The sequence below is a fragment of the Bemisia tabaci genome, chromosome 9 (assembly GCF_918797505.1).
Source record: "Bemisia tabaci chromosome 9, PGI_BMITA_v3".
NCBI lineage: Eukaryota > Metazoa > Arthropoda > Insecta > Hemiptera > Aleyrodidae > Bemisia > Bemisia tabaci.
This window is the reverse complement of record NC_092801.1, coordinates 4121406-4193494: the sequence shown is the minus strand read 5'-3', so window position 1 is coordinate 4193494 and position 72089 is coordinate 4121406. Positions and strand designations below refer to the sequence as shown.

At 40.4% G+C, this 72089-nt stretch overlaps 4 protein-coding genes across 6 annotated transcripts; 1 reads left to right on the top strand and 3 right to left on the bottom strand.

The window, feature by feature from the left end:
* Positions 1-1143: 1143 nt before the first annotated feature.
* LOC109042333 (uncharacterized) lies at positions 1144-22629 on the bottom strand. 3 transcript variants are annotated; one of them, XM_072304349.1, is made up of 3 exons: positions 22483-22629; positions 8170-8648; positions 1753-1959 (listed from the first exon to the last, which is right to left on the bottom strand). In XM_072304349.1, the coding sequence occupies exons 2-3, from the start codon at positions 8646-8648 to the stop codon at positions 1941-1943; spliced, it is 498 nt and encodes a 165-aa protein (XP_072160450.1). In that variant the 5' UTR covers positions 22483-22629; the 3' UTR covers positions 1753-1940. The 3 variants fall into 3 exon arrangements, with proteins under 3 accessions (XP_072160448.1, XP_072160450.1, XP_072160449.1); XM_072304348.1 differs by lacking the exon at positions 22483-22629 and adding an exon at positions 11089-11628; XM_072304347.1 differs by lacking the exons at positions 8170-8648; positions 22483-22629 and adding an exon at positions 5172-5323 and having other exon boundaries at positions 1144-1959.
* Positions 22630-34920: 12291 nt separating this feature from the next.
* Positions 34921-44640, bottom strand: LOC109042956 (uncharacterized). Its single transcript, XM_019059981.2, has 2 exons — positions 44492-44640; positions 34921-36630 (listed from the first exon to the last, which is right to left on the bottom strand). Exons 1-2 carry the CDS (start codon positions 44609-44611, stop codon positions 36181-36183), a joined length of 570 nt encoding a protein of 189 aa, XP_018915526.2. The 5' UTR covers positions 44612-44640; the 3' UTR covers positions 34921-36180.
* A 10691-nt stretch (positions 44641-55331) lies between these two features.
* On the bottom strand, positions 55332-63541 carry LOC109040695 (uncharacterized). The gene is made up of 2 exons (XM_019056738.2): positions 63156-63541; positions 55332-57759 (listed from the first exon to the last, which is right to left on the bottom strand). Exons 1-2 carry the CDS (start codon positions 63162-63164, stop codon positions 56494-56496), a joined length of 1275 nt encoding a protein of 424 aa, XP_018912283.2. The 5' UTR covers positions 63165-63541; the 3' UTR covers positions 55332-56493.
* Positions 63542-64585: 1044 nt separating this feature from the next.
* Positions 64586-71814, top strand: LOC109041097 (uncharacterized). The gene is made up of 3 exons (XM_019057307.2): positions 64586-64847; positions 68252-68485; positions 71444-71814. The coding sequence occupies exons 1-3, from the start codon at positions 64830-64832 to the stop codon at positions 71750-71752; spliced, it is 561 nt and encodes a 186-aa protein (XP_018912852.2). The 5' UTR covers positions 64586-64829; the 3' UTR covers positions 71753-71814.
* Positions 71815-72089: the final 275 nt, after the last annotated feature.

Sequence of the window (72089 nt, the reverse complement as noted above, 5' to 3'; positions counted from 1 at the left end):
TTCATCTAGAAAACGATGATTTGGACTACATTTTGAAATTAGGAACTATAAATTGTGCCTTAGCTTAAAACCATCGTATGTACCATTAGTTTCTCTATCCAGATAAGTGCTTTTACCGATGGGTCGGAGGTCATAGTTCCGAATTGCAAGATGAAGTCCATTTAGCCGAACCTCTCGAACTTGGACTTTTCGTTACTTCATTTCCGGTTGACGCCAACTGGACTACATTTTGCAATTTTGAACTATAATTTCTGGATCATTTGTAAAAATACTCATGTGTATAGGGACACTAATGACACATACACTGGGGGAAAAAAACAACACATTGGATCTAGAGTCCAGACTTTTAAAAACATCGACAAGAAAAATTACTCTTGATTCAATCAGATTTAAGCTTAAATCAAGAACTTAACCTCTTAATTTGAGCGGATTTCCTTTTGATTTAAGCTTAAACCTGATTGAATCAAGAGTCTTTTTTCTTGTCAATGTTTTCAAGAGTCTGGACTCTCGATCCAATGTAGTTTTTTTCCCAGTGTACGTTGTTTTTAAACCGGGCTGAAATTTATAATTCCTAATTGCAAAATGTAGTCCATCTGCCTGACCTTATTGACGATGATATTGATCGTACAACCACGCCTCAACGCACCGGGATTTCAGTTAAATCGTCTGGACTCTAGATCCAATGTAGTTTTTTTCCCAGTGTACGTTGTTTTTAAACCGGGCTGAAATGTATAGTTCCTAATTGCAAAATATAGTCCAACTGCCTGACCTTGGGATATTGACGATGATATTGATCGCAGAACCACGCCTCAACGCACCGGGATTTCAGTTAAATCGTCTGGACTCTAGATCCAATGTAGTTTTTTTCCAGTGTACGTTGTTTTTAAACCGGGCTGAAATTTATAGTTCCTAATTGAAAAATGTAGTCCAACTGCCTGACCTTGGGATATTGACGATGATATTGATCGTGCAACCACGCCTCAACGCACTGGGATTTCAGTTGAATCGTCTATCAGTATCTCCTCATCGTGGACTCCTTATAAGAGTTGGCGCCAGCGTTGGAACTGCTGTAGCTCGTGCTGAAGGAGGAACTCCCGGTTCTAACGTGCTCCTCATCCCGCTTGGCGTACCTGTCACCGACCGAGTCGATCCTGTGCCCCGGCCCGACCAAACCGTGGCCCTTGAGGTCGTGGTCGAGTTTCGTCTGGTGGCCGTAATCCAGACCGCCGTGGCCTAAACCGCTCTGGTGGCCGACACCGCTCGCGGAGTGCGCCACGCTCCCCGCGCTGGACTGGCTGAAACTCCCGGCCGAGGACTGGCTGAAACTCCCGGCGCCCGACTGGCCGAAACCCCCGCTCTGGTGGCCTAAGCTCGGGAGGCCGTAGTCCGTGTGGGGGCCGCCGCTGAAAGTGGGGGACCCGTAGCCGACGTCCTTGTGGGGGCCTCCGATGGAGCCTTGGCTGAAGGTGGGGGAGCCGAAACCTCCTGACCGTGGCTGAGACCCGGGGATCCGAGACCTCCGGACCCGTGGCTGAGACCCGGGGATCCGAGACCTCCTGACCCGTGGCTGAGACCCGGGGATCCGAGACCTCCTGACCCGTGGCTGAGACCCGGGGATCCGAGACCTCCTGATCCGTGGCTGAGACCCGGGCTTCCGAGACCTCCTGACCCGTGGCTGAGACCTGGGGATCCGAGACCGCCTGACCCGTGACCGAGACCTGAAGTTCCGTAACCTGAGCCGGAGTACCCGTGGCCCCCGCCTATCTGAGTCTTCTTGACGCTGTCGTAGCTGAGCTGATGTTGGCTCTCGAGGTCGACTTTGTGCTGGCTCTCGTACGCGCCGCGTTCGCCGTGGTAGTGGTCGCCGTGGTGGTGTGTGTGTGGGATCGGGGGCTCCGTGTAGGGTTTCAGGAACGGAGCTGCGAACCCTCCGCGGGAGGCTATAGCCAGAGCGAATCCCTGAAAAAAGCAACAACCGAAAGATGAGTTAACTGTTTGCAAGCACGTAGCCAGAGGGGGCTTAAGCTCTTTCCGAAAGCAAAAACAGGAGGGAAGAAATGAAGAAAAGGGGAGACAGAAAACCCAAAAAGGCGAGAAATGAGGAATTTTGAACTTTCAAAATACGTTGAAATAGATTTAAGATTTCAAAAATTATCTAGATGTGTTGTATGCAACAATTTTAAGGTATCGTAGGCTGAAAGTAAAAAAAGATACGCAATTTTTCTGCAGAAATTGATGGAAAATCTGCGTCACGGAAGCCTCAGAATGCGTCCAAATAGAATTAAAATTTCAATAATTTGCCGGGGAGGCCCCGGCCCCTCGAACCCCCCCCCCCCTCCCTTCTGAACCGGGAGTTATTCCGCTACCCCCGAACTCGACCCTTAGCCGGGGAGGGGGGGAGGGAACCCTGCTCATCCGACCAAGCCCCCCTCGAAACATAATCCCGGCTACGTGCCTGACTGCTTGTAACGAAAAGTAAGTAAAAGAGGATTTCATCCTTTTCAATATGTTCCTTTTTTGAGTCCTCAAAGAATTTGTAATAGATTTCTCACTAACGGTCGAAGTCGGAAAATGAGTATTCAGTAAGAAAAAGTACCCGACATTTTGTGTTCTTATGGGAAATGGAACACTAAATCACCTAAACGTGCGATTTTCTTTGGTTACATTGACCGAAGTTTGTGGTTGAAAATTTGAAGCCTTGCTAAAAATCAGGCGCGAGAACCTGGATTGCATCGATGACAGTGGCGATGCGTGCTTTGCGATCTATCGATATTTCCCCATTTGAAGCTGTGGTAAATAATCGAGTATTAAGGTGTTCCCCTGTTTATCGATACTTTTACATAGGTTTAAAGGGCCGATCAATCGATATATCGCAAAGCACGCCACGCCACTGATCGGTGACGGTCCAATGCGCTAGCCTCTAGCAAGTTGCAACCACCAAGTGACATCGAGAGAAACAAGAGACCATTATGCTCAGCAGGACATGTCTGCATCTCCAGTTGTCTTATATTAACCTATGGTTTCGATCGATTTAACCCAAAATTTGGCGGATCAACCAAGTTCACTTGGTGATATGATTGAAAGGAAGTAAATGAACGCAACCATAAACCCGAAATATTTAATTGCAATACAAGGTGATATTCCGTATCGAAAATTTTTCAAAAATACACCCACTTTATTCGATCAGAAATTGTCTAAAACGCACATTAAACACGTTGGAAAAATATCACTTTTGGGGTTTTCGGACCGCCCGAATTTTCTAAGTCCCGACTTAAAGGGTGGTAATCCGTATCGAAAATTTTCAAAAATACACACGCCTTATTCTATCAGAAATTGTCTAAAACGCACATAAAGTTGTTTTCTTTTATTCAAAGGAACGCACCTCCACGTTGAGGCTTTTAAACTGACGTGATCAATTAATTGGACGTATCTCTGCCAAACGGAACTTATATGTACATTATGACGTGCGCCCTGCTTTGCATATATTCTTATGGGTCTCAGGGTTCATCTCTTAATGCACATTGTTCCGTTTGGTAGACAAACGTCCAATTTTCCTCCAAGAGAATACAGGGTTATTCAAAATTCACGCACCACTGGCCATGAGGGGGTGGCCTTTTGAGATTTTTGAGTTGTCCCCCGCCACCCTCCCCCCGAGGGGATCAAAAACTGGAAAGTACCTTAAAAAGTTTCCCCCTCAATATGAGGAAATACGTCTTAAATCGCAAGTCGATATCATATTTAGAACTTAAAGTTATGGCCAGTGGTGCGTGACTTTTGAATAATCCTGTATAAGCGCAACGTGCGTCCCAGATTTCCCTGTTTTTTGCCTTTAGTCCTAGGAAAAATATGTGACATTTTTGGTCGGAAATGCCCCTTAGATTTCTTGTAAGTATATATTATTTTGTCAATTGAAAATTGAAAATTTGCCAATTTTGGAAACAATTTATCATAGCAGAAACACTTGTGTACCTTGGGACAATGTTTTTACAGAATTCTTCCGCAGATACTATCAAGAACTTAACCTGAAAATTTGAGGTGCGCGGGTAAAACAATTTTTATTTTAGAAAGTGTTAAGATCCAAAAAACAAGGGAAAATCTTAGTGGATTCACGGCGTTCTTGCTTAGCACAGTAGAGTTTTTCTCAGTCATCACGGACCAGGTTTGCACAGGCAGAGAAGTAAGAAAAATTGACCTGGGTAGGAAAACAAGATCTCACTGACTTTATCCATTGTATGATTTTAATCGTTTTCTAGCGTTCGTTTCCTTTTTTTCTTTATTTTGCATACACAAAAGCTTTGAATCAATTGAAATCTTACGCAAGGAGAGTTTATAACAGTTTGCGAGAATGTTTGTTCTTTTTGGTTAGGTCTCTTTCCGGGCAAACCTGACTGCCGTCCAACAAGAATGACTGCCCGCTTACGCGGTAAATTTGAAAAAGCGTGGTACAAACTACGCAGATTGCGTGTTAAGAAGTGGATTTCAAACTTATTTTGTGTGCTCAACGTGAATTTTGAGCGACTTTACATTACAAAAGCCTACTTATTTAGTTGACTGTACTCTTGCGTGCTACAGACCCATTCATTATTTGCGGATTATTTGGATTACATTTTGCAAAAAGGAACCACTAACATTGCAATGATGCTAAGATTGTGCAACTTCATCCTTTGTAATAAAATTGCAGAAACTGTGAAAAACTATGAAATTTAGATGGTAATTTTTGTCTTAAATTTACAGTTTTTAGGGAGTAAAATAGAAACTATTAAGGGATAATCGGGTTTTTCCTCCAAGACAAAAGAAGTTGCACAATCTTAGCAACATTGCAATGCTAGTGGTTCCTTTTTGCAAAATGCAATCCATTTATCACTAGAACCCAAGAATCCATCATTTTAGTTTTTATATACAAACGGTGTTCAAAAAGATAGATCTATCTTTTTTGACCATAAAAGCGCATTGAGAGTCATTTATGTGATATTATAGATAGTCTTGATATTAAGAAACTTTCGACAACGGTGCGCGCGCGGACAAACTTTTTCAAAAACTCTAAGGTCAAGCTGATTTATCATATTACAAATATCAATGATCCACATTTTTCAACATCACACCATTTCACTATCCAAAATATTAGCTCCGGTGGTGTCACTAAGAAAGCGAATGGTAGAACAAGTACTTACAAATATTAACGACTTCATGACTGCACCTTAGACACTTACTGCACTCTGAAAGCAATGCAGTTACTATCAGACACTATCAGTGCCCAACACCTTGAATTATTAAGTAAGTCACAAGTTCAAGTAGAAATCCTGGAGGGGGATGAATTATAAAAATGCATCGATGATAAATTCATGAAATGACGTCAGACAACAACAATGGATCAATGAGATTTTCACTACAATTTCATTAGCGTATTACATCACACGCTCGGATGCACAAGATTATTGCCAATTTGTTGCGAGATATTCTGAATTTTCCTCAGCCTGTCTTCCGCCCCCACAGACATCCGAGCGCATGGAACATGAATGAGGAGCATGTAAACATGGGCATTTTTATCATCGTCGTTCTAATTGACAGTCGCATTTCAGTGAAAAAAAATCCTCTTCAACGCGTGCTTTCAGGAAAACAACAGTAACGTCTTAGAGTACAGGAGAAATTTTATTTCTGCACGCAATGTCTATGAACACCATCTTTTAATTGGACGTTTTCTGATCCAGTGCGAAATGAATAAAATACATAGCGTTTCATTTATTTTTTCGCGTAATCTTCCCTGGAAAATTCCTCTGAAAGCTAAATTGTCCGTAGCCATTTAGGTAGACATATTTTTTGTTTTTTTCTAATTTAATCATCGTGATGATATCCAGTAACGTCCACTAAGCGAGATCAAGCTATCAGCCCACTTTTACCGGGACGAGCAAAAAAACTCGGAGGAATTCCTCGACAAATTTTGAAATGCTTCGGCACGGTTTAGCTCGAAGTTTCTTCGCCTGTATGCAGTTTCCAAAATTTTCGAGTCGATCATCTCTTACCGTAATTTTTCTTCCATGACGACCCTTGATAAATGAATGAAATCTAAAAATTTACCAAAAGTTGTTGATTTTTAAAACGTAATGACATCAAAATTTTATTGCTTTCAATTGAGCAGGATGATCCAAATGCTTTTATATCTAATCAGTCATTCTAATTTTGGGGAAGATGACGATACATGGAATGAACAAAAAACTGAATCTTGGACTATTAGTTTCCATGGAAGAGAATAAGAATTGCAACCTGCCGATAAGAAACCTCGCGATTTAGATACAATTTTTTTCTTGGTTAAAATGAAAAACTTTTTCTGCAAATATTTAATTCTTTCGTACGCACTGAGGCTTTGCTTTAGCTAAATCCGGGGGATGGTAGTGAAAATTAAAAGGGCTCGAAAAATATCCCAAATTCATTTAAATGCAGCAAATTTGATTTAAAGAAAAGGTAACTTTAAAATTCAGTGAAGAAGAGGGAGGGTATTGATTCGTCGATCGAAAAAGAAAAACGTGAACCGATCGACACCGATTCGATCGTCAAATCATCCCAAAACCGGCGTCGATTTGATCGATTCACGGATGTGTCAATCGGACTAAATTTCGCAATTTGGAACTATGAATTCTAGCCCGGCTTAAAAACAACGTAGGTGCCATCAGTTTCCCTATGCAAATAAGTGCTTTTCCAGAAGAGCCAGAATTTATAGTTCCAAATTGCAAAATGCAGTCCAATCGATACTCCGGTTTCTCGGTCGGTTCACGGTTGTCGATGTAGTCACGCCAATCAATCCACGTGTTTATTTTTCGATCAATTCATGTCGATCGAAACCATACCCTCTGGAGGAGAGAGATTCCTCCCCCTGCCCTCTTCAATGTCGCCTCTGTCTCGTTAATAGAGATACTACCAATAGACAACAGAGCTTTTGTAGAGCTTTTCGTGGAAAACCTTCGTGACGGATCGGCCTTGGTATTATTTACGATCGGTGCGTCCGTCGCCGTCGCGTCGGTTTCCCGGAATATGGGTACGGCCTTTGATAATGAACTTTGGCGGATTGCCACTGGAAGTTCCTCAAGCGCGCGCTCGTCCGGCGCTCAAATTCTCGCTTATCGCATCCAAAGGCTCTTCGATCCGGCTCAACTGGACGTCTTGCCGCCAGATGGAAATAAGTGCATTAAGACATGAGCCATGAGACCCGTAAGAATGTATAACAAGGCTCACGTCATAATGCACATAGTTCTGTTTGGCGGAAATGCGTCCGATTCATCTGACACGGCGAATTAAACCGTCGGCGTGCCTCAAACGGGGAAAGTCTAGGTCAATAATGATCATATAACTGACGTCTCGTTCGGATTGATTAAATTGATTTGTGCGCAGAGTAGAGCAATTAAGCGTCAAGCTGATCATGAATACACTGTACTGTCGACGGCTTGAGTGCCAAACCACGCAAGTATTTATGTTTGCGACGTTATAGATTTCCTTTCCTATTTTTTTTTTTTTGGGGGGGGGGGAGGAGGAGAAGTCCACGTAATTCGTAAAAACTTCCTCGATTTTTCTTCACTGCTACCAGAATATTGTGTAAAACGTCAACACTTTTCAAAAATAAAATTTTTGAACGAAGCTGTCCGAAAATTTCACTGAATTTTATTTGTGCTGCCGATAAAATTCAGTGCATTTTAAAACAGATTCAACGAGTAATTTCTCAGTCAAAGAAATAAAATGGTGGCGGAAAATTTGAATTGTCGCATGGCGCTTGCGATACTTTGGCCGGAGGATGACGATTTACTTGTAAATCAAGGTGAATTATTCGAGGGTAACAAACTACGCTGTCACATTCCCCCTCTTCCAAACATTTTAAAAACATTTTTCCGTGTAAAGGATTGTTGCATTATGAATTTACAACCTTAAAAATCTGAAATATCTGAGCGAGTTCTCCTAAGTCGAAGGGATTCTGTTGAAGGCGCACTCTGAGCAACTGTTCCACCACAGAAGTATTGCACAGTATCAGGCGAAAATGAAGGCGCACTAACGTATGCAAATTTTATAACAGATTCAACGAGTAATTTCTCAGTCAAAGAAATAAAATGGCGGAGAAATTTTGAAACGTCGCATGGCGCTTGCGGTACTTTGGCCGGAGGGTCACGAAACAACGAATCGACTAACCTGTTAGTAGAGCCACGAGTCATAGCGATGCCGCCGCTTGTGCTTATACTTGTGATGTTTAAACGGTTTTTTCTTGGGCTTGTGCTTGATGTGCCCATGGAAATGTATCCCGTGGGGGCCGATGTGTCCATGGGCGTGGATGGTCCCGTAGCCGGGCCTGTAATGCCCGTGATGTAGCCCAGGGTAGCCGGGCCAGCCGTGGTAGCCGTGCCCATGGTAGCCGTGTCCGTGGAGCCCCGGGTAGCCGTGCCACTGGGGGTAGACGGGGAAGCCGCGAACGTGGCGGACGTGCGAGGGGGTGGCCCGCTGGTCCCTGCCGCGGGGGCGCGCGCGGGAGGGGGCGGGGGTCGAAGGGCCGGCCCCAGGAGGCCCCGCTCCTCGCGGGCGTACGAGTGCATCGTCACCGTCCCTTTCTCCTGCTCGTAGCCCAGCGCCCACCCCACGGCCAGGAGCAGGCTCGCCGCCCGCAGTGACGTCATCTGGGAACAGAGACACATGGTCAGGGGTTAGATGGTAATGGTGGTTTGTACACAGAGAGAAATTTTAACAAAAAAGTTCGACAGTATGTTGGAATTTTTTAGCCACACTGGAAAAAACACATTGGAGCTAAAGTCCAGACATTTAAAAACATGGATCTGAAAAAGTACTCTTGATTCAATCAGATTTAAGCTTAAATCAAGAACCAAGCCTCTTAATTTAAGCGGATTTCGTTTTGATGTAGGCTTAAATCTGATTGAATCAAGAGTCCTTCTCTTGTCAATGTTTTCAAAAGTCTGGACGCCAGATTCAATGTGTTTCGTTTTTTCAGTGCGATTCTTTACCATAGCGTCAAATGAGAAATTGTCATTGGCCGGCCAACGATATCTTCGGCCGAAACGCCCGGCCACGGTCAACATTGGCCACGGCAACAATGACATACACTTCCCCATTCCCTAACATTGACCGTAACATATGTACACAGAGAGAAATTTCAACAAAAAAGTTTGACAGAATTTTCAGTCAACGTGCGGTAAAAATCAGCATATAGCTGAAAATCTCAATACAGAGGAAAAAAGCGCACATGAGCACAATTTTCCCTCAGAGAGATGCGCTGTTTGGTGCAACACCACACTAGAAAAAAAAAAATCACATTGGATCTAGAGTCCAGCCTCTTAAAAATATCGACAAGGAAAATTACTCTTGATTCAATCAGATTTAAGCTTAAATCAAGAACCAAGCCTCTTAATTTAAGCGGATTTCGTTTTGATGTAGGCTTAAATCTGATTGAATCAAGAGTCCTTCTCTTGTCAATGTTTTCAAAAGTCTGGACGCCAGATTCAATGTGTTTCGTTTTTTCAGTGCGATTCTTTACCATAGCGTCAAATGAGAAATTGTCATTGGCCGGCCAACGATATCTTCGGCCGAAACGCCCGGCCACGGTCAACATTGGCCACGGCAACAATGACATACACTTCCCCATTCCCTAACATTGACCGTAACATATGTACACAGAGAGAAATTTCAACAAAAAAGTTTGACAGAATTTTCAGTCAACGTGCGGTTAAAAATCAGCATATAGCTGAAAATCTCAATACAGAGGAAAAAAGCGCACATGAGCACAATTTTCCCGCAGAGAGATGCGCTGTTTGGTGCAACACCACACTAGAAAAAAAAAATCACATTGGATCTAGAGTCCAGCCTCTTAAAAATATCGACAAGGAAAATTACTCTTGATTCAATCAGATTTAAGCTTAAATCAAAACCAAGCCTCTTAATTTGAGCGGATTTCCTTTTAATTTAAGCTTGAATCTCATTGAATCAAGAGTCCTTTTTCTTGTCAATGTTTTCAAGAGTCTGGACTCCAGATCCAATGTGTTTCTTTTTTCCAGTGTGTACACAGAGAGAAATTTCAACAAAAAAGTTTGACAGTAAGTCGGAATTTTGAGCCAACGTGCGTTAAAAAGCTGCATATAGCTGAAAATCTCAATACAGAGGAAACAAGCGCATATGAGCACAAGTTTTCCTCAGAGAGATGCGCTGTTTAGTGCAACACCAGTAACGACCATTCGGGAAGGCAGCTGCAAACGTTATCTAAGATGCATCAAACGGCGTTCTCTTTGAGGGATAATTGTGCTTATATGAGCTGTTTCCCTGTGTATTGAGATTTTCAGCTTTATGCTGAATTTTAACGCAAGTTGGAAAGGAAGTTGGAAAGGAAACTAAAATTCCATTGCCTATATCTTGCAAAAGATCCTAAGCGTTAGCATACAAAATTTCGATCGTGTTAAAAGATTAATTTCATTTAAAAACTCAGTATTGTGTCTCCAGCTTCTGGTAGTTCTACGGAATGGAGATCTTGCATGTGTGAGGAATTTGCGATTTGACTGTTGATTCTTACGTAAAAGTTCACGAGAAACACGATGGTGCCACTGGTTTTCTCTGAAATCAACTCCCAAGCTCAAAAAAACTCTCAAGTTGAGGCCAAAATGGAGGGGATATCCCACGCTATCCTGAGAGTCCACCTCTACATCAAGAGAAGCTCTCCATGAAAAGATAGGGAGCAAATACATGGACAGGGCTGCCACTTTATTTGGGGACTCAAAAATTGAAAACACGGCGACACCGCTAATGTATTTGCTCCCTATCTTTTCATGGAGAGGTTGTCTTGGTGTAGAGGTGGACTCTCAGGATAGCGTGGGATATCCTCTCCATTTTTGCCTCAACTTGAGAGCTTTTTTGAGCTTGGGAGTTGATTTCAGAGAAAACCAGTGGCACCATCGTGTTTTTCGAAAACTTTTACCTAGAATCAACAGTCAAATCGCAAATTCCTCACACATGCAGCATCTCCATTGAAGCTACCGGGATCGAATGTTTCGGCTCCAATGGCCAATTTTTGCGGGGTGCGAAGATTTTCGAAACATTTTTAACGTTTAATTTTACCACTTTAAACATCCTTTGTAAATCGCTATACACTTCCAGCCATATAGACTCCCGAATCCCTGCCCTGTGAACCGGACTTGGGACACTTTTTATCCGTTACGCGAAAGATACATCCATGACCATCACAGGACACTGCACTGCACCTGAGACTAGCGAAAACCAAACTGATGAACACCTTGGTTCATGATTTGGGGGCAGAGGAAAGCAGATAGGTCGAAGAATAGACGGTCCAGGAATCGGGTCAGGACCATCTTTTATCAGCTCATCGGAGCTCAGCGAGTATAAAGAACACCCCTGCCTCGGTGAACGCAATTTCGACGCTCGAGTTATGATGGTCCAACCGGGTGTACCAACACGTGTCGCTGCAGCACTCATTCATCACCGGATTGTGTAATCGGGGCCAAAATCAAACTCGAGTCACGTTTTTGAGGCGCACAAATCTACCAGGTGATGAAATCGGTCATCTTCTGGTCGTTTCATGCTACTCTTTAATTAATACTCTTAAATTAATCCAGGGGAAAAATCGGGGGACAAAGTGTTCATTTTTAAGAAAGAGAAAACCAAGTTTTTGGAGAAGCGCAGTCTGCCGATTGGTTGGCTGGCGGAATTATTACGAGTACAACTAGATTGCATTTTGCAAAAAGGAACCAGGAGTATTGCAATGTTGCAAAGATTGTGAAACTTATTTTTGTCTTGGGAGAAAAACCTGATTATCCATTGACAGTTTCCATCTCATTCGCTAAAAACTGCTGTAAATTTAAGACAAAAATTACCGTGTAAGTTTCATATTTTTCATTATTTCGGTAATTTTATAGCAAAGGATGAAAATGCATATCCTTATCATCATTGCAATACCTCTGGTTCCTTTTTGCAAAATGCAACCCAACTACTGTGTCGTTAAGTAAGAGTAAAACAAACTTTCCGGATGGTCCGTCCGGCTGTGTTCTGAAGCAATGGATTCGTTTAAAAAAATGGCCCCGCCATAATTAGCACTCGACGAAAAGATGCGTTCACTTGCAAGTACGATTCACTCTTGAACAACAAACATAACTGCTTGAAATTCCCGAAAGGGCACATGTAGCAAAATATGCGTGTCATTATGATGTTTTCGTATTTATTAGGAGCTGTTTCTAGACAATTATTGAAAAACAAATTTAGCCCTGGTGCTATGCATGAATGACTGCCCTAATGTTCGCGCAAATCGAAGTAATTATTATCGAAATCCTAGTTTCATCCCCTGAGATTTGAACCAAGACCTTCAAATAATCCACCTAAGTGTCGTAGACATGCTGCTCACTGGACCATGCATGCATGACGCCAAGGCCAATCAAAACGCAGATTATTCTTCAAGTGAACTAAATCGTGAGTAGTAGGACCCACTGTACCCCGACGAATTAGAGACATATATTTGCCGACAACATGCATTGATGTCAGCTTTTATTAAAAAAAATAGTTGTAATATAAATTTTCGATGTTTTCACAGACAAGTGATGGATAAAGCTGTTAATCATTCGCAAAGAAACAACTTAAAACGGGGCTAAGGCCGCAAATAATAAAAAGAAACATATGAAATAAAATAAAAAACCCGGGATGTTTCGCAAGGATCACCGATCACACCCGCATTTTCAACCCGCAAAACAAGAAAATTAAAAGAAGGACACTAGAAGTCTCACCGTTGTTATTGTGAGACTCACAAAAACAACGGTGAGCACTGAAAAAAAACACATTGGATCTAGAGCTTAGACTCTTGAAAACATTGACAAGAAAAAATACTTTTTTTCCATCTCTCTAACGCTTTAGTCTAACTCTTTTTCCATCGGATTTTTGCTTGAATCAAAACGAAATCCCTTAAATTAAGAGGCTTGGTTCTTGATTTAAAGCTAGATTCTGATTGAAACAAAAGTATTTTTTCTTTTCGATGTTTTCAAGAGTCTGGACTATAGATCCAATGTGTTTTTTTTTTCAAGTGTGTCTGCAAACAGACGGTACATTTTGTAAGCAGGAACTACTATTTCTGGCTCATTTTACCCCGACCTATACTCCGTTAGTGATCATGTGTATGTAAGAGCTTTTATGAGTGAGCTAGCAAAATCATAGTTCCGTATTGCTAAATATAGTCCAAATGGATTGCATTTTGCAAAAAGGAACCACTAGCATTGCAATGATGTTAAGATTGTGCAACTTCATCCTTTGCAATAAAATTGCGGAAATTGTGAATAACTATGAAATTTAGACGGTAATTTTCGTCTTAAATTTACAGTTTTTAGCTAGTAAAATTGAAACTATTAAGGGATAATCGAGTTTTTCCTCCGAGACGAAAGAAGTTGCACAATCTTAGCAACATTGCAATGCTAGTAATTCCTTTTTGCAGAATGCAATCCAAATATAATCCATATATTCCTACGTTGCCCCACGTTACGAGTATCGGTTCCTCGTTCCAACATGGCAATAATGGCGGGAAACTGTCAACTCTCCTTATTTTCGTCATCAGCAGCGAGGTGTGAATTTTGTAACTCTTCAATCACAATTACTACAATACAACTCCTGCACGTTCGCATGCACGGTTGCCCGAACGCATACAACCACGGAGACAGGTCCGCATAAAAATACGCTTGCGTCGTTACCGCCCCCCCCCCCCCCCCCCCTGCATGCGAGGACCCCCCGGTCGGTTTTGCCGGGCAAACCAGGTTTTAATGATCCACCACTGTATCATAAAATTGTAATGGCGCATATTTTACATATTATTGGCTCCTCCATTTTTCGAAAATGAGAAGGATTTTGATGACCGTGATATTTATTGTATTTTGTAATTGTGATGGCCGCATATTTTACAAAACGAATATTGCGTTGATACCTTGTGGGTTCCTCCATTTTTCGAAAATGAAAAGGATTTTGATGACCGTGATATTTATTGTATTTTGTTCGAGTTTCCAGCTGCGCAAACTCCTTTCGATGGATGGATCTGGGAGTGGCCTATCATGGAGATTTTAACGCTCTAGGGTCGAGGAGAGCTATTTGCATCTTCATGTGTTGAAAGATAGGGATGACTTACGTTACGAAAGTGTTACAAGGGGAAAGGGAGGTCGAAAATTCCGGAAAAGTGCGTCACGTAATTTATGGCGGTCCTTCTTAAAAGATTTGAAGACGAAACCAGGATTTTAAAGGCATTTTAGGCGCCACCGGCTTTTGAAAAGTTGCATGTGTGTATTTTTTCCTTCCGTTAAAGAAACGAAAGTTTTTCGCGAGTATGGTTTAATGCATTTGAGAAACTCTCACGAACTATGACTGTAGTTTCATGGTGAAAACTACTGGATCGCGGAAGTGATAGTTGTGCATATTACATCATGTGGAAGTTTTAGCCGAAAATTATAAGATCCGTGGAAGCGTTAAGTTTTTACGTCCGAAATTGATGGAGTCAGCTCTCTTTGCAGAACATTCTGTAAATCCTCATCCGCCACTGGTTATACGTTATCCTAGTTTTTATCGTGTTTTTTCGTACCTGCGATTTACATGAGGGCAACCGCGGAAAAATGACCCGATTCATTAAGGCCACGCAAAATATAAGTACTTGGAGACATTGCAAAGGAACAAGTCGAAATAGATGCGCCATGCTTAGTGACAAGAATTAGGCGTTTGCAAGTTGCCTAGTTGATATGCTTTCGTTCTCTCTGACTTTCAGATATCGAGTTTTCATGGTTTGCCTTGAAAAATATGAATTTTTTAATATGTAACCCTTGAATATTTTTATAACTTTTAGGCACAAGGTATATTGAATCGAAAAAAGGAAACCGTTGCGCCTAATCGGACGGCCACTCGTGTTTCTTGAAAGGCTTGAAATTGATTTTTCAAATTAAGTACTAAATATTTTCTCATTTCAGTACTTTTTTCTGACAAATATTTTTGATGACACTAATTACCCTAGAAAAGTATTTTGTAAGCTGCCGGTCTGAAAAAGTCCACCGCTTCCTGCCCCCTCCTCAAATGATAGAAATTATAGAATCATAGAAAGACCAACTAATAGAAAGTGTTTTCTTTCTCACCACCCTTTTCCCGTTGCTGTTTCGAATGCTTCCGATTGCAAGTCGAAATTTCTTTTTGCGTGCAGATATGCGTCAATCCATACGTATTACTAAAACGAATATATGTGAAAATCGTAAGAAAAACCCGAGTAGGTGCAGGGTGGCGCAATTTCATGAAAAATAAAATCTTGAAATTTCTCGCGAAATATTTCATGAAGTTTCAGAAATTAATTAAAGATATTGAAAAATACCCGTTCCTTTTCATGTTTCACAAAATTTAATAATTACGTCTTTCTGCTATTTTTGTGTGTTTGAATGCAGGTTGCATACTCTAGCCCCTGAAAAATAGGAAATATTTCGCAGCCTTGTGAAATTTCCTGAAATATTTCACTGAAATTTTCAATCTCTCATTTCTTTCTTACGTTTCATGCCACCCTGAGTAGGTGTGTTTTCGATCTCACTGATTCAAATACCACCCAACGACCAGTAAATCTGAGCTATCTTCATCATTAGTCGTTACATCCCTTTCTAAAAAATTCATTGCGTAAGGAGACACAGGAATTGATCGTAGATTCTCGTGCCTCGAGTTTCTACCTTTAGTTTTAACGACTTTCGCAGAAAAAACAACGAAGAAAGACAAACCCCATCTGAAGAGAACATCGTGACGCAGTCTTGCAGATTAGTACCCGGTCTGGCGAGGCAGTCTGATTTCCTCTCCTTAATTATGCCGATTAGCTATCTTGCGGAGGTGCCAGTTCGAGTTGATGATGTTTCATGATTCGTGTTTCTTTACTGTCCTCTCCAAGTTTCTGACAAATATAAGGACTTATCTGTAACTATAGCGGATGTGAAAAATTACCTTTTCGAAACACATTCAAAAAACTGTTTTGGCATCGAGAAAATTTTGAGGAAATACTTGAGATGTGATCTTCGAGATCTGTACGTTATGACAGAGCCAAACATATCAAATTTTTGTGTGAACAATACAGTTTTTTAAGCGTGTTTCTAAAAGGTATTTTCACATCCGCCATTGTTACAATGATGCCTCATATCACTGCATGGCAAGCAATCAACTTGCCGTTATTTTCGCGAAGAGATTAGAATGAGTCACATCAGTCGCAAATCATGGTAGTTGAGTTCGTGCTGTCTCGTTTAGGTAAAAAAATTGAATGCAACGGGAATAAAATTCTCTTGCGCTGAGCTTTGTCTGGTTCCTAAAGTTCTCAATGATCTCACAATCGAAGAAAAAAACTATCGCATCAACAGAAATAGCCGGGAAAACATGCGGTTTTTTGCTATACTTATACCTCTGCTTCAAATCAGATGTTGACGATTTAGATTCAGCTGATTTTTCATCGCACATTTACTACCAAAAACCCTTGATTGCAATCTTTTCCTGGTGTAGCAACTCTGAGTATTTAACGGATCTCTTGAATAACCATGTAGGGCTTTTAAACTGCTGCCCAGATTTTGCGGTTTTTTGCGTTTTACATTGAAATTTTAGAAGAATTACGGGGATTTCTTGGTGAAAGAATCATTATCACGACCTCGAATATGCTCTTTTAGTATGCACAATCCCAACAACAGTGTATGAAACGCTTACACAGTTATTTAAAAGAAGTATTCATTTGCAGCAACGACTCAAAGCGTCGTACATAGTGGATCAAGTCAATGAGAGAGGTCGGATATAAATTTTTTGACTAAAACTGCAGTTATTAATGTTAATTTCGTCACATTTTAAGTTTTAAGGGGTGCCTCTAAAGGAAATTTCACGAGGAAACAAATGGAACCTTTTTTAAAACCTCAAAGTTTTGTATGAACGAAGCAATGAGCTTGTGACGTTTCCAAATTTTGTCCGACCTCTCCTATTGATTCGTTGTATCGTGCGTCGTACGTATCTTTGTGGCTTTCAAGAACAAGGAAGTCCAGAGCGCCTTCAATTATTCGTGTCTGCAACTTAGACGTTATTTGTGTACTAAGAGATGCATCCAGGTGTTGACATACGCCACTGAAAACGGCTGGCTCCTGCTTATCCGGTTTGTGCAAAACCCAACGAGTTCAATTTTTTTTTCGTTGGATGGGAAATGTTTTAAATCAGATTTTCATTCCGTAGTACTACTATTTCCACGGAAAAAAATAGGTAGTGGTTAAGTCCCAACTGTTGGATGATATGGACATTCCCAATTGGACTACATTTTGCAATTCGGAGCTATAAATTCCGGCTCGGTTTAAAAACAACGTATGTACCATTAGTTTCCCTTTAATACGTAAGTGTTTTTTCAGATAAGCCAGAATTTATAGGTCCAAATTGCAAAATGCAGTCCTCTCAATTGTGGTAATATAACGTTAGATAATACGATGATTTATTGCATGCAATATATTATACACAATTCGTTTCGTTTTAGTTTTACACCATGTAGATAGATACAAGGAAATGCTTGGCGTAGTTACGTTATATTTAAAAAATAAATAAATGGATAAATGATTTTTTTTTTCAAAATTTGCGAATACTCAGCACGATTTCCTGAAACTTTCCTGATTTTCCTCAGTGTGAAAAATATTGAGTGAAAATTTCAAGCGGTAGTGTTGATTTGTACTGTTTTAATTGAAGAAAATCGGAGCGGAAGTTTTGAAACACCGGAAACACATACGCGTTTTTCTAGTTTGAGTGTCAGTATGCTCGCACAATTCGCCACCTCCTTTTCCAGACACTTGAAAAGTGTAGTTTTGCAGTAATTGTTCGTCTTCGTGCACTAAGTAAAATCAGAAATTCCGCGCACTGGGCATTTGGCAACGCCTCTGTGATGCAGCATAATTGAACTTGGCAAAAAAACCGAGGAACGAAACTTTCATGGGAAATTCAAGAGTTCAAGGGCAAGTGTCATCAAAACGATAAGATGCATCAGACATTTTAAAGTCCGTACGTTCGAAGTACAGAATACCCGGAGCGTAAATACTCTGTTGGAGAAATAATGAGTAACTTAAATGGAAACCGTATGTACATACGCGATTTGTAACATTGCACTATCATTGTTAGCTGTCTTGGCTCCGGCCTGGCAGTTCGTCTTTAACAATGGAACCGCGTTTAACAGGAAGGAAGCAAGCCACATCAGATATTGCCACACTGGAAAAAAAACACATTGGATCTGAATCACTAAATACAAAAAGGGCACATGTCGAGAAAACCAAATTGTTCAGGAGACACAAAAAGCTGTTTATTTCGTGGTAGATATCTTTTGGAAAGTCGTGATGTTTAAAAAAATATCCACCACGAAATAAACAGTTTTTTGTGTCTCCGGAACAATTTGGTTTTCTGGACATGTTCCATTGTTCCCTTTTTGTATTTAGTGATTCATCTAGAGTTCAGACTCCTAAGAACATCGACAAGAAAAAATACTCTTGATTCAATCAGATTTAAGCTTTAATCAAGAACCAAGCCTCTTAATTTGAGCGGATTTCCTTTTGATTTAAGCTTTAATCTGATTGAATCAAGAGTCCTTTTTCTTGTCAATGTTTTCATGAGTCTGGACTCTAGATCCAATGTGTTTTTTTTTCCAATGCGAAAACTGTGCAATTTGATTTTTTGCAAAAGAATGTTTCTGCGAATTTCTTTGAAAATGTAATTTGCCTCGTACTATGCAAAAAATTCACTGGCATTTGCTCCAAAATCCGCACAACTGTTATCATGTAAAAAATTTAATTGCTCAGTTAAGTTTGGCAATACATAATGGGACTTGGTTCCTTTCTGCATAATGCGGTCCAACTGAGCTTAGAGGCAGAGGAAATCAATTGATAAAGGCTAGCAGAGCCCTTACGCTTGATTTAATGCTCACGTTTGATGGGAAATCTGTTGAAGTAATTGAAGCGCTGGGTTAATTTCTTGCTTTCGGTGTCTCAAAATCTTTGCTAACGTTCTTTCCCTGTGTAATGAAAACAAATGCGTGGAATTTGTTGACTTTATCACTGGATTTTTCTCTATGATTTTACAATGCTGAAAACGGAACATTTCAGAAAATTCACCCAACATTTTCCGCTCTAAAATATAAATTAGCTGTAAAGATTCTGAAACTCTGCAACCGAAAAATGCGTTTTCTGCATCCAACTCCTCAATTTCGGTGATTAAGGAAGAACGCCTTAAGAGTATCTGAATTTCGCAAACATTTCTCTGAAGAAACTTTTTATTTTTGAGTTTACTATGAATAATCCTACCTTAAAATTTCAGATTTAGTATACTGAACTGCAATTGAATTATTACATAAAAATTCACAGGAAGACATCCAATGTTTTCCGGAAATTTCTTATTTTATCAGAAGGAACTAGGCAATATATCTCAATGTACCTAAGGTGTTTCTACGTAGGACTATACTGCCGTGCTAAGGAAGAACGCCGTATGAACATTCGAGAGTTGCCAAATTTCTCCGCGTAAAACATGTGTTTTTGAGGAAAGTTATGCATATTTCTCCTTGAAATTTTCAGTTATTTTAGATTAGATCGTGAACAAAATTGCCTGAAAAATTTGAGGAAAAATATTCACAATTTTCCCAGTTAATTCGGTTTTTATTGGAAGAAACTTGGCAACGCCGGAAGGTTCATACGGCGTTTTTCCTTAGCACGGCAGTTTAGAGTGCGGCTCTAAAACACAAAGAGGTACCATTAATGCGTAGCAAATAAAGCATCATGAATATTTCAGTTTAATTGCTTACTTGACATCCGTTGATTTGAAAACTTGTTTGCGCACGCTGAGATGTGAAATTCCCAGATTTTTTGTTTGGTCTACATCCGAGCCGTTTATTTTGCTGGCCAATGAATCACCATCAATCGATTCGGTGAAAATGACGTAATCATATATGCGTTGAATCTTAAAATCTTTCAACAAACTACACGAGGTAGTCGCGCTGTTGCACGTTGTTCATACAATGAACATAGCAGGGTGCGGAGGGAACACTGCACGTTGAACAACGCTCCTTACTGCCCTGCTAAGGGAAAACGCCGTTTGAACATCGAGATTTGCCAAATTTCCTTCGATAAAATGTTTATTTTGAGGAAAGTTCTGAATATTTTTCCGATAGATTTTCAAGAACTTTAGGTAAAATCGCGAACAAAATAACCTGAAAAATTGGCAGAAAAATGCCCTTAAATTTCTCTAAAATTCTTGATTTCCCGACGGAAATTTAGCAACGGTTGAGTGCTCATATGGCGTTTTTCCTCAGCGCAGCAGCATTGGAGTGCACAATTTGAATCACTTAGACTTTGGTTCTTCATTTAGCGGGAAATTCGTATTTTCGACCGCGTTAAATAAGAATGCACCAAGCCACATCAGCTTTTGCCAACAACTGGATAATGTAACCTACATGAAAACAGTTATGCAGATTTTTGTGCAAATTTCAGTGACTTTTCTCCATAGCACTGAGCAAATCCCCGGAAATTTTCAAAGGAATCCGCACCAACGCTCTCTTGTAAAAAATTAAATTGCCCAGTTAAATTTTGCGATAGCGGATGTGGCTTGGTTCCTTTCACGGTCCATTTTTTGTATACCCAACCCAAAATGAAAACGGTCATATCCCGGTAAGGGGGTAACATTGGTCATTTCCATTTCGAAAATGGTGATGTACAAGTAAAATTTGAAAGCAAGAGCATTTATCAGCTCCTTTGAATTCGTACTTCGTCTAGTTGCCATTTGTTTGGGGCATTTTTTTTGTGTTCTCGTGTTACTTTTGGTTAAAACAGAAAGTGAAATACAGACCAGCCCAAATGTGTTGCTTTATGGTGCAGTTTGCGGTGAATTGAGCGCCGGAAGCAACGGATAGACTAAGAAACTCTAAAGTAAACCGAAGGATTGGATGATTTTGTGCCTTGCTTTGCTTCCTGTATTAACATAAAATGTCGGTTACTTTTTCTTACCGTGTACTTGTAGGGTCTCTTGTCGGTTGCCCTTAGTCGGTCCCTTACTCACTCCCATGTGTCTATTGCAGCCAACCGCTTCCACCAACAAGATCGCAATCCTTCTCTCTTTTACGTCTACCGCTTTGTCTACAGATTTCAACGTTCAGCTCTCTGCATTTTAGTGAAATATCTGTCCTGCGCGCCGATTATTGAAATTGATGGACAAAGCCATATACAAAGAAGACAAAAGTTATATGGAGAGATCCTATTGGTGGAAGCGGGTGGTTGCAATAGACAAAGAACGTAATGTCGGTTACTTTTTCTAACCGTGTGCTTGCAGAGCCTCTTGTCGGTTGCCCTTAGTTGGTCCCTTCTTACTTCCTGTGTCCATTGCGGCCAACCGCTTCCATCGATTAGGGTCGCACCATTTTCCCTATCTCTTTTCTGTCTACTGCTTTGTCTATAGAATAGATGTCAACGATCCTAGGATCTAGGTCTTTTGATCCTTGTTAAATCTGCCGTGTAGCACTTGGAAATTACATACCTGCTCAAGCAGAGCCACGCGTCTCAACCATTAGGATCGCACAATTTTCTCTATCTCTTATATGTCTATCGATTTCAACGATCAGCCCTCTGGATCCTCGTTAAACCTGTCGTGGAGTACTTGGAAATGACGTACCTACTCAAACAGAGCCCCCCGTTCCAAGCATTAGGATTGCACACTGGTAAAAAAAATCTCTTGGACCAATGCCGCGGTGCATTGACTTAAGAGTGCCGCCGGATTTAAGAGTCTTGAACTCTTGTTTCAAGCGGATTTTGCATTGAAACAAGAGTCCAGACTCTTAAATCCGGCGACAAGAAACTGCGCTCTTGAACCAAGAGGTTTTTTTTACCATTGCACTATTTTCCCTCTCTCTTTTTTATGTCTACCGCTCTGTCTATCGATTTCAACGATCAGCCCTTTGGACCCCTGTAAGCCTGCCCTGTAGCATTTAGAAATGACTTACCTGCTCAAGCAGAACCACCCCTCTTCAAGCATTAGGAACTCACCAAATTTCCTCTCTCTTTTATATCTACCGCCCTGTCTATCGAGTTCAACCATCAGCCCTCTGGATGCCTGTAAAACCTGCCCTGCACTGGTAAAAAAAATCTCTTGGACCAATGCCGCGGTGCATTGACTTAAGAGTGCAGTTTCTTGTCACCGGATTTAAGATTCTTGAACTCTTGTCTCAAGCGGATTTTGCATCGAAACAAGAGTCCAGACCCTTAAATCCGGCGACAAGAAACTGCACTCTTGAACCAAGAGGTTTTTTTTTACCAGTGTGTAGCACTTGAAAATGACGTACCTGATCAAGTAGAACCACCCCTCTTCAACCATTAGGATCTCACAAATTTCCCTCTCTTTCATGTCTACTGCTCTGTCTATCGATTTCAACGATCAGCCCTGTGTATCCTCGTTAAACCTGTCCTGTAGCACTTGGAAATGACTTACCTGCTCAAGGAGACCCGCGCACTATTCCTTGGAGCTGGACCATGGCAAAGAGGCAGGAACGCGTTTCCAGCAACGGGCCGAACACTATGAGCGTTAACCCGGAGGAACACTGGCGAAGGACTGCCTCGCCCCCCGCGGTCTGTCACGGGAGAAAGATCACCGCAAATTTCCCTCTCTTTTATGTCTACCGCTCTGTCTATCGATTTCAACGATCAGTCCTCTGGATCCTCGTTAAACCTGTCCTGTAGCACTTGGAAATAACTCACCTGCTCAAGTAGAACCACCCGTTTCAACTATTAGGATCTCACAAATTTCCCTCTCTTTTATGTCTACCGCTCTGTCTATCGATTTCAACGATCAGCCCTTTGGATCATCGTTAAACCTGTCCTGCGGGCCGATTATTGAAATTTATAGGCAAAGACATAGACAAAGAAGACATAACGAGTATAGAGAGATCCTGTTGGTAAAGAAGATTGCTTCTTATAGACTAAGGGGGTAAATGATGGACTAACTATCAGGTCTCTCGTGGGTTGCCGTTAGTTAGTCTATTACCTACGTCCTTTGTCCATTGCAACCACCCGCTTCCACCAATAGGATCCCTCCATATCTCTTCTGTCTTCTTTGTCTATAGCTTTGTCTATCAATCTCAATAATCGGCCCGCTGTAGTACTTGAAGATGGCTTACCTGCTCAAGGAGACCCGCGGACTATTCCTCGGAGCTGAACCATGGCAAAAAGGCAGGAACGCGTTTCCAGCAACGGGCCGAACACTAAGAGCGTAAACCCGGAGGAACACTGGCGAAGGACTGCCTCGCCCTCCGCGGTCTGTCACGGGAGAAAGATCACCGGATCACTTTCACTCCCCGGTTTAGCTCCCGTAACGCCAGGCCCCGCCGCCGCCGCCGCCGCCTGGAAATCCAATAATTCAGCCACCAGCGCGCGGTGCTTTCGCGGCCAATCTCCCGGAAAAATCCGGAAAATCGCCCGCAGCCCGCCGCCGAAATACCGCAGCCCTTGCCTTCCTGCTCCGATTATCCGGAGAGGGGTTTCCGGAATTTACGTAACCTAATTTCGACGCCTCTGAACGAGAGAAGAATCTGCAGGCTGATTCTTGAAATTGATAGACAAAGAAGACATGAGGAGACTGGAGCGATCCTATTGGTTGAAATGGGTGGTGCTTATAGATGCATTTTTGATAGCGATAGATGAAGCATTAGTTGAAACGGGCGAGTGTTACAGACCAAGGAGCTAATTTTCGCTGCCCTTGCCTTCCTGCTCCGATTAGGCCTTGTCTCCACGAGCCGTTTCACGAGATTTGTCCCAGGGAAAAATCCCACTCACGAAGTTGAGAAAAATATTGAGTTAATCAATATTTTTCCCAGTACCAAGTATGGTACTTGTACCCCTAGGACCCACTGAGAGAAGAAGAAGAAGTGAAAACGAATTGTGCGATATTTTATTCATTACTACATTGTTAATGTTTGTTTAGTTAAAATAATGTGTCTAATTGTCCATTGAGTGCAATTATTATTTTAATCCCGGTTAAACACTCGACTTTAACCAATTTATCTTCCCGCGAAAACTAGTCGCAGGACTGTATGAGCCCCATCCCGTGGAGACGGTAACTGGGAAAAATAAAAAAAAAAAGAAGTTTCATTCCTGCGATTCGAACTTGGGACAAATCCCATGAAAACGTCCCGTGGAGACAAGGCCTTATCCGAAGAGGGGTTTCTGGAACTTACGTAACCTAATTTGGCCGCCTCTTGACGAAAAAGTCTATCTGCAGGTTGATTCTAGAAATAGATGGACCAGGAAGACTCAGGGAGTCTAAAGCGAGTCTGTACCTCACGTACAACTAGTTTTAATTTATATTCTAAGAAAAAATCGGTCCCAAATTCCCAATTTTAATCATGGTACACGGACTTTATGTCCACTTTTTTTTCGTCCACAGACTTGTCGTCCACAATTTTTACGTCCCCAGTTCTAAAGCCCACACTATTGTCAAGTCCATTACTTAAACGTCCACTAAGTTAAGTCCACAAATGTAAAGTCCACTAAAATCAAATTCAAGCGTCATATTTTAGTCCGTGTGTAAGATTATATTGACAATATCGAAATGAGAAAATTAAGAGATAATAAGGCGTTGTAATCGTAACTCAAATTTCAAATGAAATTTTAATTTCTTCTTTTGATTCATCTTTTCAAATTGTCTTTGGTAAATACTTGGTTTCAATTGTATCCTTGAAATTTCCGATATAAAATATGCCTTATATGCACATTCTTTTTTTTTTTAATGAAATTGATTACTTCATTTTAAAAACATTTACATTTTTAAAATGCGGTAAATATTTGTAAAATCTTTTCCAAGCAATAGCATCGATATGAATCTCAATGAGCCGTAGTTGTGATGAATGAAACTAAACAAAAATTAATAAAATAGGAGAAAAACTAAGAAGCACGCAATTTTTTGGTTTTAACTTATTTGTACATCGACCTTCTTGAGTCAAATACGTCCAATTTTGAGCGTTTGGTTGCGCTTACACCACGCTGCAGCACAGTAAAAGCCCCAAACCTAAAAGAATAAATTTGAATGCTTTGGAAATCATTAAATTATTGACACGGAACGACTATTATATTTACAAAAAACACATTATATTTTCCAGTAATACATATTTCTTTTTCATCAGTTTGAAAGGGAATAATCAATGCAGATAGTGCAAACATTTCAAAATCATGATTTGAAAAACGCTGACTCCATGAGTTTAAACATTAGCGCCTAACACAGAGCAGAGCAGAACGCGCACTGGCGCCCACAAACCTAACGGGATACTTTACGCGTTGCGCAATGCGTGAAGTATCCCATTAGGTTTGTGGGCGCCTATGCGCGTGTCACGCTTCTTGCCTGCCGCGCCGCAACGCTTTAAGCAACTATTATGCGTCAGAGGCGTTGCACAGTATCCTACAAGATTGAAGGCGCACGAAATAACTAGTTAAAGAGGACTTTAAATTTTGACTGCATCTGTTACTGAAAAATGTTTAATTTGGCATTGGAGCGTTTCCCAGGCTCCCGCTTTGGTTTTTATCTTATCATATCCGCACAGTGTACACATGAACATATGTTTTTATCTGCTCTTAGAGTCTGTTCTCTTTCATAACTTGATTCATGAATGAATTGTTTTTAAGAATGAAGGAACTCTCTTAATTTAAAAATCTAAATTTTTCGTATATACTCCCATTTTCAAAATTCTCTGTATACACGTTAATAGCCTGTGACGTTGAACGTCTTAAAATATACTAACTAACTAACTAGTAGCAGTGCGTATTTATTTTTGAGGTGGTTCCTGTCATTTAAATGAGAAGAAAAAAATGTGGACATAACATGGCCACAATTTGGACCATTTTGGACATATTCATGGTTGGACATTAAATCATGTGGACTTAATAAAGACTGGACTTAACGTTTAGTGGACATATATAGCGGTGGATATTTATTTAATGGACGAAAGGTAGGTGGACATAAAGTCCTGGAAGCGTACGGGATACTCTTGAAGGTTTTTGCCTGAACGAGTTTAAATTTTTTGACAAGTCAAAATCAGAAACTCTTCAGATTCTAGAAGTAGAGTGTCCACAGAGTCATTTAAGCTAAACAGGAAACAGCGCTGTTCAGTTGCTGGAACACAAAGTCGATTTAAATGTATTTCGGGGCTAAAATAGTCAAATTTGAAATAACCGGTATGAAGTTCCTTTACATTCTTGATAAGAAATTCCCTTGCTAGTAATAATGCCTAAGTTTCTTAGATGTGGTTGTTCAGAGCTTTTGAACACTAATACTAACGATTTTAGGAAAATCGTAAATTTTTACGACCTAAAACTACCCTTCAAAACTGAAAATCACTCTTTCCCATGGAACTCTCCAAAATATGACCGGCTTTTTGGGCAGTCTATTCGGCCGTCGAAAGAAGTTTGAAATGGAGGTTTATAATGACCTAAGGTGGAGTCAGCTTCAGTAGTGTAGTGGTCAAGGCAGTTCGCTGCCAACACTGAGGTCCCGGGTTCAATCCCTGGAGGTGAATAATATTTGAGGACACTCAAATATCAGTCACCGTGACCGTGGATGACTATGCCACTCCAATACCCTGACCCTTCGAGGTAACAGGGTGCGGGAGGGACATAGTCACCCGGTAAGTGATCCGTCAGCACTGTTCGACTGGGCTGTGAAAAAATCGGTGATCACTCGTAGTGTGCGCGACTGCCAGCGTTACCTATCTGTGGAGATTGCAACAACATAGTCCAACTCCGTGGAGGCATGGCCGTGCTCCGAAAATCTGTGCTCTGCAGCGTCTGCCACAGTCTTTAATGAGACTTGCCGTTGACTATCAGACGGCCGCTGAGCCTTGCGGGAATATAGCGGATACCAAAGACATGAAGACGAAGCAGTGGCGTGGCGTGAATTGCGATAAATTGATTGTTATGCCATTTAAACCTATGGAAAAGGATCTATAAACAGGGTGTTCGCAACGAACACCCAAATAATCGATTCTTTACCATGGGTTTAAATGGCATAACAATCGATACATCGCAATCCACGCCACGCCACTGAGACGAAGTGCGCTCGTATCTATAAGCACGGGGAAAAAGTGAAGCCTGGATTGGCGCTGGGTGCTTGTGTGAGTGTGTAAATGAGCGCGGGAATCCATGGCGGCCAACGGAAATTTGATTTGAACTTGTCCTCTTGATTTTTCCATATTTCTTCTTCGAAACGTATTTCAAATGCCTAAAACGAACATTTTAAGAAAGTTGGGACTGCAACTTTTTATAATACACTTACTTTTTCTCAATAACAGGCAGTAATCTCAGATAAAGTTAGTTTTTATTTTGCTCATAGTGGTCCTGCCGGTTCAAACAGGTCGTTACAGTCCTAGATGACTGCTACTCCCAAATGAAATTAATCGGTCGATGACGAACCAACATCGCAAATATCTTGGCGAAGAATATCGAAAAGACTGTCATTTATGCTCATACATTTTCTTTTTTTTTCCTTCATCTTGAAATTTCCATTCGAAAATTTTAAGTTTGGGTCTGCTCAGCGGCCTAAGAGAGCTGTCTCCGACATTATAAGTATGTCCAAATGCAGTTCCTTCCGTCCTAAGAACTGTGTAAACATTTCATTTGGCTGAAAGCAACCGATCAAAAAATAGGGAAATATCGGCAATCGATCATTCTCGCCTACCACTGATTACTTTGCGATATATTTTTATATTAGACCACGAAAAATTTTAAATAATAAACGGTAATGTATTGGAAATTTGAGCTGAAACTTTTTAAAAATTTTCGCAGGCACTGTGTTCCTCATAGGTAGAAAGAAGTTTGGTGGAACCCAACTTGATGTGAGGCGTGAATTATCTATTATCAATGTCTCCCTATTTGAAGCCGTGGTGATGAATCGATTAGTAATGTGTTCGCAGCGAACACCTATCAGTTCGTCGATCCTTTTCCATAGATTAAATGGTAGATCAATCAATATGTCGCAAATGTGTCTACGCTCCTGAACTCATTTTATTTATTCACTGAGCGACGCAATGATTTTCAATAATTTTATAGTCTAATCTCGAAAAAGAAAGGGGACTGATTGAATTTAATAATAAATAGTCAGCTTCAGACAAAAGCTGGAAAAATTGCTAACATATTGACTTGTAACTGTGCTAATGTTTTATTTTTCGGTTAGTTTTAGAAATTTAAATCATATTCATACTATTTGCCATGAACCTTTCATGAGGAAGTTGCATTAATACCTACCGTGTCAAGAGAAATCTAATGCGAATCCTTCAACAAATCAGATTCTCCTTCAATAAAGTTGGGTAGGCAAAAGCGGTCTCTTAAATTTTCGAATAGTGGTATCAATAATTATGGATTCATTTGACTCTCAAAGGTCGTATCTACGAGGTAAGATTTAAAGAGAACGCCTCAGAGAAATATGATCGCCTCATTTCCCCCTTGTCTAACTATTTCAATAATCGCTTGTCGATCTCTTGAGTAAATTACATCGAGCAACATGCAATAGTAGAAAAACAAGGGGAAAAAACGGGAAACAAGGCTAAAATACATAAGTAGGTAATAGAAAAAACCGTGACGACAATAGATGACCATACCTAAAAGCTCTAGCCTAAGCATTTTAGGTATGCTCTTCGAAAGGTATTGGTAGGGTTCAGGTTTTCATCGATTTTTTTAAAAAAATTTTTGTATTTCCGACTGGAAATGACTCAGTTTTGAGTCGAAACGTCTCGGGTTTTTTTTATTAATTGTGTATTTTAGTCTTGTTTCCCGTTTCCCCCCCTTGTTTATCCACTGTTACCATTGTCCCGGGCTGCTCTATACAAATGTGTATCTGGAACATGCAATATGACAGCGAGGCAGGCGCTCTGCTCACTGACGCGCGACCCATTCACGTGCCCGCTTTCGCAACAGAATCAGCTGATTCGGCTGATTCATACAGCGAGCTCCCTCGGCAGTCGCCGCGCCGCACATTGGTTCCGAGACCCGATCTAGGTGGCATTAATTCGAAAAAATGAATTTTGGAAAAATTAAAATTTGACACCACAGATTGATAGTGCATACTCTCGAGAGTAACTTGGCCAAATATCATGAAGATTGGATCACTAATAAGGAAATGATAAGCACCTAAAGGTGAGGCCGCGAGGTACTTTTGGGCGGACTCGCACCAGTTTTCAGTGTTTCACTGTCAGGTCCTATGATTTGAAGTTCATCACACAGAAATAGATGCAAATGTGAAGTGTTCTGTTATGGTGTATCAAAAATATAAGGCATGTTAAAGGTTTATACGTTCTTACTATCTTTCAAAAACGTGTCTATACATCTAGACAAGCCGTTAGACAAAGCGTTATTTTCTACTAATTCCAAGCAAATTTTTACAAAAATGGCTCTAGATGAATGTCTTGCGCCGGTTCGCACGCATACAGACCTACTGTAGTAGTTAGTACTAACCCTAAACTTGATTTTAGTGCAATAAAATTCTGCGCATACTTGCGTCCCTGGGGGTTAGGGCACTTTGAATTTCCAAAACCGGCTTTCAAGAAATAAAGAATTGACACACTAAGGAGCTTACTGCAGACCTCAGATCCTTGGGAATATGAATACTGCATTTTTTACAGGTCATGTGGGTTCTCAAGTCTTCATAATCGTTAAGATGATTATTTTTTACTTTGTCTATACCTCTAGAGAAGCCCATAGACTTACCACAGCTCCGGTTTTTTGACTGGAAATTTTACAATTATGACTCAAAATAAAGGCCCTGCGTAGGTTCGCACACGTGCAGACCGACTGTAGTAGTTAGTGCTGACCCTACACTTGATTTCGGAGCAAAAAAATTCTGCGCATGCTTGCGTCCCTGGAGGTTAGCGCACTTTGAATTTCCAAAACCGGCCTTTGAGAAATGAAGAAAATTGACACACTGAGGAGCTTACTGCACTACTGCAGACTCCAGATCTTTGAGGACTGCATTTTTTGCACATCACGTGAGTTCTCAAATCCTCACAATCATTGGGATGATTATTTTTCACCTTGTCTATACCTGTAGAGAAGCCCATAGACCAAAGACAGTTCCCGTTTTTTGACTAGAAATTTTACAATTATGGCTAAAAATACAGAACACGTGGGTTCTTAAATCCTCTCAATCGTTTAGATAATTGTTTTTCACATTGTCTTTACCTTTAGAGAGGCCCATAGACAGCACTATTCCACAGAAAAGGAGCATACTGCACTCCTCGCGCATTTTTCCGTGATTGTATGAGTAAATGTCCTCTAACTTAACAACGAATGCTTATTTCTTTCTTGGTTCATGATTTCTTCGTGTTTTTATTCTCTCAGGTTTGTAAGGCTCTGAAATCATCGCAAGCTCACAACTTTGTTTAAAAAAGAAAAAAAAGCAAGTGTGACACCTCACTCTTTTTGATGCGCAATAAAATATTATACCGATGAATATTTTCCTGCTCTTATAGACAGTAATCATTTTTCTTTCAAAATACTTTGTTATTAATTTTGGTTCTGCTTTCCTTCATTGAGTGAATATACTTCTTGTTCTAGTAAAATATTTATGTTACGTATGTTTAAATTGCCGCGTATAATGAATTTAAATGTATTTTTTGAATTATAGACGAAGATCGAATCTTAATTCATAGTTATTCTGATAACATAATAATTCTGATAGCATAATTGTACCATTAAATTACAAAGCTTCAAAATTTCTGTTGGTTTTAAAGCGCGGTGAATCAAGAAATCAGCGAGCATTGAGGTTCAAATAAAGTTCTTCTTACGCTGATTTGTCAACACTGTATGAACAACTCGAATAGTGGGATAAGCAGTTTTCTTTGGTACTGGAATTTATTTTCCTCAGGGAAACCACAACATTTAGGAGGTATATTTTACCAGATAATACCAATTCCTGGTTCACAAAATTATACAACATTGCCCACCCCCCTCCCCCATAAAAAAATTAGTAATTAGAGGACAAATCCTCGTAAATTCATTGATAGTTTTTGATGATAAATCAAAAAAGGTTAAAAAATATATCAGTCCAGGAATTCAGCCATGTTAAAATATTATTAATGTAGTATTAAGTATGAATTTTCAAGCTAAATGCAAATTTACCACCTTATGCTAAATGATACAGTCAAATTGACTTCAAATTCGTAATTAGCGACCCAAAGAACCCCTAGAAACATATATAATATGTCATCATCAGTGATATTCTAATTAATGCCACCTAGATCGGGCCCTGGAACCAATGTGCGCCGCTGCTCCTGATTCTGGCGTCGCGACGCTCTGCCCTTGAGCGCCGCTGTCCGACCTTGCCTCTCATTCACTTTTTATCCGCCAGCGCGCGCCAAGGAAAAACCGCGTTCGTGCGTTCGATTTCCATTGCAGTTGCGCGCTTCTGCGCCATCGGCGTCAGACTTACTCATCCTCTTTTTCGGCGTCACATTATTCACACGTCCAGAGTTGCCAAAGCTTTGTGATAATACCTGTTGCTCGTTGTTCCGGCTAGTTCTGCCTGCTCAAGTAAAAACAACTTATCTCCATCCCAGTGGCGGACTTATCAAAATTATTAAATCTTCATTTATTTCTATACTGAAAAGATAGTGTTTTATTTTGAACCAAATAATTTTTAAGCAAGCTAGCTGTTTTAAAATTTCTTAATTATCTTACTAACTTCAGTATCATAATACCTGTTGCTCGTTGTTCCGGCTAGTTCTGCCTGCTCAAGTAAAAACAACTTATCTCCATCCCAGTGGCGGACTTATCAAAATTATTAAATCTTCATTTATTTCTATACTGAAAAGATAGTGTTTTGTTTGAACCAAATAATTTTTAAGTAAGCTACCTGTTTTAAAATTGCTTAATTATCTTACTAACTTCAGTATCATGCTTTTTCAAATTTAAGCTATTAAAACAAATAAAGATAATTATTAAAATAGCTCTAGTCAATATTACGGTCTTTAAGTTAATCTGGTTTATTTTAAACAGTATTTGTTCCGACAGACATGATTTTCATTATAATTTTTATTTTGGTTTTCTAATTTTCGCCCCATTTCTTATGTTTCTTTGCTTTCATTGATCCAAATCTATGTGGAGCGATGAAAAAAGATGATGATGTCTATTTAAGTATCAAGAATATTACACGGACAGCTTGGCAGACGTGGATGTCAAGTCCAAGAGCGAGGAAAAACCTGTCTCGGGAATTCGAATTAAATTGATCGTCGTCGTGAATGCCGTACTCCGCCGCAGGTTTCGTGGGTTTTCCGCAGGATGTTTATGTTTAATTAATACGCTTACCTCCAAGCCTCGCGATTCATGGATATCGTTCAATGCAGTCGTGTTTTTATGAGGATCGTGTGAGGTTAAAATTGAAGACATAGAGGAAAGGTGCGTTCGGAGTCACAATGAGTGTCTAGACGAGGAATGAATAGCGCCCTTGCATGTGTCAGGAATTTGCGATTTAAGTACTGCACTGTAAAAAAAGTCGTTTGGATCTAGAGTCCAGACTCTTGAAAACAATGACGGGAAAAAATACTCTTGATTCAATCGGATTTTTGTTTGAATTAAAAGGAAATCCGCTTAAATTAAGAGGCTTGGTTCTCGATATAAGCAAAAATCCGATTGAATCAAAAGTACTTTTCTTGTCAATGTTTTTAAGAGTCTGGCCTCTAGATCCAAGCGACTTTTTTTCCAGTGTGAGCCCTCGGTACAATTTCGCGAGAAGCACGATGGTGCCACCGGTTTTCGCTGGAATCAACTCCAAAGCTACAGAAAAGCTCTTGAGGTTTAAACTGACTTTAGCTGTTGAGGCCGAAATGGAGGGAGTATCCTACGTTATAACCTGTGAGTCCACCTTTGTATACAAGAAAAACTCTGTATGCAAAGATAGGGAGTAAATACATTAGCAGTGTTGCCGTGTTTTCAGTTTTGAAGTCCCTCAGTAAAGTGACAACCCTGTTCATGTATTTGCTCCCTATCTTTACACGGAGAGTTTGTCTTGATATAGAGGTGGACTCTCAGGGTAGCCTGGGATATCCCCTCTGTTACGGCCGCAACTTTGAAAGCTTTTTTTGAGCCTCGGAGATGACTCCAGGGAAAACCAGTGGCATCATCGTGTCTGTCGCAAAATTTTACCTTGGTAATTTTACTTAAATCGCTAATTCCCGAACGAACAAGAGTACTTTCCAACATGATTTCTCTACATAATGTCACGAGAAAACCAATCTTACCGCAGAAAGTCTGTAAATCAACTCTTAAACGAGATTTAAGTTTTTACCACTAACATTAATTAAATGGTAAAACTGCAGATGACGTCGTTTGTATAATCAAACTTCCATTTGCTCTAGGTTAAAAATATGTGTTCAAATCTCACTCATAAATTCATTTCCGAATTTTCTGTTGTGTGAATTGTTTTCTGTTTAAGATTTTGAAGAGAAAATACGTGACTGTTCTTTCTGGTGCAGACCTTGTCCGCAAGCAATTGAATCTAATTTCCTAATCAGAAAATACCATCTCTTGCTCATTTTCGAAACAACATATGGGCCACAATTTCCCCGCGTAGACAAGTGTCTTTAGAGATGAGCCAAAAATATGTTTTCCTTTTGCAAAACGTGGTTCAATCGTCACTACATTAAAAAGAAAAATAATGATATTTTTTCTGTGCAAACATTTCAAAATCATGAGTTGAAAAACGCTGACTCCGCGAGTTTAAATATTAGAGCCTAACACAGAGCGGAGCGGCGTGGCGCCTACAAACCTAACGGGATACTTCACGCATTGCGCAACGCGTGAAGTATCCCGTTAGGTTTGTGGGCGCCTATGCGCGTGTCACGATAGTTGCCTGCCGCGCCGCAACGCTTTAAGCAACTAATTCGCGTCAGAGGCGTTGCACAGTATCCTACAAGATTGAAGGCGCACGAAATTACTAGTTAATGAGGACTTTCAATTTTGACTGCATCTGTTATTGAAATATGTTTAATTTGGCATTGGAGCGTTTCCTAGGCTCCCGCTTTGGTTTTCATCTTATCATATCCGTACCGTATACACATGAACATATGTTTTTATCTGCTCTTAGAGTCTGTTCTCTTTCATGACTTGATTCATGAATGAAATGTTTTTAAGAATGAAGGTATTAGTAGTATGCATTTATTTTTGAGGTGTAGTAGTAGTAAAATAATTTTATTTTAAAGCGGTGCTTTAGCATCTAAGGCCATTTACACCTCTAAAGAAGGCAGTAACAGTAATTTTACATGGAAATATCAGTAAAAATACAAAAGGGTTGAGGGGAAAGGTTAAATTTTGAGATTAGTGGAACGCATAAATTCAAAAAGTTTTACAGGATGAGTATTCAGAAGTAAATTTTTAAGAGAGTGGTTCCTGTCATTTAAATGAGAAGAAAAAAATGTGGACATAACATATCCACAATTCGGACAGTTTTGGAAATATTCATGGTTGGACATTAAATCATGTGGACTTAATAAAGACTGGACTTAACGTTTGGTGGACATTAATAGCGGTGGACATTTATTTAATGGACGAAAGGTAGGTGGACATATAGTCTTGGAAGCGTTTTTCTACTGTGAACGTGAATATTCTGTTGTGTCAGAATGTCGCAGAAAGGAGTTTCACGACATTATATATAAAATATGACGCAATTTCGGGTGAATAAACCATTCGCAGTTCTTGAAAATGATTAAGAAGGTCCAAAAATGTAATCTTGAGAACGTTTGCACTTTTTCTTCCTTTCTTTTCCAAAAAGTTCAACGAAGAGCTAGTTATTCCTGATCACTGGGAAGAGGATGTTACTGCCTTGAATCTTGATGCATTGGAACAGTTTGCAAACAACAAACAGTTAATCTTGAAGATGGATAATAACAAGAAAAGAATGTACAATCTTGGAGAATCATACTGTAATAAATACAATTTTACTCACTACGTACACATAAAAAATTCACGCGAGTCGGTATCAGAGATCTCACGTGTAACACAAAATGCTGATAAATAAATACTAAGAACGAGATCTGGTTTTTATGACAGTGAAAAATTACACACTTGTTATAGGTTCCTGTAAGATATTCATTATCACTAAATATTTAGAGAGCAAATATTGTGTGTATCACGAATACGGTTTATAAATATTTATGAGGCCAGTAAGAGAATTTTTGATTTCAATACAAAACTTGATAATGTGATTTTTGAAACTTAGGGACGAACGTTTTTGCGCAATAATTTGATCCCCTCGAAAGATTTTCTCTATCCTGTAATAGCTGGTCCTTGGAGGAGAAATTTCTGCATAGAATGCAGTTTCTAAAACGAGCTCGATTCGTTAATTTTTTAATCGCTTGGTGAAGAGTTTTAACTTTTGGATTTACCACGAGTATGTGTGCGACAGAGCCATGTTAGTCAAGTAAATTCGCTCCCTAGGATAATTGTTTTCATGCTTTTGTTACCTTCAATACACATTTACTTAAGTTTTAAGACGTTCGGATAACAGTGCTGTTCGCTTTTTAAAAATTAGATTTTTGCAATGAGATTAAATTTTTTCGTATCATCAGACGATGCTCATGGCAAATCCATTTAATTTTCTTTGCGCACTTGCATTAATCGGACTGCATTTTGCAATTTGGAGCTATAAATTCTGGCTCTTCTGGAAAAGCACTTATGCGCATAGGGAAACTGATGGCACATACGTTGTTTTTAAGCCGGGCTAGAATTCATATTTCCAAATTGCAAAATGCAGTCCAATTCGTCGTCTCCCGGACGAAGGAACGTAACATCATTCCAAGGTTGCCAAATTCACTCAAGCAATTAATTCATTTTATGAAAGTGCACCCTTTCAATTTTTATCCAGAGTTTTTCTGATGTTTGCATGAAGTCTGAGAAAAAATCAATGAAACATTCAGTCAGAAATGCCCGAGGTTCTCCTGATTAATGTGCAATTACCGAGGAAAAATTTGGCAACATTGTAGCGGAGTTGCGTCCTTTCGTGGGGGAGACGACGAACTTCAGTCTTCGTTTCGCTCAAAGCTCTCGGCGTCCCAAATCACAGGAATAGCTTATTTCCAGCTATCGTAGCCACCTCCGTAACCTCCTCCGTAACCTCCTCCATAGCTGCCTCCGTAACCACCGCCGTATCCGACTCCGAAACTTACGCCAACACCGCCTCCGTACCGCCTCCGTAGCCACCACCGTAACCGTTGTTGTAGCCTCCGTAACCGTTGTTGTAACCGCCTCCGTAGTAGCCACCGTTACCGTAACCGCCGCCGTTATAGTAGTCGCCTCCGTAGCCGCCTCCGTGGTGGTGGTGATGGTGAGGCCGGTCGTAGCCGCCACCGTAATAGCCACCGTTTCCGTAGCCGCCTCCGTAGCTGCCTCCGTAGTAGTTACCTCCGCCTCCGTAGTAGTCGCCGCCTCCGCCTCCGTAGTGGTGTCGCTTGAGGCTGCCGCCGTAGACGCCTCCGCCGGTGAGTGCAGCGCCCGTTGCTAGGGCGCTGCCGACGATGGCCGTCTTGGTGGCGGCTGCCGCGCCCAGGCCGGCGAGGGCCAGTGAACCCGTGGCGAGGATCCCTGGCAAGGCTACCATCAAACAAACGAGAATCTGTGGACGAAAAGTATATTTCAATTAGTTTCAGGAGTAGTCCTGTTGGGACGGATTATTATTTAAATTCAAAATAGAAGGCGTCTCTATCGGGTAGCATTGTATACAGTAGATATCGGTTAATACGACATATCGGCTAATACGACGGATTTCGTTTTCCCCGGCGAAACTCCATAAGTTAATACGACAACGGTTAATACGACATACCGGCTAATACGACGAAATCCCGTGACCCTTTGAATGTCGTATTAACCGATATCTACTGTATTATGCTTTGAGTTCCTTCCGAATCACGTTGGTTTCTGCATGCTTTTAATGTCGGTAGCTGTTCTGCCGTGCCAAGAAAGAACGCCGTATGAACATTCGGGAGTGTCCAAAGTTCCTTCGATAAAATGTTTATTTTTGAGGAAAGTTATCAATATTTTCTCTTGACATTTTCATGAGCTTCAGGTGGAATTGCGAACATAATTATCTGTAAAATTACCTTGGTTTTAATTTTTTGCATGATGTCAGTAATTTTATTGCAACGGGTCTAAGTTGCACAATCCCAGCAACATTGGAATGCTGTTGGTTTCTTTTTGCAAGATGTAATCCAATTCACACATGATCAAAAAAAAATTGAAATCTCAATTTAAAGAGGGGATTTGGGGACGTTTCGGCTCCCGCAGTCTGGCTTTCTAGCCCCGGATCACCCTGACCATCGGAACTGACCCATGGCATTGGATAGCTAATATATGTTAGATAGCGAGCTGATTATTGAAATCGATGGCAGAGCGACGGACAACAAAGATATAGGGACCCTGGAGCGATCCTATTGGTTAAAACAGGTAGTTGTTTTAGACTAAGGGGAAAAATTATGTACTAACTACAGGTTTCGAGTGGGTTGCCGTTAGCTAGCCAGGACTTACCTCATTTGTCCATTGCAACCACCCGCCTCTACAAATAGAATCCTTTTATTTTAAGTTAGTCTTCTTTGTCTATCAATTTCTACAATCAGCCCGGAGGGAGGCATACAAACTGGAGGGATGGTGCAAACCGAACAGGGCCTGATCGAAATTGATCAATAATAAATGTTGCAACAAGGTACCACACAAGTGCTTCTAGTTTCCTTGTGTTAATAAGGTATTTTTAGTCGTGATCCAGAGATAGTAGTTCCACGTTGCAGAATACAATTCAAATTAGGCCCTAGCGTAAATATTACCTTGCGGTGAGCTAACCATCACCTTGCGGCAAGGTATCGGCCTATCCATCCTCTCCGAGCCCTATCCGAGCCCTCGCCAAGCCAGTTCAAGGAACTCGACGACCGGGATTAAAACCGTATGACAACACTGTAGACCCAAATCCAGACGCGCAGGGCTTGAAAAAGGCGACATTGCATCGGGAAATACCCCGTGTTGGGTACGATTTTCGTCTCCAGCGTTGCCATGCATAATTATTCCCAGTCGTTAAGTTCCACGAACTGACCCGGCGAGGGCTCGGATAGGGCTCGGTGAGGGTGGATAGGCCGATACCTTGCCGCAAGGTGATGGTTAGCTCACCGCAAGGTAATATTTACGCTAGGGGTACTTGCAAAACTTATCGAGGCGCCATTTAAAACCAGGGTTAGTCAGTGGTTTAATTCCTTGACAAGCGGACTTTTGTTTTGCCGTGAAATCCTCGATGGAAGCAGCATCGCATGGAACTCATTTTGCAATTAGGAACTATCATTTCAGGCTCATCCATAAAAGCACCCACATGCATAGGGGAGCTTATGGCATATGCGGAGTTTCTTAATTAAGCCAGACATTATATTTCGTATATTGCGAAATGAAGTTGTCATTGCACTTTATGTTACGATGTATGTTTTTTACCACTTTGTCCTCAGATTGAAGCAACTTACAGTGACAAGAGCCCTTTTCCTAACTTTCCTTCATCACTTTCCTAATTTCACGCTCAGAGGTCAGTCCAAAAACCCGGGTGTGGATAGACGTTCTGAACATCACTGCATCAAAGTATACGGTTACGTATTTCAACTTCATTCCGATGAGGAGACTTTCCTCAAAGAAAAGAAAACTCTCTATTGCCTAGGTCTAACTCCGAAGCACTATGTCAAAACCTACTGTTTCACGAAAAAAACTTGGCGATCGATCGGTCAGCAATTTCAGGCGAACAACCGCCACTTTTCCAAGTGCCAGGCGGTCATCGACCGAATATCTTTTCGCCGATTTTCCAATTTGAAGACGAGTCCCCTCATGCAACCCTCAGCATTTTGCGCGGGTGCCATGCACGAGCTACCCACTTTCAGTTGAACGTATTTCTGCCAAACGGAACTACGTGCATTATGACGTGAGCCCTGTTATGCATATATTTTTATGGGTCTCGGGGCTCATGTCTTAATGCACATAGTTCCGTTTTGTAGAAATACGTCCAGTTTATCCGTGGCCAGTGGCCGAGTATCGATATTTTCCCATTTGAAGCTATGGTAAAGAATCGATCATTAAAATATTATTGCGAACATCCTGTTCATCGATCCCTTTCCATACGTTTAAATGGCAGATCCGTCGATTTATCGCAAAGTATGCCACGCCACTGTTTCTGGCGTTTAGTTCGCTCCTCCAAGAAACCACCCGAAGAGCGATGGAGGTTTCTATACCATAGTTAAAACGCCGTATGAACCTTTTTAAGAGTCGCCAAATTTCCTCCGATAAAATGTTTAATCTTGAAGAAAGTTATCAACATTTTTCCTTTAAATATGTACACTATTTTGATCAGATAACGAAAGAAATTCTCTGAAAAATCGGAAGAAAAATGTTTGTAAATACTCCCATAAATTCCTGTTTTATCTAAAGAATTTTGGCAACGCCTAAAGACTCATACGGCGTTTTTCCCTAGCACGGCAGTATATGGGAAGGTGTGTTGGGGGCTTCCATAATTTTTTTCTGAAAGATCATTAAAACTACCTGCATGTTTTTGTTGTAATGTTTTTTGTTAATATGAAAAAAAAGAGAAAAATCACGAGTGACCAGAGCCAGAAACTAGGGAAAATTGCCGTTTGCTGAAAGCGATCGGTCCGAGCAATAATAATTAAAAGTAGGAAACAAGTGAAAGGACAGGTGTCCATGAAGGTCTTTCTTGGCCCTGAAATCGATCAAAGAACAATCGCGCGTGTGAAGAAAAGTAACCTTATGCGGAAGTATCCCGTTTTGGTTTTTGCGTTTGGCCCAGATATTCCAGACCAAATTTTCATCAAAAACCAAAGTCTGTCATTGGTGTCAAACTCGCTCCTAATGTAAACAAACGAACGGCGACATAGTCCGGACATAAACAAAGCGTACCCAGAGCGGACTTCCTCTAGGAGATGTTCCAGACTCAATTTCTCAGCGTTAGCGTTTCTTCACCTCGACAGAAGAACTTTCGTCCGCGTCTAACATTTATCCCTTTCGTAAAATCAAATATCAGTTACCCCGTTGATCTGTTCATGGTGATTTCAAGTGAAATTGCGGCGAGATACTCCAGACTCCTAATGTAAACACAGCGGCCTGTACCTGGTCGAGATGTTCCGGACGCATTTCTTCATTTACGTTTCTTCATCTCGACCAAAGAAGTTTCTCGCGCATTCAAAGTAACATTTTCCGGTTCCATTGTTAGAGAAGAAACAAGTCATTTTGTTGTAAGTTAGGATAATATTTGTGTTGATTAAGTGGCTTGAGCATTGGACAACCTGGCTGCGCCTTGCATAGCTGCCTCTATATCAAGATGATTGGGAGAAAAGCTTACTGGTTGATGTGCGAATCTGAATCCTAAATCCCTAGGAACGGTAGTTGTGAAAACCAGACGGATGTACAATGCTAGGTACCTTGCTCCTCACTCACTTTCTCATGGATGTTCACTGGTCTCTCCAAGGTTCTGGTTTTGCGATGCGTTGAAGCCAATGCTTTAAGTTTAGCTATAACAACCAGGCTTCGGAGATACTAATTAACAATCCTAGCAGTCACCAAATTTTCCAGCAAACCCGCATAGTTGTCTATTAACAGCTGAAGAAGCAATGGAAACCGTATTTACCTATGACAACAAGATTTTTTCCGTTGGAACTCTGATAGTAAGTATGAGGGGGAACTATCACCTTTAAGGCACGTTTCTCCATGAATTTTCTTGTTTTTTGGCATCAAACTAAGTAGAACTCAAGGAAAATGAGGCAAAACTTTACAAGTTACCATGTAAGGTTCATCTGCTGAAAAAATAGAATAAAGTCTAAAATTCCTAATGAACATCACCAAGATGGTTCTGCCACCAGCAGTTCATTTTTTAAGGCACGGATCAAATACGGTTATCTATTATTCTCACGGTGCCCATCAAATTATAGGTAAGAAACCTAGTCCTGTAATAATAATGGCATGGAATGACGGGCTCTAATTGGTGACTTGACCATCCCCAATAAGTTATCGAAAGAATTTACTTCTTAAAAGATCCTTTGCGAATAAAGCCAAGTAAATATGCAGATAAAAGTCCCGTGTGATATGTGAAGTGTACTTATTCAAAGTAATTTCAAAGGGAAGGGATGAAATGTTCAAAAGGTAACGTCCAAATTTGCAAAGTTGTAGAGGCGCTCGGCACAAATTGGACAAGGTGCCGCTAAGTAATGATTAAATGAATTTTTTATTGTTATTAATTACGGAAAAGAGGAAAAGAGAATCAGGCCGAATGCCAAAATCCAAAATTCGAAAAGTGTAGGGTGGTGTAGGAGCCGAACCTTCTTCGAGATTACGGGCGGCGAGCGGCAACCTGATTGGCTACGAAGATTGCCGAGCATGGCCGAAGGCCTACTCGCCGCTTGGTAGGTGTTGACGGCGGTTTGACAAACAGCAGTTTTTGGTGAAATGTGGTCCGGAATATCTGGGCCAATCTGTTCACTCCCCGTTTTGCCTTTATTTTAAAACTGGACGCATTTTTTAAGTCGCGTCGCACGGAAAAGATGGTGATTGATATCGAAAGTTTGAGCTCCTCGTGTTTCTGCTCAAAATTGTTCGTTTTCCGATGCATCTATCTCTATATGTATCAGTGGTGTGGCGTGCTTTTCGATGTATCGATATTTTCCCATTTGAAGCTGTGGTAAATAATCGATTATTAAGGTGTTCGCTGCGAACACCCTGTCAATCGATACTTTTCCATTGGTTTAAATGACAGATCAATTGATACATCGCAAAGCACGCCACGCCACTGATATGTATTACTGAAAACATAAGGTAGTTTTCGCGGCTATTCTCATAGTAAAATAATTTTACCGTCTTCTACGCGATTGAGGGTTCCCCCGGTCCGGTAATTTGAACTTGAAAAATGTATGGTTAAAGAATTTAATGGAAGTAGGCGATGCGAATATCATTGAAAAGTTTGCCTGCGTTGAAAGTACAATTTAGAATTTCATCAGCGCGCGACCACTCAATTGCCTCAATTATTTAATGTGATTTTGTCCAGAATGTTTTAAGCATTTTCAATAATAAAACTTTCGTATTTTCAACGAGCAGATAACTGTCTTGAGTATTCTCTAATTTTCCAGTTGATTCTCTTTAAATTGACTTTCTAGAGAAGAAAAAACAGTTATGCAACTATAACATCTAACGAGGGTAATTTTTAGAATATATATAGAACGTACTTTTCCAGAATATATATCTGGTATGTAGATGGTTCATTGAACTAGCGTCAATTTTAATTTCTCTCGCAAGTTGCAGGTCCGAATTTTTGAAAAGCAATGCATATACTTCAAAGAATCTACCTCGCTGAGGAGAATCAGAAAAGTCGTACCCCATAAATCCTTCGCAAGTAAAACTTTGATGTAGAGAGTGGATGGACATAGGGTTATTTGTTGATATCACTCAATTCGTCGCGTGCAAATCGTGTTGCACGTAAATTTTTAAGTCACTAGGATCGAACCTGGATCGCATTGGCATTGAGTCCAATGCGCTAGCCAATCACAAGTCGCAACATGTGAGTGATATGTCAAGAAACAAGAATGTATCAGTTTAGTAGGACAATTTTACTGAAAATTTTTTTTCTCGAGCTATAATTTTGACTTATAGCGTCGTTTCTTGTCGACAAAATTTGGTTTGTTTTGAGTTAAACCCGTGCGAATTGACTCTGTAACAAGTTTTTGAGTTGAAAAAGCGTCGTTTTGCCATCCTTAAGTTTAAGAAACGCTTAAAAAGAAAAGTTCCTTTAACGAAGAAAACTGACTTTAAATTAGAGCCGCACCGATTTAGAACTAGAAATACTCAAATTTTGTCGACGAGAAATCACGCTATAATTCAAATCATTATCCCAAGCAAATTTTTTTTTTTCGGTTTTTACCATCCTCAGATCGTCACCTTCCGGCTAAAGTAACACAAGCGCTATTAAAAATTTCCGCCGCAATTTTATTTTTACGGAGAAATTGTTCAAGGAAGCTATCCAAAAATTTCACTGACTTTTATTAGCGCTGCCGATAAAATTCAGTGAAATTTCGAACAGATTCAACAAACAATTTCTCTGCCTAAAAATAAAATGGCGATTAAAATTTTGACGGGGGACGGCGCTTGCGATACTTTGGCCGGAAGGTGACGAGATGTCTTAAAGGAGCTTACACGGTTCCGGTCGATGTGACCGTAAGAAATAGTAACTTAAGGTGATTCGACGGTTGCCCTTTTTTTGTGCCAGAAGGACGTGCGATATATCGCATCAATTCGTTCCATAATTTCAGCCACTTGTCATATTCTTCGAATTTGGAGATCGCACCTCTGATGTCATGCATGAGACTGAAGAACTCGTGTACCAAAGACAAAGAAATTCTACACTGGTAAAACAAACCTCTTGGACCAATGCCGCGGTGCATTGACTTAAGAGTGCAGTTTCTTGTCTTCGGATTTAAGAGTCTTGAACTCTTGTTTCAAGCGGATTTTGCATTGAAACAAGAGTCCAGACTGCTAAACCCGGCGACAAAAAACTGCACTTTTGAACCAAGAGGTTTTTTTTTACCATTGTACGTAAGTAAGGCGTAGTGTTTTAGGGAAAAAATATAGCATTCGACACTATGCTATCGAAACTGCACTCGAATGCTATATTTTTCCTCTGACGAAACCACGCCTGTATTACGTTGAATTTCTGTGTCAAATTCGGTACATGAATTCTTTAGTCTCATGACAACAGAGGTTCGATCTCAAAATTCGAAAAAAATGACAAGTGGCTGAAATTATGGAACGAATTGATGCGATATATCATACGTCGCTCTGACAGAGCAAAAATAAGCACGAGGTTGTTGGACGATATTGAGATTCCCAATTAATTGTGGTAGTACCCCAATTGATTATGGTAGCACCCCGATTAATCGTGGTAGTATCGCAATAAATACAGGTGACTAACTCAAATGTTGTGGTACGACCCTAACTTGAGTTGCGATACTAATACAATTAATTAGAAATTTCCACACTGGTAAAAAAAACCACTTGGTTCAAGAGTGCAGTTTCTTGTCGCCGGATTTAAGAGTCTGGACTGTTGTTTCAATGCAAAGTCCGCTTGAAACAAGTGTGCAAAACTCTTAAATCCGGCGACAAGAAACTGCACTCTTGAACCAAGAGGTTTTTTTTTACCAGTGATATCATTCAACAAATTGGGGTAGTACCACAATTTTAGGGGATAACCCTTGACACTTTTTTTCCGTGGACACAAAAAATGGCAACCGTCGAATCGCACCTTAACGTAACCCGTAGTAAACATAAGCATGAAAAATTACATCAGCGTACGTGCTTGAGGCGAAACAGTCTCAAGCCCAAGCAACTTTGGCGAGTGACTTTGAACTTGAAAAGAGAAGCGTTGAACCCGGCGCCCGGGGAGCGGTGAGAAACTTGGGACTTACCGCGAATTGCGAGGCCATGGTGCTGCGCGTACGATGCTGCTCGGTCGACAATCGGCGGAACGATGGTTTTTTTTGCAGCGGATCCTCCCGGCCGGCGGACTCCGACCGGGCGCTTGACATTTAAAAACCCGCCGCCTTTAAGCCCGCCGCGGGGGCGGAGCCCCCCGGCCCCCGCGGAACAGGTCCAGGAACACCCCGATCTCAACGGTCGGGCCCACCGAAAAGGCGGCGGCGGATACGGATCGCAGTTTTCAGACTGTGCGATAACACATGGATACTTTACATGGGTTTAAAAAGGGAACGGTGCTGAATTTTCAGCATAATCTGGCAACGAGGACATGGATGCGGCCCGGAACACAATTTGCGGTGAAAAATCGAGGTGGCTTCGTGGAAACTCCCGCGAGGCCGTGGGTTTTGACTAATGGCGTGCGAAAATTTTGCGAGAACCTAATGGAGTCGTCTCTCGTATGGCTCGGAGTAACGAAAGGCTCGCGCTAAGTAGCCATTTCTACTGCACGGAGAAAAAAACTTCGTGCGTGGGACCCGAAGTTTAGGTCATATGGATCTCTGAAGTTTTCGGATTGAGCATCTGAACACTTTAGGTCTAGCTGTCGAGGTTCGGATCACACATCCGAAACTTCAGTTCTTACATCTAAAGTACTTCGATTTTCACATCCGAGAAACTTCGGTTCTCATATCCGAAAAACTTCGGTTCTCACATCTGAAGTACTTCAGATGTAAGAACTGAAGTTTCAGATGTGTGGTCCGAATCTCGACAGCTAGATCTAAAATGTTCAGATGCTCAATCCGAAAACTTCAGAGATCAATATGATCTAAACTTCGAGTCCCAGCCACGAAGTTTTTTTCTCCGTGTGGGAGAGAAATATCAATGGCAAAACTCACGTCGATGGCCAAAGTGCCAAACCGCGTATCTCAACTGCGGAATTTCAAAATTTCCGCTCCTACTTTATCTTTAGGCAATTTTACGAAAACTGTCCAATTCGACCTACAAAATACTAAAAATTCGACTTGATTATTTTGAAACCCGGGTTTCTTTTCCTTGTACGGTATCCCCACTGTGGCATTCGGCTTAAAAAAATAATGGAGGTACCTTCTTTTGTCAGAAATGTTTCCCCTTCTTTTTACACACAAAGCATCACACTAGAAAAAGAACACATTGGATCTAGAGTCCAGATTCTTAAAAATATCGACAAGAAAAAATACTCTTTATTCAATCGGATTTTTGCTTAAATCAAGAACCAAGCCTCTTAATTTGAGCAGATTTCCTCTTGATGTAAGCAAAAATCCGATTGAATCAAGAGTATTTTTTCTTGTCGATGTTTTCAAGAGTCTGGACTCTAGATCCAATGTGTTTTTTTTCCAGTGCGTATATGCGTGTGACGGTCGTGACAAACGAAAACGGCGAGCATACCCAACGGCAAAGAAGCACAATCCCTAAAGGCGGCTTACGTGCTATTGATAGTAAGGGCCATAAAATGGGCACGGTGGTTCTTCAGAATATCACACGCTTCCAAAGTAATACGCGTGACGGTCGTGACACAATAAAGAGGTTTAATGGAGTTTGCCTTTTAAATCCATCCAAAATCTTCCAAATTCCAGCAGTGACTGTTGTGCGATCATACACTGGAAAAAAAGTAGCTTGGATCAAGCATGATGATTCTTGAATTTGCCGCCAAGAAATTTTTTTTTCTTGCTTTAATCTGAATTTTTCTTGATACAAGAAAAATAATGCTTGAGTTAAGCAAGAAAGGAGCGTATATTAACCAGAAATATTCTTGATTTAAGAAGAAATACTTCTTGGCGGCAAATTTAAGATTCTTTTTTTTCCAGTGTATTGTGATGTGAACACTTCACTCAATGGAATGAACTTGTTGTAGCGATTTTGACCGTCCCTAGCTGTCAATTCGGGGATAGAGCCCTGTATTGCCCTATAGAGCAGGATTATTCTGTAACGTGATAATAAAACGTTTTTAAAGGCCCTAAAATTCTGAATATATGATGTAATCGAATTTTACTTTATTCAAGCAGGGCTCCTAAATGTTAGGAGATTTTATCGAAAGTGCTGATTTTGTTACGCACAAGGAGGCGTGTGCCAACTTTTTTCTGGAGCTGATTTTGTTACGCACAAGGAGGCGTGTGCCAATTTTTTTCTGGAGCTGATTTTGTTACGCACAAGGAGGCGTGTGCCATTTTTTTTCTGGATTATAGCACTTTTTCTGTCCTTTTCAGAAAAACAAAAGTGTGTAATTCAATAATATGGTCAATATGATTTTTCAACAAGATGATCTGTGGGAGGATCGATTCCAATAACGATTAGGAGTCGCAGATCGCTCCAGTGCGCTGAGGCGGCGTGATATATGTATCCATGTTTCAATAAAACAAAGTGCTAAAAGTTTTGGTGGCGAAGTGCTGATTTTTCTCAAAATCGTCTAAAATCTCGTCCATGCTATCGAGTTTTTTCTCAAATTTTGGTTCAACTCAAATTTTCAGCTTTTCTCGTGGTAAACATTTTTCAACTCGGAAATCCCAGGACGTTGCAGAAGTTTCACTTGAGGAAATTGAATTCGTTGATTCCCTCTCAGTCGATGCACTTCCAAAAAAAGAATAATGAATAAGTCATGACATACGAAAGAACCACCTCCACTTATTGCGGAGAAGCCTTTTTGTAGTTTAAATTTAACCAGGAAACGCGGCCGGCGCCCGAGGAAGCATTGAAATTCAAAATTCTCACTTGATCGCGAGTCAATAGAGGATCAAACTCCACGAGCAGAGATGCTTTTCGGGAGTAGAAGCCGAGAACTCGGTCTCGAAACCAGTTCGGTTGCAATTTCCGCATCTCTTGACAATAAATTTCAATGACTGGTCCAATTGGGTGTCTATCCTGCACGTGTAGAGGGGGCAGGGGTTAACCTAATTTCATTTCAATAAGAAATACGGAGGATCTACGAACAATTTCTAGAACCAGAACCGACAGAATTGTGACTCAATTGCGTTACCTGGAATTGAAAAGTAGGGAAAATTTTCCTTCTAATTGACCCCTAGAAATCCTACATCCGCCCACCCTAGTGTACTGTATCCCTCCTTAGGGACTCATTTTTTGAGAGGAGGGTGGGCCGATTTCGGATTTTTAGGACTCAAATTCTGAGTATAAACAGTTTAAATCTTAAGAGGGTCAGAACTAAAAAAAGATAAATTAAACTCAAAATTATAACCAAGGAAAATTAATAAAACAAAACCAAACAAAAAAATTCAATGAAAATAAATAAGCCCTAGTGAATTAAAAGTGTACAAAATACCCACAATCTTCCAAAAGACTCATTCATAAATGACCAGAAATCGTGTTAGATAAAATCCGAGTACTTAAGGATTAAGGACGGATAAAACTTCTATACTAGTTTCAATTTCGTTAATTTCCTCCAGTAGTTTTGTCCTCTTAGTCTATCGCTTTGTCTATCAATTTCAATAATCAATTCGCTGATCAATTCCATTGTACTGTAGCATTCAAACATTGTTTGATGCTAATATGTCTCAGTGCTCATTGATCGCAAGATGATTCTTGGCGCATCTCCTATATTGTCTTCTTAGTCTATAGCTTTGTCTATCGATTTCAATAGTCAACCGGCTGACTAATTTAATTGTCATCTAGTATTCCAACATTGTTTGATGCTAATTTGTCTCAGTGCTCATTGAACCACACCATCGCGAGATGATTCCGCGTGCGCATCCAGCTTTATTGGACACGACTCGTTGCCTCTAACTCTAGAGCGTAGCTCAACTTTCTCACGAGCCTTGGAAAGCATTAGGTCATATGGACGGTAGTTTTCATCTCGAAGTTGAACTAAGCTCTTTCACCGGAGAACCCGCAACGAGTCGTGATGAAGGCGTTGGCGGCACCGCGCAGCATCCAAGTGCATGGACCTCCGACCTGTGCCTGGAGCGACTCAAGCCGGGATTCCCCGAGGAATGAGCCGGCAATTTGTTTGATTTGTAACCGGCGCACGCTCATTTTGTGCCTGCGTCATTCGATTATATCCACGCTGAGTGGACCGCGAGATGAGGTTAGGAACCGGACATCACGATAAGTGATTCCTCTTTAACATTGCCGCGGTCAAACGGGAAATTTCCAAATTCAATGCACAATATATCGTATTCGATACATCAAACAGGTGAGATTGTATCGATATCGATTGGTTCAACACTGGTAAAAAAAACCTCTTGGTTCAAGAGTGCAGTTTCTTGTCGCCGGATTTAAGAGTCTGGACTCTTGTTTCAAGCGGATTTTGAATTGAATCAATGCAAAATCCGCTTGAAACAAGAGTTCAAGACTCCTAAATCCGGCGACAAGAAACTGCACTCTTAAGTCAATGCACCGCGGCATTGGTCCAAGAGGTTTTTTTTACCAGTGAACACGTAAACATACCCTCATAAGTCAATTTAGAAACCTAATGTATCGGGTCATTTGTGATCGAATGTTTATTCTTTCGAGTATCAAATGGCGATGAAAAGTGTCATTGCTACACGGAAAAAAAGTGGTCCGCTACGTGAGCGGACCTGCTCGGTGAATTTGAGGTACGAGCTTGAGGAACGACTGTCTGATAAAGACCCAGGTGACTCCTGGTTGTCAACCCCGTACTCAGGTCGCCTGTGGAACCCGGCTGTTCGGGTCTGAGATGAATACCGTAACTTCAGTAATGACGAGCGGCTGGTCGGCGCCAACGAACGGGGAAAGTCCACCCCGTGGATACCGGACGCATCGACCCCCGTCGGCACAGAAGGATCAGTGTTCAACCCCGCGTTGGTCCGCATTTCCGCATGTCCGTCCGGCCAACTAATTACCGTTGGCGTGGTCTTTGTCCACTTACCACCGCGCGCCATATTGGTGTTTGACTTCCAACCGTTCTGACCGTTTTAACTGCTTTCCAAGTTTCAGTTGGAATATTAATATCTGTGTGAACACTGTGTTATTTTCTGTTTTGTTTTTGTGTACAATGTTGATGTATTTGAAGAAATCTGAGACGATTCTACGAGAGCTGTAGGCAGTTAAGGATTAAGTGTGTTGTCAAGGTGAGTGTGTTTATTAGGCCATTTTAGGCCCTCGAATATTCTAGATTTTCAGAATTCGTCACTCATACATTATTACTCACATTTTTATCTTTCTTATTTCATTTCTCACATTTTGCTTCACAGAATCATTCAATTTTTCGTATCTTGGATCTTTATTGTTTTTGCCCCATCACACCTGCAAACAAGTGCACACCTACTTTATACATATATCAAGTACAACGCGAGAATATTTACCATTTGAGTTACGCATAGCTAGACAACAGTGAGGAATTTAATGTAACTAATATTCAATTTTTATTTGCATTCATTCATTTTTAATGGAATCGATGGTTTTATAATGCTTGTATATTTGTTATTTGGTCACTCATTTAGAAATCAATCAATGATAAAATCCGCAATTTGAATTTTTAAGAATACTGGCATTTCATTACACATTCACGACATTAGTAACGCAACTATTAAGTCCCACTGATTTATTGAAAGGCTGAAATCCAAAGAGAGAAAATACTGACATCGACAAACGCGTGATGCACGTTAACTTCAAAGCAAATGTGTTACATGAAACAATTATTTCCCCCCATTCTTTGCTTATTTATTTATTTAGTTAATAAGTAACTAAAGGGTGACGAATTTTGAAAATTGGTAGAAAATTCATGACGGTGTTCAATGACTAATAAACACACACATCTTTGAGCTTTTGAACAGCTTTGACGCCTGACAGCTCTTTTAAAACACTCTCATCTTTCGGAAAAACTATCAAAATCAAACAGAAACTGATACAGGAGCACCAGATCTTGATTGCGGGAATTTTTTGGGTTTCTGACTTACATCATGAACTGCGCATGAACGGGAAGTACGAAATTGCTAAAACGGATGCGAACCTGAAGAACTAATAAACTCTTATTCCTATATAGGAACAAGAGCTTTCTCAACGAATAATAACTGGTCTAATGCATAGGGAAAACCTGAGGATCCCTGGAGCAGCAGGGCTGAGAAGGGGGGGAGGGGAAAGAAAAAGAAATTCGGTACTGTGATTACATCAGTCTAGCTCTGCTACAAAATTCGTCTTGGTCTGATCTAACGAACGAATAAGCCCGCATGAACGACCGGGAGTTCCGGTATTCACAGCGGACCTCTCTGGGTCAGCGGAGGAACAGTGCGTTCGTCTTAGCGAGACATTCGCGGTTGTCCACTCCGGCATAGTGACCATCAAATTCACAGGTACCATTACAGTCGTCAACCCCGGTAACCCTCTATAGCGCTATATTCACAGGAACTTTCCTGCAACCGGTACGGACTAGTCCGCTCGGGTAGCAGGCCTCTTTTTTCCGTGTAGGAATGTTCTCTTTTCCATTTGATATCCTTAAAGTTTTGTTTGAGGTTACGTTCTATTGTTTTGAACCAAACGAACCACTATCGAATGCGGTCTATAGTGAACTGAAAAGGGGTGAGGCGCGTGGCCCAAAGTTTTTGTTTTCTTTTGATTCAAACAAAATTTTGTCAAACAAATGTTTGAAAATTTGTTCCAGTGCCCGAATGTAAAGTAAAGGAACTAGTTTTTTCAATTGACGTGTGTTTTCTGTTTAAATTAAATATGGTCGTTTTTCCTCAAAGCGCGTAATTTTTTATGTCGATGATGTATTTTTATTTTTTTGGGTGTGTGTGTGTGTGTCGCACTAGGTGATTTTAAAATTTCCGAGGGAACACCCAGATCCGTAGAAACATTTTGCCTAACAATAAAATTGCATAAGAAAAGTTTGGGGAAGATTTGGAAGAGCATAGTGTACTACACTGGGGAAAAAAAAACACATTGGATCTAGAGTCCAGACTCTTAAGAACATCGACAAGAAAAAGTACTCTTGATTCAATCAGAATCTAGCTTAAATCAAGAACCAAGCCTCTTAATTTAAGCGGATTTCCTTTTGATTCAAGCAAAAATCCGATTGAATCAAGAGTATTTTTTCTTGTCAATGTTTTCAAGAGTCTGGACTCTAGATCCAATGTGTTTTTTTTTCCAGTGTAGAAACATTATTGACTGGAAAATTTCCTGTGTCGTTTTGCTGATCTGCCACGACAGAAACAGGTACTAGGCAGTGCTGGTTTGGCTCTATTTCTTCAGAGTACATCAGGATACGTAAAAAAGAGAAGTTGACCGGCTTAAACTAATCTACCTCTTAATTTGAATTTTGATGCGACGTGGCGGCGAGTCGCCCGGAAGCGCTACTCCGGCATTTTAAACACATTGAAAGTAAGTCTTACGCTTTGAAGTAAAACAAATATATTTGAGAAAATTAAAAATAATCTGTTCCTTTACTTCAGAATCAGTCTTTTACTTTCTTAGTCATAATCTCTACATCTTTAAATCTTAGTGGATTCATCCCCGCGATCCTGGACTTCAATCGACCAAAATTAACGGGAAAAAAGGCCTGGTACGGTAGGTCTGGGCCACCCTGTATATATTACAAATATATATGTTTTTTTCAGAAACCATACGCACGGACAGCGTTCAATGAAACGCGATCAACGGATATGAGCTATGAAAGTTAATCGAGTTAGAACATTCTTACGTCCACGAGACTCAACGCAAAAAACAAACTCAAATTTTCGTACGCTGAATATATTTACAATTAGATAAAATATTTTCGCCGGGAGAAAATACGCTGCTCAATAAGTTAAAAACTAGCTGCGACTCATTTTCAATGTATTTTTTGTGCCATTTTGTTCCCTTCGATGGAACCAATCGCAAGCGGTCGATCGCAGGCGGTTTGTAAGCAGATTGCGTTTTAGCTTGTTAAATTGCAATAATTCGCGTTGAAATATAAAGTTTTCATTGATGAAGATGTAAAGAACTTCGAAAGCACGATCTCGACTTGGAGCGCCTTCAGATTACGGCGATACCTTCCGCTTTGCCAAGAAGTTAGTTTAGTTGCGTGACCTACCCAAACCCAACTGAGGTCACTGATTTTACCTCGGCTGGAGCGCCTTCAATTACAGCGATACCTTCCGCTATTCCAAACGTAGCGAAGGTCACTAATTTCACAACACGCAATCACTAGTGCCCAGGCTGACGCCATGTATTCAGGGAGAATAAAACTTTTCTTTGAATTGAAATCTCAATAATCTGTGGTTTCTATATTGTTTCTTTACTTCTGAATTTTTACATTTCTTCATTCAATAACACAAATAAATAGCAATCTGCCAATACTCAGTTGCGCTGGTTTCAGAATCGCGTTTTGATGTTTGACTCTTGTAGATCAAATAATAATATCTGTCCGAACTGCAACTTTCTACGTTAAAAAATTCGGTTTATGACGTCATCCACCGCGGTACTGACACCTTTGGTTTCTTCCACCTTGGTTTTATCAGTCAGGGAGACACACATTAGCACCGTTTACTCAACGTGAAGAACGGATGAAAGCAAGGTGGAAGAAACCTAAGGTGTCGCTAACGCGGTGGATGACATCAAAAGCCCGACTTTTCAAAGGACGATATCTTGATTAATACTCAACGTAGAAAGTTGCCGTTTCGACTGATCTTATTTTTTCCAGTGAGGGCGGATTCATATGATAACTGAGGCAGATCTCGCTAAAGGAGGCTTCTAGCGTAGCATCATGAAAAAGTTTTTTTTTTTTTTTTTTTTTTTTTTTTTAACAACTGAAAAAATCCTTATAATCCCGTGTGAAGATCCATATCCAAAGCTAAACTGTTGAATTTTTCTGGAAGTTCGTAAAAACTGTCTTTTTTGTGCTATCGTGGTGAAGGTCTTCATAATCACGGTGTAAATCATGCGGAGCCTTCCGATGGAAATTATGGAGCTGTGTAACGAACGACTTCACCTACACGACTTGATTCCTCCCTGTTGAACTCGAACTATTTTTCCGGAGCAGAGCGCGCTACTTGAATGGGAAAATCCTGGCAATAAATAACTAAAACGCTAAGTTTCCCCAGGTGCAATCTTCTTCATCCGGATCATCTCATGCGATGGCAATTAAGGATTCACTGGACGATAATGATAATTTATCATGCAGACCAATCCTAGTTGACACCATCGCGCTAAACTGCACACAAATGTATTTTCTGTCGGCATTTGCCTCGTTGTTGACGAAGAGCGTGGTTTTTTTTTTTTTTTTTTTTTTTTTTTTTTTTTTTTTTCACAAACGCCTCACTGCTTCGTCTCGTTTCAGTTATTTCAGGGAGAAACGTGACCTAGCCCAGAGCCGCATACTGCGATGCTACACTGGGAAAAAAAACACATTGGATCTAGAGTCCAGACTTCAATTGTCTTCAGAAAACTACACAATACATATGTGAAAACGGAAGTTCGAATTATCTTGAATTTTTTTACTTTTTTATGGTACACTTACTAATTTTACGTGCTTCCATAGCTCCAAGAGGTTCTCACATGCTCATACGCCAAACCAGCCTGTCTCATTAGGATTCGAATGATACTGCCCGATAAATTTCACTGTGCATTGGTAAAAAAAACACTTCGGATCTAGAGTCCACACTCTTGAAAACATCGACTAGAAAAAATACTCTTGGTTCAATCAGATTTTTGCTTAAACCAAAAGAAAATCCGCTCAAATTAAGAGGCTTGGTTTCTTGATTTAAGCTTAGATCTGATTGAATCAAGAGTATTTTTTCTTGTCGATGTTTTTAAGAGTCTGGACTCTAGATCCAATGTGCTTTTCTTTTCCAATGTACGAAATCATGCTATATGAACCTTCAGGCTTTGCCAAATTCCCATAGATAAGACTGATATTTCTTTGCAAACTTATGAGTAATTTTCCTCCAATTTTTCAGATAATTTTGTTCGCTTTATCACCTAAAGAGCCTAAACATTCCAAGGCAGAATATTTAAACTTTCCATCAAAAATAAACATTTCATCGGAAGGAACCTGGCAACTCGCTGATGTTCATACGGCATTTTTCATTTTTCATTCGCACAGCAGTACAGGAAAACGCACAGGAAACTCTGGGTTTGTCGTCTTTTTCTGGTTTTAACGTACTTGAACGATTCGTCAGAGCGCTCGTTCTTCAGCTCGTCGCTGACAGCACAGCGACTCCCAGCACGTAAGATATGCTCCATTGGATTTTTAGTACAAAAAGTATGTATTTAAGATTTTAAAATCGTGTCAACTTTAGCCTTTCTTCTTGATGAGGAATCAATTAGTGCAAGAACTTTCTCAAAAGTTATCCGTAATTGAGTTGGTCACCCCAAAAAAGGCTGAAGGGATAGAGTTGAAAATGCAGAAGAAAATCATAAGTTCGCCGTATATAAAGTCAAGTCTATAGTATGAACACCCTTTTTTCCTCGTTACTCATGGACTAAATGCACCTATGTCTACGATATGAAAACTAGTAGTTAAAGTTATTAATAATTTCAATTTTCGAGCTTACAGGTTAAAAAACGGTGTAAATGACGGTGACATCGTTTTTCAGAGACTTTCATTGCTTTTGCATCAGACATATGCTCAAGTGTTAACATCCCAACTTTCATAAGCATAGCTTGACATTTGACAGTGATGTAGGATTTTTTCCGAGGAAAGGTAATCTTATTGTTGAAGTAATCAAGAACTTTCAAGTTGAAAGTCTTTCAACGCAATATACTCTCGAAAGCCATGGCTCCATTCTTTCATTCAAATACGCAATGCTGAATCCAGCTCTAACCTAGCCGAAGGTATCCGTTGAATAACTTGGTTTCTTTTTTTACAAAGTTGGAATAAATAGAAAGAACAATGCATATTTTTCTTCTTCTTTTTTTATTAAAATCAGTCAATGATATAGACTTCAATCACAATTTTTATCACAGAGGAACAAAAATCTTCTTGCGCTCAAATAAATTCTGTAAGCCATTTTTGTCTATACAGGATAATTGCGAACGAAACGCAAAGGAACTGTTAATGTATATAAAATTATAACTCTTTATAAATTAAGGTACAACTATAAATAGCATCTTAAAAGTAATAGTGTTTCGTGCACTACTTCAGTATGCACACAAAATTAACTCAGCCAGACTCAAAACTTTAAACTGGAATGTTGTAAAAAAGCGTACTTTGAAAAGAATAATATATGTAACTTTCCCTCTCTTATTTCCGCCAATTTCAGATTACCTGCATCCTATAAATGCAGCTGTCTCAGTGAATCCGCAGTTTTTTTTTTTTTTTTTTTTTTTTTTTTTTTTTTTATACACAAGCATTTACTTTCATCCCTTCGACACTCAATTCTTCAATTCAACGTGCCATGCAAGTACGCTTCATCAAATACACTTAAACTATTTTTTCAACCCATGTTCGAAAAAGAAATGTACGATAACTAATTACTAACATTTGCTTCAATGAATTTTTCAGTGGTGGACGTCTTTCGACAACTTTTGCAAACTTTCAAAATCAGGATACCAGGATACCTGGATACCTTCACGAATTATTAACGCCTAAAACGGTTTAAAAAAACAACCGCTGTTATGCTCAAGTCATTTTTGGTGAAGATGAGTTCCCTAGAACAGTCACCCAATTCATAAGATACGTTATCATGGCATAAAAATTTTGCAATCTAAATTAGCTTTTATCAAGGAAAATGGAGGTTCCCCAAATGATAACGAGAAAAATTTTCCTGTCTAAAATCACATTAAACCAACATCGAAATATTTGCACGAGTATCCTAATTATATTCATAATCCCCCTCTCATATCGCTGCCCTGAAGAAAACGTATGGTAACATCTACTACTAGTCTACTTGACTTTTTATACAGTGATACTTTTTAGTGAAAATAACCAGAATTATGGTAGTATTTACTAGAACCCTGGTGGTATTTACCATGATATGGTCAATTCTATACTCGTATCACCGTGTCTGAGTACGGTAAAATACACCATCTTTTTCTTCAGTGTGTATGATCTCAAAAAAAGTATTCGCACTTATTTTCCGCAGCCACCACCATGACACCCCCCGTACCCCCCACACTTCCCGGGGGGACACCCGCCCGGTCCGTAGCCCCCTCCGCACTTCCCCCCGGGACACCCTCCAGGGTAGGGCCCCGGGTGTCTCTTGCACTGGCCCCCCGGGCAGCTCGGGGGCCCATAGTCACAATCATCCCCATAGCAGTCGGACGGTGGGGGAGGGGGCCCGCAGCGCCCGCTTTGGCAGCCCCCCGGAGGGGGCCCCGGGTGCCGCTTGCACTGGCCCCCCGGGCACCTTTTCCCGCAAGCCCCGCCGGCGCAGTGCACGGGCGGGCCCCCGCAATAGTCCCCGGGGCACTTGCCCGGGGGTGGGCCCGGGGCGTGGCGCTTGCACGAGCCCGAGGTGCACGGGGGCGGCCCCCCGCAGGAGCCCGAAGCGCAGGGGGGTGGGCCCCCGCAGTTGTCACCGGCGCACGTCACGAGTATGACGCCGTAACCGGTTTTAGCGCAGCTTCCGTCCGCGCATGTCGCGTCGCCGGTTTTTCCGGGCACCAACGTGACGTCAGAACGTTTCTTCCGGGTGCTGATGACGTCACTAATGAGATTATCTCCGGGAGTTTGTGCGTCGTCGGAGCGTCTCCTTCGGGCGCCGACGATGTGACCGAGTAGGATGCCCTCGGCTTGCCCGGGCACCAATCCGACGTCAGAGGGTATCTTTTGAGTGCCGATGACGTCACTTGTGGTTCGCTGGGGGACCTGTGCAACGGCAGAGCGTTTTTTTCGGGTGTTGATGGCGTCACTGATGACGCAATCTTCGATGCATTCGTCTTCCTCCGAAGATGATTCACTGCAACTGTCTGCGTCATCGCAGTGTGCCGTCGGGCTAGAAATCTCTATCAATATGACTTCAGAACGTTTCTTTCGCGTGCTGATGACGTCACTGCTGAGGGTGTCATCGGTCTTCTTGGGTACCAATGTGGCGTCGGAGCGTTTTTTTCGGGTTGTGATGACGTCCCAGATGGTTGTGTCTTCGGGGCTTCCGGGAGCCAGTGTGACGTCAGAGCGTTTCCTTCGCGTTCCGATGACGTCACTGATGACGCAGTCCGGTCCGATGCATTCGTCCTCTTCCGAAGAAGATTCGCTGCAGCTATCCGCGCCTGCGCAGTCCGTTGTGGGGCTGGAAAACTGCCGCATTTCCGCGCTCGTGGGTGGGACTTTGCCGGGTGTTGAAGACGGGTACATGGAGACTAGGAACAGCCAACCAAGCATCTGCGATACTGATAACTGAAACAGAGAGAATAATTATTATTTTACAATGGCAAGGAAATGTTTTACAGGGGACAGAACAAGGGGGAGAACGGGGCACAAGGCTAAGAGATACAACTCTAAAAACCTGAGACGTTTCGACTCAGAACTGAGTCATTTTCAGACGGAAAAATAAATTAAATATTTAAAATCCCGATCGTCACCTCCCGCGGCCAAAGTATCACAAGCGCCATGTGACGTTTGAACATTTCCGCCGTCACTTCATTTTTTTACAGAGAAATTGTCCAAAAAAGCTGTCCGAAAATCTCACTGAATTTTCTTTGTGCTGCCGATAAAATTCAGTGAAATTTTCCAACAGATTCAACCAACAATTTTTGCGTGAAAAAATAAAATGGTGGAGAAAATTTTTAAACGTCGCACGGCGCTTGTGATACTTTGGCTGGAAGATGAGGACATGTTGGTGGCCGAGATCCAAGAAATGTTTTCTTGTTCCCGTTATTCGCCCTTCTTCGTTCTCCTGTAACCATTGTCTCGAGCTACTTCGTAAATTTTTTATCTATGATCTGCACTAAAAAATGTTTTAGGAACTCCATAGAAAAATAAGAGAAAAACAGCACCAAGTGGTAGCGAGTTTACAAGTTTTAACTATAGTGTTATCCTGGAGTGCAATAGAAAGTAAGTATAAAAAGGGGTAAAAAAGGCTGATAACGTGAAAACACTATTTAAATGAAGAACGTTTCGAGCAATTTCCGGCTCATTTTCAGCTGCAAATAACGAAAAGAGGATAATTAGTTTTTTGTAGCTGAAATTGAGCCGATAACAGCTCGGAACATACTGCCTTTTTGGTGTTTTGATTTTTTTTAGCCTTTAAAATGAAACTAAGAAACTTTACTCATTGAATTTTCGCTTTTTTTTTTCATTTTGCTTAGATTAGTCTGTATTTGTAGCAGTAGCCAGTGACAATGATAGAAAGTGAACCAGGAAAAAACGGGGGGGGGGGGGGGAGGAGTAAATAAGAAAAACAGCAGCAAAGTTAAATTTTCGTAAAAACCCTAAGATTCTGTTCTCCATAGTGTATACTGAAAGATTCAATCATCAAAAATTCAATCTTTATATTAAAGACTTTAATCGCTTGCGATCCTTCCTTCGAAAAAGACTTCAACGCTAGGATAGGAAGACAGAGATTTCATATTACATCCGGAGTTAAGACCAATGATTCTCCTACATTTGACTGGGTAGTTTAATCTTTAATCGCTTGCGATCCTTCCCACGAAAAAGACTTCAACGCTAGGATAGGAAGACAGAGATTTCATATTACATCTGGAGTTAAGACCAATGATTCTCCTACATTTGACTGGGTAGTTTAATCTTTAATCGCTTGCGATCCCTCCCACGAAAAAGACTTCAACGCTAGGATAGGAAGACAGAGATTTCATATTAAGTTCACCCGAAGTCAAGACCAATGATTCTCCTACATTTGACTCGGTAATAAGGATTTTTAAGAGTTGAAATAGTGGTATTTATTTCCATATATTTGATTTTCAACGTATTGGTCTCCAATTAGCCGAGAAAAGCAAATGGTCCTACTGAATAGTGTGCCCTCATCATGTGCCCTGATGAATCAAATTGAATCATGTGCATCAGTGGCGTGGCGTGAATTGCGATACATCGATTTTTATGCCATTTAAACCTATGGTAAAGAATCGATTATTAAGGTGTTCGCTGCGAACACCCTGTTTATCGATCCTTTTTCATAGGTTTAAATGGCATAACAATCGATATATCGCAATTCACGCCACGCCACTGATGTGCATAGGATTTGTGTGTTTTTTTAAATTATTTTTAACCACTTCACTGCAGATCATTCGCCAGCTGTCACATCAGTGGCGTGGCGTGAATTGCGATACATCGATTGCTAAGCCATTTAAACCTATGGTAAAGAATCTAAGGTGTTGGCTGCGAACACCCTATTTATCGATCCTTTTCCATAGGTTTAAATGGCATAACAATCGATACATCGTAATTCACGCCACGCCACTGGGTCACATTACTAATCAAACTGACATGTGTGTCCTTTTTTTATCCATCGCTTACCTCTGTAGTGAAAATCCTCTGTATATGCACTTATTAACGTTCACCGAAAATTCCAGTCGCTCTTTCAAATGCCGACACTAATAGTAAAAATCATGGGTTTTTTATTTTTGATTTACCAATTCCTTTTGTCTGTTTTTGTTATTGAATGTTTTTATTTTTTTAAAAAATTAGCTAATCATTTGACTCTAATTCATTTTATTTCAAGCGGGTGTCATTCTTTTTTTCCTGATTGCCATTTACATATGATCATCGGAAGTAAATCGTCCATCATTGAAAAGCAGATAGGAAAAATACTGAGCTTGCATTTTTATCGGCTTAATCCTAGTTGAGGTATTTTCGTAGTCTAATATTATTAGGCTTTGGTGGAAGATGATTGGCATGGTATGTATCTTCATCTCTGTTTTGACACTTGATTCGCACGATAAATGAGCTTCCATTTAGTGTCGCCCTTTAAAAGCAGCGAAAACGTGAAAAATCTCCAGAATCCATCCGATGAAAATTCAAAACGGTCTCGATTTCATGAGATCAAAAACAATCTTTGGCGGTATAATGGAACATCTTCAGCATAAAATTATGTTCCTTGGTTTTTCTCCCTACGCGACATTGTTTTCGGTTTGTGCAAATACATCATCTCATCCGTTCATAAGATAATAGCATTGATTCTACTCACCAGCGAAACTTTGCAATGCTGCTCTCGGTTGTAATCAAACAGAAAGAGTGTCGTGCAAGGAAAAAAACCGTAAAAAAACTCAACCGTTGCCAAATTTATCCTAATAATGAATTTCTGTTCTTTTTTAAATTTTTCCCCTCTATTTTTCAAAGGATTTTACTTTCAATGGATTACTAGACATGGTGCAAATTTAAGCATTACGTTACATGTTTTTTTTTCCATAAAAATGCAATGCAGAACACATTTTTAACAACTCAAATGATTGGAAGTATATCCTATTCAAGATATTAACGTTTTCCGATGCCTAAATGTAAACTTACTTCATGGAAAACCCCTAATCTAATTTAGTTTAATCGCATACTAAACGTTTGTGTTACCTCTACGGTATAAAATTATGACAACCGCAATCCAATCGTGATGCTTCAACTCAGGTATCGCATATTGCTTACGCTTTTAACAGCACAGAGTAGGCTTCTTAAGACAAATATATGTGCAATATGATCCTGATTATTCTAGTAGGCTCTTCTTTTCTAATGAGCAGGAAATTCAAATTTGTTTTGTAACGAATGCTTAAGGGCGGACCCAGCAAGTTGAGAACATTGGTTTCTCTTAGTTTTAATATGTGTTGAATAATCGATTCCGGTCGGAGCGGTTGGCCCTCCGAGAATCGATACATTTATATAGGTTTAAATGGGAATAAAACAATGTTGCAAACTTTTAAAAGAGGACATCTACCAATGTTAAATTTAAACGTGATATTATCTTGTTAGGAGTTAATTTCAGTAATTCTTGTCAGTTTTATAATTTTTAGCGAAAAATTTTGAAGAGGGAACAGGAACATAGATCATAATGCTTAAATCCGTACCTTTTTTTTATCTATCAGGCCCATTATTTCTGAAAATATTTTAAAAAATCAATCATTTTTATGAGATTAAGTGTTTCATGAGGAAAAATTTGGCAACGTCCCAACGCTCTTACGACGTTTTGCCGTAGAACGGTAGAATACAAATTCCCTCGCCCCATCGTATACTCCGGAGAAGCCTGTAAAATTTCTGACGGGATTATGGCCCGGAGTGATATTAAAGTCTTCGGGAAAATTATCAACCGTAGATCATAAACAAGATCACAAAGCGGCCAAAAGAATGGAGAAATTTAAGCCTACCGCTGAAAAGGAACCGGTTCTCTCGGAGGAGATAAATTAATATTTGGCGTGCTTTTCCACTCCTTCGGTCCGAGAAATGATGATGGGACCCCGAGCTGAAGGAAAATATGAGAGCTAGCTGAAAAATCTGCGCATCTAATCTTGGATTCGTCATGCGTGGTAATATTAAATACGCCGTGGGACAGTCAATTGAACTTCATTTCGCAATTAGGAACTACATTTTTGGCTCAATTCAGAAACAGCGTATATGCCATTAGTTTCCCTGCGCAGGTAGGTCCTTCTATGAATGAGTTTGAAATTGCAAAATGTGGTTCAATTATTAAATGGATCAAAGAAGGATGTGAGGACAGCTGAGTTATATTGTGAGTAATGAACAAGAAGAAACAAGCACGAGTGTACAACGGATCGGAAGATAATCATTAAAAGAAAGATCGTCCGCGTTTTTAGATTCTAGAAGTTAACCAAGCTCTTTATAATGATCTCTCAGTGCAGATGAGTCTAGTAGTTAGTTCCAAACCTATATTTCCATGAAATTTTCTTTTTGAGAGGAAGTTCTGAGCAAAAACTTAAGTTTTCAGTGAAATATTGAACACAATTCGTTTCGAAGTAAACCTTGCAACTATATGAAAATAGGCCCTGATGTTTAAGCACTTTCTCATTATACTTTAAGCTTTTAGTGAGCCTTCCCCCGTCCCTCCCACAAAATTGTCATCTTTTCAATTATCGCTTGTGAAGTTGTGCAAATATCAAAGTCATCCAATTCATCAAAAGGCTTCGAAAATGATCCTCTGATCAGAAGAGGAAAACCACATTTCCCACAAATGTGCTGTCAACAGACGGCTTTGAAAACGTAGGTCGATGCGTTTTATTAGTTCCACATCACCGGAAAGAAAGTGAAGTTGATTAAAAATTCTGGATGTCAAAAAAGTCAAGAAATGTCAAAAAACTTATAAAGTGCCGAATTATCCGCTACAGCAGTTACGTTAGCAGCGAAGATGTACAAAACTGAGCAGCATTTTATAAGTTCTCGCACACTTTTTTCACATCTAGGATGTTTAATCAACTTCATTTTTGTTTCGGTGATCACGTGCAATTTACAGGAATTGTGCTCTCGCCCTAAGGATCTATTATCATTCCTTCGGCACTTTCGGAATAAGTGACCTGCGGACTGATTATTGAAATTGATGGACAAAGCTATAGACAAAGAGGACATAGGGAGTATAGAGCGATCCTATTGGTTGAAACGGGTGGTTCCCATAGATAAAGAGCAAAAAATGATAGTCTAACTGTCGGGTCTCTCGTGGGTTGCCGTTAGTTAGTCCATTACCTACCTCCTTTGTCCATTGCAAACCATCCGTTTCCACCAATAGGATCCCTCCAAATCCCTTTTGTCGTCTGTGGTCTATAGCCTTGGTCTATCAGTATTCAATAATTCGGGCTGCTGCTTGAAATCGAACAAAACAAAACTTTAATCTGAATTTGAATTACCTGAGCCATAATCTATACTGGTGCCTAACACTGAACTAGTGGTGATCCAAAGGACACTCTTCAATGACTGACCATCGAATCAGATTTCAGGGTGCTAATCGTCCGCGAATAATTGATTACAGATATGATTGTTTTTTTCTCGACATATGCGCGGTGAATCGGCGCGAATTTCACGCTCTTTTTTCGCCAAAATATTGACGATCGATCGGAAGCGGCTCGACCGTCTCGTTCCATACGCGGGACTCTCAGAGGCGGATCCAGAAATTTAGCAACCCCGGATTTCCTCCATTTAAACTACGACTCATCCTTCGACCAATGTCGAATTTGCACATCAAGCTGCTTCCTTTTGGTGGAAGGATTGAACGTTTCATCGAAACATCGGACAAAATCATCGTGATTATTAACTAGGGATACCAAGTGGATCTTTGAGGAAAGGAGCAATTCAGCAATACCAATACTGATACGTACTTGGTTTTTTGCTCACCAAGACTGAAATTCTAACCTCGAGGTTGGAGTTACTCCAACCAAGATTTCAGAATTGACTCGAACAACTTAATGTTATACAAGCATGTCCCTGTGCAGTTTTCGTCCAAAATTTTCCGGATTTTAGCATGAGATCAGAAGAAAAATCAGTCAGAAGTGCCGAAAATTCTCTCAGTAAAAGTATAATGTGCGAGGGGAAATTTCGCAATGGACCACTAGACAAGGTACGAATTTAAGCATTCTGATACAAGTATCGTAACCAGAATTTAACGTAGAGCACGATTCGCGCAACGAAAATTACTGGAAGCAACTCCTAACGGAGATATTAACATTTTTATTTCACATCGGTTACGAGGAATGGTTAGTGAACTGCCTGCTCACAAGAAACTCAAAGCTCTACGTGAATCAAATCGCGCACTACAACGGTTTCAGCAAGCTTCTCAATCGAGCAATGTTCATTTCCCACCATGTGTTTTTTAAACTATAAGTAATTTGCTATAGCTGAGCCAAAGCGTCAAGATTGAGGTTGCCAGATTTTTATATCGCAGAGACTGTTATGACAACGTTTAGCGCGCTATGTGAATCACGCAGAGCATTGAGTTTTCATGAGCGGGTGGTTTGAATTGACGATCAAGAATCATTAAATATCTTGGTAAGGGGTTGACATTCGGTAATTTTGTTGTGCGCATCGTGTTTTACGTGAAATTTTGGTGAAGAAACATGTATCAGAACATAAAAAAATTAGTCACGTTTCTTCGTGGGGGTAACGATTTGACACACAAATCGTGTATCTACTTTTAACAGGTGCATGAAGTACTCGGAACTGCGCTGCGCTGAGGCACATCTTACATCGACAGGAACCGAAAATAGAATCGACGCTGTAAGTGCAAACAGTTGACCGTTCCAATTAACAAGTTCGGCGCATTCGAGGAATGAGACCAAACGGCGCAGTTGACAGAGCCTGTAAATGTCACCTGTTTCACGAATTCCACGCAAAAATTCGATTTTCTAGGCCCCGTCTGACTCCTGAACGGCAGGTTTTTTCCACTGAATGCGTCCCCGCGTTTTATTTTTAAAAAAAACTGAGTCACTCGTAGTTCGACTTTGAACTTGAACGCACGGAAAGTTCGAAAGACGCGCATTAAATGCATCAAGTGAAAAGCTGTCTCAATTTGTGGCGCAATAATTACAATGGAAATCTTCTTCACGGTGAGTCCATTGAAAAATATGGCCGATGTAATTTAAAGTGAGAAAAAATTATTGTAAAAGTTCCCATAATAGTTTAATGCCGTACGCACCCTCAAGTAGTATTACATTCTTAACCAACAGCATCGTACTCGTGACATTTAGGGATATTTTACTAACGTAGTATTAAAAGTATCTTTCTTTTTTTTTTGCTACAACAACAATTAATTAATCAACACGGAGAAAAATGTATGGTTTTATAAACCAGTTAGTGGTTATAGAACACCACTAGTAATCGAAAATTATTAACTCATGATTCTCGGTCTGTGAATCATACTAAGGTTTCTCGTACCAAACTAAGGTATCTTTACCATCACTAAGGTATATGTGCTATTATTATGTGTTACCTTCACTACTATTAGTGGTGTTCCACTAATTGGTTTATAGGCCGTAGTTTTTTCTCAGTGAAGAGTTCCTGGGGCACCGAAATGGCAATTTTAACCATGAGTTTTTTCAGTATTTCCCTGACGACATGCAGGTTCGTGACGACAAAGAACGTAAAAAAGTTTTTAGATTCCAACAAAAAATAGTTTACTTGGACATCAATTTCACCCAGTCCGTGTCACTTTAAACCACGATCACTATTTGCAGAGGAAGTTGAAGTTTTACAAGTTTTTCAAGATGCATAGCCTAATTTGTAATGACCGTGGTACTCTATTTTTAGTGTAGCTTTTCCTGAGTTTTAATTTTTTAAATCGAACTTTTAGGGGACCTCTATTCTCTAGTGCACTTTCAAAAATTTTGGAGCGAAATTCTGTGCCATAGTCTTGTAGCGCCCAAAAACACCGAGTGATATAAAAGCGAAGCGGTATGTTCTCTTTTTGCGGAGTGCCATACGCTCATATGGTCCCAACTTCACTTCGCATTCATATTACTCCGAGTTTTTTGGGCTATTTATAGACACCGTATTTCTCTCCTAGATTTTAAACACTGCGAGTCTAAGTTTTTTTTAAAAAACTTTTACTCCAAGTAATTAAACCTTTACGACACTTCAATGTGTTAAATATACAAAACTAAAAATAAAAACAAGCGGGAAAGCTCTAACACGTTCGTATCGCAAAAGCGCTCAGCTGTTTTCTGGGTAGGCGCGTTTTTAAATTTCTACAAAATTCCCCAATACTAAATCCGACCGCAGATTCCAATTTGTCGTTGACTATAATCATAATGCATGAGGAATTCTCGTTGGCAACACTGGTTTGAAGTGCGCTCGTCTTGCTTGGGTCCTCGTGAGCGATCAAGTTCAAGTTGAGTCTCAACCTTGCGTCCGACGAGGGAATGACCCACGAAGGTCTACTGTCAATAGCAACCACTTATTTTTGGCCATTCGCCTCTACTTTCAAGTTCTAATCACTGGCTTCCAGTTAAATCACACCAATTTCGATAACACTCCTTGCAAAACAAGTCACCCACGCCGCGTAACCACCATAGGATATTTCCAGAGTCAAATGCAAACTCTTCTCTACACTGAGAAAAAAATCTCGGTGTATTCACTTAGCAAAGGGTAAAATTACCAAGAATTCAGGGTTCTATTTGATCCCAGTTTTTTCTTGGTAAAATTACCAATTCCATAAATGGTAATTTTACAACAATATTAATTTTTTGAACCTCCCTAGAGGCGAATCTAGCAATTTTGCAACGCCAGTTTTCCTCCATTTAAACCTATGTCGAATAATCGATTTGCCGGAGCACCCTGGCCTCTCCAAGAATCGATACATTTCCATCGGTCAGGGTGTCTACAAGTCCGTAATTTCCGGAAAGTCTGGAAATAGTACTGATTTTTTAAGGGTGGTCTGGAAGTACTGAAATAGTGCGAGAATTCCACAAAGAGGTTCGGAATTTGTTTAGTTGTTTGTAATTTTTGTCGCAATTTGAGCGAGAAATTCAAATTTTTGAAATTTTTCGAGTTTCGTTAAATGGAGGTACTAAAAAGGAATGAACTTTTCTGTTAAGTGAAAAAATTAAACACTAAGAAGTGGCCCGAAACTGTATGTAACAAGGTGGAGAAATGGTGCTGGGTCCACACCATTTCGCGGGGAAACAAAGCCAAGAAATACCAAAAATTGAAATTAGAATCAAAAATAAATTTTTAGAACTCTAATGCGCACCAGTACGAAACTGAGTCAACTTTTCTGTTAACAGTTAACTTTTCTGTTAAGTAGGTACTGAAATTCTTGAGAATGTACTGAAAACGTACTGTATGAGCACTGATTTTTGGCCAGCCTGTTTTAGTAGACACCCTGTAGGTTTCGCTGGGGGAAAAAACAATGTTGCCAATGCCGTAATAAAATTGCAAAAAATATTACGGGGGCTGCGAAGGAAAGACGCTGTTTAAGGAACGACTTTGAATGTAGTCCAGGCGCCTGGTAAGTCTACCTGGAATTTTGGGTACACAGCGATTTTTTTGGCTTACTTTATGTTTTTTGGGTCGCTGAATCCGAATCTGAAGTTTCCTACCGCGCATCTGGTGAGCATTTTCCGCCATTTTGAAAATATGGCCTGAAAAGGCCTTTTTTGCGGTTTTTTTTTATATAGCGGCCACGCATGAGAAAAAGTCCCAGATTTAGTTAATGTTTTGAATAGCTGACATAATTTGGAAGAAAATGGTATATTAAATATGCTAGGTTTGCTGAAAAATTGAGGTGCCTCGGATCTCGGAACTTTGGAACGCTTGGGAACTTGGCTGACCGCGGCGAGCCGGATCGCGCGTTGACGGGTGCGCCGCGAAAACGTGAATGGGTGCGATGTTCACGATGCTGTATCTTCCTCAATTTTCAAGCAAACCTAGCATATGTATACACCATTTTCTTCCAAACTATGTCAGCTATTCAAAACTTTAACTAAATCCGGGACTTTTTCTCATGCGTAGCCGCTATATAAAAAAACCGCAAAAAAGGCCTTTTTAGGCCATTTTTTCAAAATGCTGGAAAATGTTCACCAGATACGCGGTAGGAAACTTCCGATTCGGATTCAGCGACCCAAAAAACCATACAGTATGCCGAAAAAATCGCTGTGTACCCAAAATTCCAGGTAGCCTCATTTTTAGCTACCAGCGGACTGATTATTGAAAGTGATGGACAAAGCTATAGACAAAGAAGACATAGGGAGTATGGAGCGATCCTATTGGTTGAAATGGGTGGTTCCTATAGACAAAGGGAGAAAATGATAGACTAACTGTCGGGTCTCTCGTGGGTTGCCGTTAGTAAGTCTATGACCTACCTCCTTTGTCCATTGCAACCATCCGCTTCCGCCAATAAGATCTCTCCATATCTCTTTTGTCTCCTTTGTCTACAGCTTTGTCTATCAATTTCAATAATCGGCCCGCTGGCGCCTGGTCTAATGCGAATCTTTCTGTTTTTGCACCTGGACAGGTAATCACCATTTCCTCGCTGTCGATACTCACCTGCTTCGCCTCCGACACCTCGAACGACGCGATCCCGTCTGACGTCATGGAGAATCCGGTGGAAAACTCCGGCGAGGAAATCATGAAAACGGCCGAAAACGTCATTTTCCGACCGTACTTCCAACATCCCACCCACCACCACCACGGTGCCCATCACCACAGCCACCACGGAAACCAGCACACCAACTCCCAGCCAGCCGTGGTAAGATGAGTCAAAATTTCATGAAACCTAAAAACGTGAGATTTCACGTGGCATACTACACTTGAGGGGCTTGGAGGAAAAAGCGCACAAGTGCAGTTTTTGAAAAATTGGGCTCTTAATGATTCCATGTGAAACTAGTCTTGATGCACGTTGCGTGAAAAAATCGCTCCCAAATTCCCAATTTTAATCATAATAAAGTCAGTTTGACATTTCTTTCCGCCGTTAGGATACATGTATTTTCGAACCTTAAAACACGTATTTCTTCACCACAACTACGGCTCATTGAGATTCATATCGATGCCATTGCTTGGAAAAGGTTTTACAAATATTTACCACGTTTTAAAAATGTAAATGTTTTTAAAATGAAGTAATCAATTTCATTAAAAAAAAGAATGTGCCTCTAAGGCATATTTTATACCGGAAATTTCAAGGATAGAAATGAAACGAAGTATTTATCACAGACAATTTGAAAAGATGAATCAAAAGAAGAAATTAACATTGCATTTAAAATATGAGTTACGATGACAACACCTAATTATCCCTTAATTTTCTCATTTCGGTATTGTCAATATAATTTTACACCCGGACTAAAATATGACGCTTGAATTTGATTTTAGTGGACTTTAAATTTGTGGACTTAACTTAGTGGACTCGACAATAGTGTGGGCTTTAGAACTGTGGACGTAAAAATTGTGGACGAAAAGTCTGTGGACGTAAAAAAAGTGGACTCAAGTCCGTGTACCTCACGTACAACTAGTTTTAATTTATATTCTAAGAAAAAATCGCTCCCAAATTCCCAATTTTAATCATATAAAAGTTAGTTTGGGATTTCTTTCCGCCGTTAGGATACATGGATTTTCGAACCTTAAAACACGTATTTCTTAACATAGCAAAAACTGCCTTTGTGCGCCTTGTCCTCCAAGCCCCTTAAACGGAACACTGAGAGATCCTATTGGTGAGAGCGGGTGTCATCATGAACGAAGAAAGTAAGTAATCGACTGACTAACGACAACCCAAGAAAGACCCTAAACTTAGTTCAAAATTGTCTCCTTACTCTGTAATACTCGTCCATTTTGACCAATGGGATCGTTCTTTTTTCCCTTCGTCGATCGCTTCTTCTTCCGATTTCAATGATCAGCAAGCAGTACAGCGGGCTGCAGGCTGATTATTTACTTTCATAGCTCCCGGCTATAGATCTGCAAATCTCATCTATCGCTCATCTATGATCAAACTATTTGTGATTCTATCCGATGGATGAGCGATAGATCAGCAGAATTGGAATAAAGTGTTGAACGATTGCTTTGAGATGAAAATGATCGTTCTAACCAATCAGACACCTTGATTCACCGAGTGAAGAATTAATGATATTAATGATTCCATGTAAAACTAGTCTTGATGCACATTGCAAGAAAAAATCGCTCTCAAATTCCAAATTTTAAGCATCAAAAAGTGAGTTTGAAAGAGCCTCCAAAAATTTTGCCCCATTTTCGGTATTCGATTCCACCAACGAACCAAGGTTTAAGTGGAATCTTACAGTAACAGAAAACTCAGGAAAAAATTTCAAGATGAGTATAGGAACCGTTTTCGAGTTATGGTTGGGGCAAAGGGGTCAAACTCCGGTCTTATTTTTCGCTATTTTCTTGTTGAATTGATGTGTCTACGGGGTTGTTATCGTTGTTTACACATTTTATACACACCGGTTCCTACGTATTTTTACACGCAAAATCGAGTTTTAATATTGACGAGTTGATATATCGATCGTTATATCGATATTTTAAGATTCTTTACGGAAAATCAACGATTTTTTGAGATTGAAATTGTTCATTTTTGATTCATGGATGACTAAATGCACCTAATATGACTGTAGTACACAGACACCTACGTATTTTTTCTTGTAGAATCGATTTTGAACGTTAACAAGTCGATATATCAATCGCTCATATCGAATTTTTGCGATTTTTTAGGAAAATCAATGATATATTGGTATTGAAATTGGTTATTCTCCATCCGAGAACAACCAAATTTTGGGTCGGGTCGATTTCCAGTTGAGTCAAGTTTTCGATTGGGGCACATTTCCGGTCGAGTAGAAATTAAGATTTTCGATTTCCGGTCAAGTGAAATTTCGGATTCCGGTCGGACAGATTTCCGATCGAATCAAATTTTCAGTCGAGTCAAATTTTCGACAGGGACACGTTACCGGTAAGAAACAGTTTCCAGTTGTGTTAATTTCCGGTCACGTCATATACCTACGGATAGATTACGGCTCCAGTGAATTGGAATTTTGGGATGGGTCAGATTTCAGGTTGGATCGAATTTCCAGTTGGGTCAAGTTTTCGATTGGAGCACGTTTCCGGTCGAGCAGAGTTTACGGTTGTCGATTTCCGGTTAAGTAAAATGCGGCCGGACGATTGATCGATTGATTTGAGTTTCCGGTGGGTAAGAACACCGGTTAAGTAAAGTTTTGGTTAGCAGGGTTCGATCAGGTTTTTGGTTGAGTACGATTTGTGGTAAATTTGAGTTTCCAGTTAGTATAAAGATTCAGTTAAGTGAATCAAGTGTCCCGTTTAATTGAACGATCCCTATTTTTTAATTGACGATTTGCGTTGTCCAGGAAGATTGTCGATTTTTGAATCCAAGAATTCCGAGGGATGCACCAGAAACAAAAAAGAAACACACATGCTGATTAGAAGAGGGAAAAGCACATGTAAACTTAAAGATGGAAATAAATATCTCTGAAATATTTATCAGTGTATAAATCGCAGGGAGTCAGCAATCGCCGGCACTTTGCAAGTGGGCTGCACGAGGCTTTCACGATCTCCGCAATTTTATTGCAAAGGATGAAGTTGCACAATCTTAGCATCATTGCAATGCTAGTGGTTCCTTTTTGCAAAATGCAATCCAAATAAACCTCATTGCATCTTAATTTGCATATTTTTAACAACATCTCCTTTCATCCAGGTCTCGCTAGAAAACGTGAATCCAGGCAAAGACTCCACCCTGGAGAGCAACCTCGTGCGGAGAAGCTACGCTGTTGTGTATCCCAACCCACGCCCGACATGGTATGCAACCGGCAGCCCACCGAACAGCATTTACTACGGCCCGTATCCCTCGCCCAGCTCGGCTCCAAACTATCCGGCACAACCTCGCAACTGTTACTGCTATCCACAAACGTCCTACCAGAAGTCGGAGGATCGTTACAATCCGAATTATTATAATAGACTGGCCAATTATTACAATAATTATTACAAACAGTATTCGCAGAGCTAGCGTTAAAGATTGCGGTTATGTATTGCTGCCCTGCAGGCTGATTCGTCGGTTGGCTGACATAAGGGCGTAACTACACATTGAGATGAGCCCGGAAAAGCATTGAATTGTATGGAGCCCAGGGTTCATCGCAGATTGTAGTTACGCCCTTATGTCAGGTAGGCGACGGATTGTTGAAATTGATAGACATCGCGATAGGGAATATGGAGCGATCCAATGGGCCACTAGATAAGGTACGAATTTTGAGCAATCTGATACATGTTTCTTATCCAGAATTTAACGTAAAACACGATGCGCAAAACGAAAATTACCGAAACTAACTCCTTACGAAGATACTAAC

Bases quoted from the DNA above. Each gene is read 5' to 3' on its own strand.
- LOC109041097 (XM_019057307.2), top strand. The intron at 68,486-71,443 runs GTAAGATGAGTC...CCTTTCATCCAG, and splicing joins CCAACTCCCAGCCAGCCGTG to GTCTCGCTAGAAAACGTGAA.
- LOC109042956 (XM_019059981.2), bottom strand. From the start codon at position 44,611: ATGTCAAGCGCCCGGTCGGAGTCCGCCGGCCGGGAGGATCCGCTGCAA. The intron at 36,631-44,491 runs GTAAGTCCCAAG...TTTCGTCCACAG, and splicing joins CCATGGCCTCGCAATTCGCG to ATTCTCGTTTGTTTGATGGT.